This window comes from Camelus dromedarius, chromosome X (genome assembly GCF_036321535.1).
Source record: "Camelus dromedarius isolate mCamDro1 chromosome X, mCamDro1.pat, whole genome shotgun sequence".
Classification (NCBI taxonomy): Eukaryota; Metazoa; Chordata; class Mammalia; order Artiodactyla; family Camelidae; genus Camelus; species Camelus dromedarius.
Genome location: NC_087472.1, coordinates 59344480 through 59415850, shown reverse-complemented (window position 1 = coordinate 59415850; position 71371 = coordinate 59344480). Strand labels below are relative to the sequence as shown.

At 46.7% G+C, this 71371-nt stretch overlaps 2 protein-coding genes across 2 annotated transcripts; one reads left to right on the top strand and one right to left on the bottom strand.

The window, feature by feature from the left end:
• Nucleotides 1-10703: 10703 nt before the first annotated feature.
• Nucleotides 10704-67020, top strand: NHSL2 (NHS like 2). Its single transcript, XM_064483046.1, has 8 exons — nt 10704-10759; nt 45901-46056; nt 48923-49050; nt 49358-49553; nt 51362-51493; nt 52750-55077; nt 56545-56677; nt 57514-67020. Exons 1-8 carry the CDS (start codon nt 10732-10734, stop codon nt 57836-57838), a joined length of 3426 nt encoding a protein of 1141 aa, XP_064339116.1. The 5' UTR covers nt 10704-10731; the 3' UTR covers nt 57839-67020.
• On the bottom strand, nt 41110-45483 carry RTL5 (retrotransposon Gag like 5). The gene is made up of 2 exons (XM_031446183.2): nt 42136-45483; nt 41110-41688 (listed from the first exon to the last, which is right to left on the bottom strand). The coding sequence occupies exon 1, from the start codon at nt 45450-45452 to the stop codon at nt 43737-43739; it is 1716 nt and encodes a 571-aa protein (XP_031302043.2). The 5' UTR covers nt 45453-45483; the 3' UTR covers nt 41110-41688; nt 42136-43736.
• Nucleotides 67021-71371: the final 4351 nt, after the last annotated feature.

Below are 71371 nucleotides of genomic sequence, written 5' to 3'. Positions count from 1 at the left end.
AGGAGGCTCCAATGAAGTGATAGTCGTGTAAGTGCTTTGTAAACCAGAACATGATATCCACATTGTAGTCAAATGTTTCCAGAAAGTTCAATAACAACACAAGATGGCCAAATAGAGAAGGTCACAAGGCAGTTTCCCAAGCTCCAAATGGGTCCCAATCGTGCTTGCTTACTAACGGACAGAAGGGTTCCAGAAGGCTTGCTTGAGATGGGCCATGAAGCATGAGCACAGAGTCAGTGAGGGGTGGGGGTGGGGAGGGGTGGCAGAGCTGGGTGTGGAGCAGGAGGGAAGCAAATTGAATAGGGAAGAGAGATGGACCCCTGCTTGGGGCTGCTGAGGAGGCTAATTGAGCTGCACAGACGAAAGTGTGAAGGGACAGCAGGAGAAATGGGGAGGTGAGCTAGACCAGGAGGCCTCCAGAGCCTTCTAAGTGTGAGGTTACCGGCTAGCTTTTGAACAGAGGAGCCTGTGAAGAAACCAAGCTTTAGAATGCAGATTCCTCTAAGATCGGACTTCTTCCTTTCCTCATAATTTATTTACCATTTATAAGTTTTTTATTATGAGATAAAATATAGAATCATTATACCCCAAAAATCCAAAGTGAATTGAGAAGTATTTAGAGAAAAAATAAAAGTCCCCCTCAGTGGGATAAATTGGGAGTTAGAGATTTGCAGACACTAACTACTATATATAAAATAGATCAACAACAAGTTTCTACTGTATAGCACGGGGAACTATATTCAATATCTTGTAGGAACCTATAATGAGAAAGAATATAAAAAGGAATATCTGCATGTATATGTATGACTGAAACATTATGCTGGACACCAGAAATTGACACAACATTGTAAACTGTCTATACTTCAATTAAAAACTAAAGTAAAAATTTTTTAAAGATGCTCAAAGTCCCCCTCTAACTCCCCCCTCTCCCAATCCCAGTCACTTTCAAAGATTACATCTGTCATCAGCATGCTGTGACTCATTCCAGATCTTTTCCTATGAATATGCCCGTGTGTGTATACATATCTTTTTACATAAGTTGGATTCTATTGTACATTTTGTACAGTCTTGGTTTTTTTTATAACTTCTTCTATGGCCAAATCTCTTCTTCTGAATGATGGTACAGCATTTCTTAGTGATTTATTTATTTAACCCATCCCCTATTGATGAAGATTTCTGCAATGAATTTTGCTTTTTCTTTTTACTTTCCTGCCTGTAAAGTAACATATGCATGTTGCAAAAGGAGCTCAACAGTATAAAAGAGTACTAAGTGAAAAAAGAAATTCTTCTGCCTACCCCGACCCCCACCCCCACTTTAACATCTCCCCTCTAAAAAAGCAACCACAGATATCAGTTTCTTGTGTGTCCTTCCAGAAGTTATCTATGCCTATAGAAGTGTGTGTGAGAGAGCATGTGTATATGTGTGGAGAGGGAGGAAGGGGGCAGCGAAAGAGAGAATTTTCCATATCAGCGTGTATTTTAGCTACATGATTCTTTTTATTTTTTTAATTGGAGTATAGTTGATTTGCAACATCATGTTAGTTTCTGGTGTATGCAGTGATTCAGTTATACATATATATTCTTATTCATATTTTTTTCATTATGGGTTATTACAAGTTATTGAATATAGTTCCCTGTGTACATGATTCTTCTCAATGGCTGCAGAGTATTCCATCTTGTGACTGAACCATCATTTATCCAACCTCTCTTCTATTGAAGGGGTTGTTGCCAGTAGTTTGCCTGTTGCACATATTACTACAATGTATATCTTTGTTATCACATCTTTGTACTCACTTTGTCTCTAGTTTAAATTCCTAGAAGTGGCATTGTTGTGTAAAAATGAATGCATATTTACATTTTGGACAGATAAGGCCAAATTGTCTTTCAAAGCAGTTTTTCCGGTGGACCCTCCCACTAGCCATGTAGGAGGGTACCTGTCCCTCCCTACCTTCTCTCCCCATCACACCAGGTCATAAATTTTTTTTATCTGTGCCTGGGGATCAGGATGAAAACCTGAGGTGGTGGAGTAGGAATGGAATCAAGGAAGGCAGAGATGGCCCAGTTGTTCCCCATGGGTACAGTTGAGGTCTTGTAACAGCCTGATGATGGATGTAACCCACAAACATTGCATCCCCAAGACCTAGGTATCTATGTGGCACCCAGGAATTACCCATGGTCCACAAACCACATTCCCCAGGGAAGAACTCTCATGGGGTCAGTTGGTCATTCTGCATTCCGGAACACCTGTCATTCTGGGTCCTCAGTGCAGAACACTCACAAGCCACTAGGCACCCTCAGAGCCAGCTGGCAGATGGCTACCATTGACTCAGGCACTGTCGTGACCAAAAGAACAGTGTCTGGCACAGAGAAGCCACTCAACAAAATACTGAATGAGTAAATAGTAATCCAGAATCAAGGGATCACTTCTTTCCACTTTGTTCGGAAGGCAGCTGTGAGTGAGGCAGGCACGAAGAGCATTGTGGGAGCTGTCTCTAATACATTAAGCTTAAGGCCAAATTTAACAAATTGATTACCTAGGTTTCTGATATACGTCTATCTCCAATGTAGAGGTGCAGCGTGTTCTAAGGAGAAGAATGCAGGCTTTGTCATGAGGTAGATCTAAGTTCAAAGCCTGATTATAACTCTGCAGCTTTGGGTAGGTTCCTTGACCCTTCCCTGTCCTTATCAATAAAATGGAGCTCAGAATTTATCTACCTTGTGGTGTCGTTAGGAAGACTAATCTAGACAAAGAATGCAAAGTGCCCACTGCAGTTCCTAGGACTTAAAGGTGTTCAAGAAGTATTATCTATTGCAATTATTAAAGTCATTTTTTAAAAGTTCAAACTTCTGGCTTTATCCATTAAGCTCCAAGTAAATGAGAGCTTGCATTTCTAGGGAGACGTTTGAATGTCTCAAGTCAAACACCGCCAGGTGCCACAAACATTTCTTCTTACTGATGTTCATTACAAAAGAAAAAAGCCTTTTCTTGCTTTTATTTCTGCTGGCCATTTAGCTTTGATACAAGGCAAGCCGTCTCATCAATTTGCAAGTGTTCCTTTCAAATACTTATGAATTCTGTCTCCCTCTGACAGTTCCACAGCCTAAGTTCTAATTTATTCCCTGGACTATTTCCCAATTTCATTAAAATTGATGGCCAGGAAAGGCACCTTCCTTGCAGACATGGGACTTTGGCCAGGTCTCTACGTGGCAGGAGTGAGGCTATCTCCATTGAATACACCACCAGTTACAAGTCACCTCCTGGGTATCTGACCCTGTGCTGTGAGCAACATTATTTCTTCAGTCCAAGAATCAAGGCAGTAGGTGAGAGAAGGACTGCTTAACATTGCTTTCTTCCAAAGTCCAAGGTATTCTTTAGGGTGAGGATCCCACAGGCTATTCATCCACCCAGCTCTGCACTGATGGACATTGAGAATTCTTCCTGTTTCACCCATTACTACCAACGGGTCAGTGAGCATTCTTGTACATATATCTGTGTGTACATGTATTACTATTTCCCTAGTCTAACGTTATTAAAATGCAGTTACTGGATCAAATAGTGTATGAGCAGTTACTTTGGATAAATACCAGAAGATTGCCCTCAAAAAAGGCTTCAAGAGGGGAGGGTATAACTCAGTGGCAGAGTGCATGCCTAGCACGCATAAGGTCCTGGGTTCAATCCCCAGTACCCCCATTAAAAAGATGAGTAAATAAAAGCCAAATTACCTCCTCCAAATAAAAAAAATAATAATATGCTAATTCTTTTTTTTAAGGCTTTAAAAATGTCCACTGTCACCCTTTACCTCAACTTTTGCATGCCTAGGTATCTATCTTAAAGAAACTCTAGGATACAGGTGAACAATGGCACATATATCAGGAATGTTCATGACAGCATTATTTATAAGAACAAAAACTTGAGAAACAACGGGAGGAAAGATAAATGAAATCATTGTCAATTCAAACAGTGGAATACTACACAGCGTGAAAATGTTTGAACCAGTATCAGTGTGACTATTTCTCCCAAACCTAATGTTGAACAAAGAAAGCAAATTGCAAAGGATATGTGCAGTTCAATATAGTTTATACAGAGTTTGTAAGAACATGCAAGACAATACTGGATTTGTATGTTTATCAGCATATGCAGAGTACATTTTAAAACGTGCATATGGATTGGAGACACTCAGTTCAGGAGCGTGGCTACCTCTGGGGGGAGGAGCATGCAACTGGGATGAGGGGCACAACAGGCTTCAGCTGAACCCTTAATACTGTATTTCTTTAAGGAAAAGGCTCTGGGGCAAATATTGGGAGACATATTTGTTCCTAATGCTTTTTTTGAATTAAAAATTTTTTTCTTTAAGTTTAGTTGATTTACAATGTTGTGTTAGTTTCTGGTATACAGCACAGTCATTCAGTTATGCATACAGATATATTTATATTTATTTATTTTTCCTACTACTTTTCTGTATGCTTGAAATAGTTCATCATCTTAGAAAAAGAAGAAAAGAAAAGCACGGCAGATTTCCTGGGCTCCTTTTTTTATAGATGAGAAAACTGAGGCTCAGACAGGCTCATATCCCCTCTAGAGCCCACTCTTTTGTCCAGGGGCATCCAGTACATCAGAGAGAACAAAAACCTCTATAGGAAGGGACCTTGAACCCTGATTCACTGAGAACCTCCTTCTCTCCCAGGCTCCAGTATAAATCGTTGGAGTGGATTGCTTGGGTAATGACATTGATTCTTGGCTTTTCAGCCCAAAAGGATGACCACTGAATTTTTGCTACTGTCTCCCAAAGGCTGGAGCCTCCCTACCCACCTACCTAGGGATTCTGAGTATACTCAAACCCAGTGTGATGCATGTCTTAGGACAAATGTTAGATCCAGTCCGGATTTGGCGACAACCTTTACCAGGAGCCACCATTGCAGCACGGGTGCAGTGAAGCAAGAGTATTGCAAAGTTCTTTCTAGAACTGAATTTTTTGCCACAGGGCCTCCTGCAAGCAGCCTTGCCCTGATTAGGTGACCCAATGAAACCATCAGGCCTTATCAGCAGTACTTGGTCTAAAACAGAAACCAGAAGGGGTAGGAAGGGCGGTCCTCAGTGCTTGGCCCTGTTGCCATGGCTCCTGTTGCCATGGTCCCCAAGCACTTCTGCTTATTATTTCTTTCAACCATTCATGGCATCCATCAGCAAGCAAGACCTAGAAGCTCTTTGAGGCAGACCAGGGAGAAATTGGTTAACAGAAAAGATAAGAGAGTCGGGAAGTAATTAAACAAAGAGTGGGTGGAAAGAATGTGGTGTATAGAAACATAAGGCCCAGAATACAGGTTCCTTTTTTTGGTATATATATGTATATTTTTTTAAATTGAAGTATAGTCAGTTGACAATGTTGTGTCAATTTCTTTTATTTGGAGGGGGTCAAACCATTTTATTGAGGAGATTCAGAGGGAGGGTCGGAGGGCTGGGAGGACAATTAGATCTGACGTCTTTGTCCAGCTGCCAGGATCTCTCTAGCTCACACTAGCTGAAAGGATGTTGTGTCAATTTCTGGTGTACAGCACAATGCTTCAGTCATATATGAACATACATATATTCGTTTTCGTATCCTTTTTCACCATAAGTTATGACAAGATATTGAATATAGTTCCCTGTGCTATACATTATGAACTTGTTGTTTATGAAAACCGATTCTTTTAAAGCATCTTCTTGAGATGGGATGGACCGAGGTGACTGGGTCAGAATTAGCTGAGAAGTGCCCATTATGCAGCTGCCATGTGTTTCGAGTACAGCAACTCTGTGCCCTAGATTTTCCAGAAAAGTCCCAGTTTCAAGTATTGGGTTCTGTTTGTCAGACCAAGGTCCTGATTTGAGATTCAAAAAATAAGGTCACTGTCGTTAGAGTGGCTCTCTAAGTCATCCAGGAAAGGCTGATTTAGAATTCACTCTGTTCCCACTGGGTGGCAGGGAATCTCCACAGTGCCTGCCCCTGGGCCCTAAAGGCCTGAGCAAGGTGGCCCCGATACAGCCAAGGAACATCAAAGTGCCTCTGGACCCCGTGCCCTCCCCACCCCTGTAGCTCTCCAGGGAGGTATAACCAGAATAGCATAGGTTTTGATCCTCACAGACCTGGGTTTCAATATTCTTTGCATCGACTCTATCAACTTGGGCAATGCTCTGAGCCCCAATTTCCTCATCTGTAAAATGAGAACAATAAATACAATAGGGGATGGGTAATAGCTCAGTGGTAGAGCGCATGCTTAGCATGCATTGGGTCCTGGTTTCAATTCCCAGGACCTCCAAAAAAATTTTTTTTAAATACCTATGATACTGGGTTATTCTGAGCAAACATCAAATGAGATGTTTACCTTTAAGCTGGTACAAGTGTTAGTTGTTAAAATTCATTCCTTCCTTCAACCAATTAGTGTCCACTACATGACAGGCACGAGGCCAGTCCTGCGGCTACAGATGTGAGCGAAACAGACAAGGTCCCTGCTAGCCTGGAGCCTGGGGTTTAACAGACGTTAGCCAAAGAATCACCCATCCAAGGTTCATGCAGAGGAGAGGAAAAGTAGAGCTGCCCTTTCTAAAAGCTGACTCTGGCTACTTTGTAGAGTGAGGGGGCAGGAGAGGGGGCTGGATGCCACTTAGGAGGCTTCTGTCAGCCATGGTAATGTGGACTAAGGTGGTGGTGGTGCTGGTGAGAAAGAGTCAGATTCTGGATCTATTTTAGGGATAGAAGCAGCAGAACTGGATGATGTTTGGGAGCCAGGAAGAGACAAGGAGGTATCTTAGCCACTGGAGCCACAGAGACAGTCCCAAGGCTGCTGAGGGATCCCGAGTGGAGGCTGCATTTCTCCTCTTCTCACTTCTGTAGAGCAGTGCAATTTCAGTCAAATCAATCTGCTAGACTTGATCTTAATCGTTCAGTATTCACAGTTTTGCTCTGGAGTAAATAATAAAGGCAAATACATGGAATTCTGGCTTTAGGGTGAATGCAGATTTCTACTTAAAGGGAAATCCTTTGCTTTCAAACTTCAAATGGAATGCTACTTTAAAAAACAATATAGTTTCCATTCATTTAGGATCTGGAAAAGTTCTTCAATCCAGGTTATCTCCTTAAGGGCGGGCATATGTTCTTTAAATTGGATGCCTTTCAAACCTCTGGCTCAGTAGTTTTTGTTCCAAGAGGCTAGAGAAGAGGGCCTGAAAGGGGAGGGGCAACTGGAAGGGCCAAAGACAAGGTGGAGTTTCCAGCGAACCACACTTTCTGGTTTTCAAAGGAATTTCACACCAATTATTTGTTGTCATATTCTGTAAATTCAGAATCAGAGCTGTGTCCTGACTCCAAGTCCAGTGCTTTCCTACTTACGGCACTGCCCGGTCCTTAACTTTTACTAGGAGTAGGGGTAGGGGAGGGGAGGGGCAGGTCTTGCCAGGAAAAACAAAAAAGTTCCAATAGACATTCAAAGTCCTTCTGTATTGAAGCAATTTATTCCCTTTGCATTGAGAACGATTGTTAAAAGAAAATTTGGTATTTTCCCACACCACTTGTCCCCTGCACGCATCAACAGGGCTTTCATTTCTCAATCCTTGCAGCTTGTAGCTTGGCCCACCCTTCAGAAGCTATTATCTCCTTGACAATCGGCTGAGACCTCTTGTCTTTTTTCCTCTCTCAATTAAACACTGAGGACTGAGGTTCCCATCTGCCCTGGAGCAAACAAATCTTTTGTTATACCTGTTTCCCAGAAGCTGGAGAGCTTTTTTCCTTTCTCCAACCTCGATAGTCCTCTTTTCAAAACACTTGACCCTCTTAGTGATTTTTAACTGCAGATGGCAGATGAAATTGGTTTCCCAAACTCAGACTGAGCCTCTACAAAGCCCACTGCTTTTACCCTGCCTCCACCCACCCCTGAACGAGGAAAGAAACACACACACACACATACACACACACACATTTTCCTAAGCTGTTATTTTTCCCTGTCTGAGAAGTCTTAACGTGAATGTGACAAACTCACTAGGGAGAAATGGTAGTGTGTATCTCCATTAGGTGGGTTTTTCTCTCCACAGTTGATGGGGCTGACGTGGCCATCTTCAATAATGGTGTCCAGCGCTGGGCTTTATAGAACATGGCGCCTTCCTCTTCTATGGGAAGGCAGAGGGAACATCAGGTTCAGGCTGAGCAAGGAGCCAACAGAAGTGGAATGGCTCCCCATGTACAGGGTTTTGAAGGTGAGAGGAAAAAGAAAGTGAGGAGAGAAGAGGGCAGAAAGGGAGGAGTAAGAAAGAGGAAGGTGATTATTTAACAAAACAGAAACGGACTCACAGACAGAGAAAACAAATTTATGGTTACCAAAGAAGAGGGAATAAATTAAGAATTTGGGATTTGCAGATACCAACTACTACATATAAAATAGATAAACAACAGGTCCTACTGTGTAGCACAGGGAAACTACATTCAATATCTTGTAATAGCCTATAATGGAAAAGAATATGAAAAAGACTATATACATAACTGAATCACTATGCTGTACACATAGTGAAATTAACACATTGTAAATCAACTATACTCCAATTAAAAAAAAGAAAAAGGAAGGTGAGAAGGGTGCTTGCAAGTAGAAATAAAGCTATTAAAAGAATAGTAGAAGCGGGGAGGGTATAGATCAGGATAGAGTGCGTGCTTAGCATGTACATGATCTTAGGTTCAATCCCCAGTACCTCCATTAAAAACAAATAAATAAACAAACTTAATTACCTCCCCTGCTGCCAAAAAAACTAAGTTAAAGTGAGATTGAGACTGCTAAAAGTACTTAATAAAAAAAGATTTAAAAAAGAATACAAACTCTGATTTTTTGGTTGAGAAATATTAATACTTTTATACTACTATATAAACTCTTATAATAAATTACTTTCCAACATATAAAATATAAGTATATGTAATGGTTTCATTGTTGTAAAAATATCACATTTGTTATTAAAACTTCAAATAGCACTGAAGGGTTTAAGGGAAAAATTCCAGGTCAGAGTCCTTCCCTCTCCCTCTCCAAGCCCTCCTCACACCCCTCAGAGGCCACTGATGGTAACAGTCCGTGTGTGTCCTTGGCAGACTTGTTCCACACATGTTTATATTAAATATGTGTGTGCTTTCCAGATGCACAAAGGATGCCTGCTGGCCCATTCCTTGTCCTTTTTTCCTTAAACTTAATAACTCTGAAGTTTTCCCATTTCTTCTTTAATTTTATTTTTTAATTTATTTTTTATTGATGTATAGTTAATTTACAGTATTTGAAGCCTTCCCATTTCTACTCATAGAGATCTACTTCATTCTTCTTAATGGCTGCATAGCCCATTTTATGGATGCCCTGAGTGTGTGGAACCCTGTCAATGGACGTTTGAGTAAAATAGGAAGTCTAGCACAGCACCATCCAATAGAAATAGAATGTGAACCACAAATGAGGGCCTCCTATGGAATTTTGGATTTTCTAGTAGTGCCCACATTTTCCCCCCACTGATTTGAAATGCCACCTTTATGATACTCTAAATGCCCACATATTCATGAATTTGTCTGGGACTATTTTCTTTCATTCAGCAATTTACCAATTTCTACACCCATATCCCCCATTTCTAGTAGCCATGTTTAAAAAGTAAAAGAAAGGGGGTGAGGAGGGTATAGCTCAGTGGTAGATTGCATTCTTAGCATGTACAAGGTCCTGGGTTCAATCCTCAGTACCTCTATTGTAAAAATTAATTAATTTTTTTTAAAAAGGAAGAGGTGAAATTAATCTTATCACTAGTTTGTACACCAGAAACTAACACAACATTGTAAATCAGCTATAGTTCAATAAAAAATAAAAGTAAAGTAATGAAAATTTTTAAAGAATATATTTAATTGAATCTAACATATCAAAAATATTATTTCAGCATGGAAGTCCATATTAAAATATTAATGAGATATTTAACACTCTTCATTTCATACTAAGTCTTTCAAATCCAGAGTGAATTTTAACACTTAACGGCACATTTCGATTTAGACTAGACAATTTCAAATGCTCAAGAGCCACATGTTTCTGATGGCTGTGGTAAGGGACAGTGGAGGTTCAGTGGGTGGAGGCCCAAAATGTCACCTGAGCTGTGTGTCCCTGTGGTGGGTAGGAACGGATTGGAGGAGGAGAGGCTGAGGATGTCACCACTCAGGGCAACTCCCGGAGCCTCTCGGGACCTTGATGTGTGGACCCCCTGTAAACTCACTGCACACTGGCTTGGGGCAGGACAGAATAGCTGACCCACGAACAAAAGGCCCAACTTAAGGGAGGGTATAGCTTAGTGGTAGAATGCGTGCTTAACATTCACGAAGTCCTGGGTTCAATCCTCAATAGCTCCACTAAACAAGAGGCCCGACTCCTTACCCATCATGGGCTCTAGCTGGCTACAGAGATAAGGAAAGGACCTCGAGCGCTCAGGAAGTGATTATCTGGGGCCTGTCGCAGGTTCCTCTTTCTCTGCCTCCAGAGGTGCCGCAGTTCACAGCTTCGCATTGTGCTCAATGAGCATTGTACCCAGGGTTCCGTTTCATTTTTTCAGAAGCAGAGTGGTGTGGCAATGAGGCTCTGAGGAAAGCCCTGGTGCTGGGGTCGGGGAGGGCGTGGTGGGAGGAACCCACATTGTGGCTTACTCAACTGTGAGATCTTAACCCCGGGGCCCCAGAGCTGCTGCGGTTCCCGGTGGCAGTGGCAACAGCCATGGAGGCCCAGCCGAGCGCCTGGACGGGTGAGCGTGGGCACAATGCCTACCACAAGGGGATTCATGTCAGGATTTTTTGAGGGTGGGCACCTGGATGGGGGCTGGCCGTGCGGGAGGAGGCAGGTGGCTGCCGGGCACTGGGCATGGGGAAGCCGGCTTTCACTTGGCCTGAGCCAGGCCAGTTTTGTGAAGCATTTGGACTGCACAGCGGGCTTGAGGGCTTGCCCCCCAGGTTGGCAGGAAGCTGAGAAATGTGATTATCCCCTGCAGGGCAGCATGCTGTCCCTGGGCAAAGACGGTGGCCCCAAGCCCATTGCCTGACTGATTTCCAAACCAGCCCTCCGCCAGCCTACCATTCCCCCACTGGCCGGCCCCCAGAAGCAACCCATGGTGGTGGGCTGGGCCAAGGACTCAGAGTGGGCTCTGGGACAGGAGAAAGGGATGTCTTCCGGTGGCAGCTGGGAAGGAGCTCTTCTTCATCGGCCCACCCCCGGTCTCCAGCTGCTGCCTTGCCTAGGGGCGGAGCCCCAACATTCCTCTTTCCCTCCTGCAGCCTCCTCCAGCCCTGCAGCCTAGAAACTCTCAGTAGTATCAGACTCCTGAAACACCAGGCAAAACCCAGCTGCTTTCTGCCTGGTCACATAAAGCTGGAGCCTCCCAACAAGTCAAGCCCGAGCCAGGGGAAAAGGATTAGGAAGACAGAGCAGCTTCAAATCAAAATCCCATGTGCACATGGTGGCCTTGCCCTAGCTTCCACCTGCCAGCCCCCTCCCCTAGCTGGCCAAAAGGTGGAAGCCTTGCTGATTAAGACTCATCCCTGAATGTCGGTAGCTCAGCACCTAGTGCAGAACCTGGCACATATATGGGAGCTACTCAGTAGAATTCTCTTGGATGGATGGATGGTTGGGTGGATGGATGGAAGGATGGGTGGATGGATGAACATTCTCCCACATAGATACTGTCTTCACTGTACCACTTGCTCCCAAAGCCCTAAAACTACAATTTCTCACATCATCACTTTAGTGCCTTATACTCCAGGCACCTAGGCTCCCACTAATCTCCACTAACTAAGAAAAGGTGATGAGTACAGCCTGACTGGGGATTCCCGAGGTTAGGCTAGGAAAATGGTCTCACAGTCTTGTCTCTCCTCACATTATTGCTTTTTGGGTTTTCTGACTCATCCTACGTAGAGAATCAGGAGCATGGGGGTTAGACTCAAGTCTCAGTCCTGCTTTTTCCTATCTATATGACCTTACTCAAAAGTCATTTCGCCTCTCCAAGACTTAGTACTCTGCTATGTAAAATGGAGCTAAGAATATCTGTCTGGGATTGTGGTAAGGAAGAAATGAGAAAATGTGTTAGGCTGAACCCAAAGAAATTGCCCCAAACAGTTGAATACCAGCAATTTTATACAATTCAACCTAATATATAAAGTGCTTTATAAAGTATGAAGCAGTATAATCAGTGGCCTTACATAAGTATTCATTATTCATAAGAGATATAATTTGAAAGCTGGGATATTCTTTTTGCAATAAGGATTAATCTCTTTCATCAAAATACGGTCAAACTAAGAAGCAGCCACTCCACCAATCACGGCTGCAGGCATTTCCAGGAGTAGTTTGGCCTGGGAAATGGAGACCAGGTATTTTTAAGAGATTAGACTGGTTCATGGAAAGCAAAGGAGGTGAGAAACAGGATGACTCAAGGCAGCTCTGACTTGGAAATGATTTACCCACAAGAGCACAGTAGGAGTTGGCACCTTCTTCTGACCTGGGTGGTAGTGCCCACACCCTAGGTCAAGTTCCATGGCAGAGATGGCATAGAATCGGTCTTCCTTCTCAAGGGGAGAGCCACAAGGGTCCCAGGCCACCAGGTACTTGGAAGAAACTGAGAGCAGCTGTCTGCCAGCTTTTTTTTCCCTAGCGGCAGCTGTCAAGCCCAGCTTCCCTTGACCCAGCAAAGATCCAAGCTTGTCAAAGCTCCAGTTTGGAACTGACAGCCATGATGGCCACAGAAGGGAAACCCTTCTTGCCATCCGACATATCGGCTACTCAATCCCAACTCTAGCTGCAAAGGTCACCGGGATTTCAGGTGGGAGGGGAGGGGAGATGGAAGGAGTCAAGAGAAAAGTCCATCGACTGATCACGCTTCCGATGCTGGCACCCCAGGCAGATGAGGATCATGGAGACACTAAGACATTTCTAGAGAGCCTATTCAGTGTTTCCCACTGAGGACACAATTGTCATTTTGCATAGGACAATTCATTGTACAGGACTGTCCCATGGATTGCAAGACAAGTGGCATCTGACAGCAAGATAAGGGTAGGATACACACTTTAAGCCTGAGAGCTGGGTGAGTCACCACTGCTGAAGCTCAAGAGAAGGGCCCCAGCAGAGTGGCAGCCCTGCCATCACTCTGGATGGCACCTTAGGGATGACTTCTTCAACCCGCAATTCTGTGTTGGCCTCATGGCCGTGAGCTACCCCATGAGCCTAATACCTGGGTCATCTTGGCTGGGCCAGTGGAGACATGTAAAAGCGCTCAGACAGGACCTGGGACTGCAGGGGAGAAAAGCCAGGGCAGACATTCCCCCAGGAGCAGCCAAAATGGGATCTGTACCCCTGGCAGGCAGTGAATCACTCTGCTCAGGGCACTAAGCCTGGTCCAGCCTGTGCCAGAGTGTCCACATGGAGAATGCACCAGGGCCCTAGTGCCAGCTTTCCAGCATCAACCAGGATGGGAGTAGGATGCATGAAATGGGTTCAGGGAAATGTGAAGCTCCAACTTGACTCCCCAGAGCACAGAGGTGCTTGACTGAGAGTCCGTGTGCTTTGGTGGGAAGGAAAAAAATGACAACTTTGTCTTCATTAACTTCTAATTGAAATTTCGCCTCCCCTTCCACCATGAACACAGGCAGCGCACTAAAGTAACATTAGCAGTACCTGTAACTTTGTCTCTAATCCGGAACTGCTAAGATTTTTATATCTCATTTCCATGGCTGCAAATATTTTGAAATATTACACTCATGACTACTTCAAAAGTTACTGGACCCGCCACTCGATCATGTTACTCAGTGTGCTAATAATGAACTATGTTTTGACAATTATTATTTATTTTTTTATTGAAGCATAGTCAGTTTACAATGTTGTGTCAATTTCTGGTGTACAGCACAGTGCTTCAGCCATACATGAATATACATATATTCGTTTTTATATTCTTTTTCACCATAAGCTAAGACAAGATATCAAATATAGTTCCTTGGGCTATACAGTATAAACTTGTTTATCTATTTTATTACTATATCACAACATTTTTTATATCACAAAGTTTAAAGCATGTATGTTACCAACCGTCTTTAAATATAATTGATTTCCCTTGTCATCCTCTGTATCTTATTTTATGCTTATAGAAACATTCCAAGAAGGGGTTCATAGGTGTCATCAAACTCCCAAAGGAGTCCATGCCATAAATGTGTTAAGAACTCCTGGGTTGAAGCATTGGCAGGAAATCAGGCTGATTGGGGTCAACGGAGGAGGCATGGATACGAGAAGAAGCAACACGGGTTTGTCCTCTGTAGACACCAGGAGGATGCGAAAAGTTTCTAAGTGGGAGACTGCCCAAGATGATGCTGAGGTTTCCAGCCTCAGATTCCAGAGATGGTGGTAGCATGAGTAGAAATAGAGAAGTCAAAGAAGGGAAGGGTTACAGCTCAGTGATAGAGTGCTTGCTTGGCGTGCACAAGGTCCTGAGTTCAATCCCCAGTGCGTCCATGAAGGGGGAAAACAAAAATAAATAAATAAAATAAAAATAAATATATGTTTAAAAAAGAAATAGAGAAGTCAAGAGGAAAGGCTCATCATGGTAGAAGGAAAGGGTTTTGCTTTAAATATATTAAATTTGGGACTAAAACAAAATGGACATCCAGGTGAAGTTGTCCACCCAGCTCGGGGAAATGCAAGTGGGCAAATAGGGAGAGTGGCCAAGGCAACAGGAAAGATTTGGGGGTCCTTCAAGATGGTCATGGAAGCGTTTGGAATAATTGTGGTCATCAATAGGAAAAGGGAAAAAAAAATAGGAAAAGGGCAGTAGGAGAAAAGAGGCCACTGGAAAGGGCTGTCAGAGGCTGCCTTCTCCAGGAGACAGATTCTGAGACAGAGATTTGCATGCAGATATATTGGGACTGGCTTCTAGACCAGCACGGTGAGGGCATAAGGGAAGCAGGATTGGTCAAAGGCAGGAGTTGAACTGCAGTATGGTCACATGGGAGACCTTAGCTGATCCCGTGAGGCGCTTTGAGCTGGGATGGTCCTTTATAGGGTGCCAACTGAAGCTGTGCAGTGGCTGGGCCTTTCTTCCTCCAACACCATGGCTTCAGATATAGGCTCCCCCCCTCAATGCCCCAGGGAAGGGACATTACCTTGGATAGGATCTCAACTATGAGCTATCAGCCAACACCCTTGGCAGCTGGAGCATTGAGTACCTTGGTCCTGAATTGGGGCAGCTCAAGGTCTGTTGTCCCAGCCCTGCAGAAACTGTAACTTGCTCCCCCAGACCCCCACAGGCCTCTGAGCAAGCCCCTCCCTGCAGCCCACAGCCAGTTGCAGGAGTCCTGAGCCTGAAAGGAATTTGAATCCTTGATGCCTGTAATTCAGAGACCTCAGTATCTCCTCTGACCTCAAGTAGGGCTAGGCTGGGTAGGGTGCAGTAGAGGGAAGCTGGAGAGGGCTGAGCCGTTGCCACCCTCTGCAGTTTGTTATTAAGGGGTTACCAAACTAAGCAAACCAACCACAGCAGAAACATGCTCTGTGGCCTCTGTGGCCCTCCCTTCCTTCTGGAGCAACCAACATCTCAGAGAGGGGATGTCACCACCGTTGAGGTGACAGCCCTGCCCACAAGGCCTGCAGGCTGTCCAGGAAATGGTACTGTTAGAGCTGCCATGTGAAAGGAGGTTCTCATCTTGAAAGCAAGACATGTGAAAACTGGACTTTTGATTTTGACCGAAAAAACAGACCAAGTCACAACCAAACTGATTAGGCACAAATTCTCCCCACACTTTGAAATGTGGAATAGCGCTAGGAAACTTGAATCCCCCAAAATTCACTTATTCATTCATCCATTCCATAAAAGAACAATGGGTTCTGAGTTTTCAGAATGATAGGCTGATGGACCCAGTGTGGACAGGAGGCCAGTTTGGTGGTTGTTGTTTGACATCGTTTTAAAAAATAATTTAAGTTAGTTGCCAGTTCACTTTTTAAAAAATTATACATTGTAAATCAACTATACTTCAATTAAAAATTAAATTAAAAAAGAAAAAAGAAATTATTAAGATCTGACCACAGAGGACCCATCAGCTAGAACTGAGAAGTGCTGCCCCCTTGCGGGTGGGCGTGCCCCCCCCAATCCCTCGGGCCGCATTCATTCTGCTTCTCTCCTCAGCAGGGGCCCTGTCATGTCAGTGGTCGTGTTCGTGAACGCTAGTCTCAGCCAAGCAGGATGCTGGGGCTATGATGGTGGATGGTATTATGGCTCTGCTTCCATCTCCTCTGCCCTCCTCGATTCCCCACCTTGCGTGGGACTCAGATCCACCAACCAAGGCATTGCAGAGCCATGTGCACCCACAGACAGAAAAGACAGAGTCCTGTGGGGACTTGGGGAAGGAGCCACAAATGTGGTTGAGAGAAGTCAGGAAAACTTCACAGCGATTCTAGGAGGACGGATAGACTTCTACTGGGTGGAAAAGAGGGCATGGGTGGGAGAAAGAATACTGTCAACACAAAAGAATGCCAGAGAGTGGCGCTTCTAAAGGAAGTGGCCTGTGTGAAGCCGAGAGGGTGGAGGCCAGATCAAGGAGGTCTTGTCGGCCAGGCTAAGGAATTAGCATTTTATCTCAGAGGTTCTGAGGCAGAGGCATGAGCTGATCTGACTCATGTGACAAGAAGATGACTCTGGTGACCCCGTGGAGGGCAAGATCACAGGCTAGGAAGGCAGTCAAGAGGTTCTTGGCAATTGCTTAGGTGAGAAGTCAGGGCTTTGATTTGGGAAGGTGCCAGTGAGTGGAGGAAGGAAGGAATTCAAGAGGGCTTTGGGAGGTCAGACTGACAGGTCCCCGGGATTCCTCAAAGTGGGTGGGAACCCGTGTGCACCCTGGTGCACTGCTGAGCTCTGCCGTCCCCACCGCAGTAGAGGCTGCCCTTTGTTCGGGGCTCTGCGATATTTGCACTTGGACACCCATTCATGCACTCCGACTGCAAAGCCAAAGACAGCCAACTGACTGTCCATAGGTAGCCGGCTCTTTGAGGAGCTCCCTAGCACCCCTCCTGACACCCTGGGACAGGGCACCCATCCTGACCTTAGCCATAAGGACAGCAAAGCTTTGGGCAGTACCCGCTGTGTGCCAGGTAGGGGGCTTTGCCCACGGAGTCGCTCCCTGGGTCTATGAAAATAGATAAGGCTCTTACACATTTTCACAGATGAGTATACTGAGGCTCCTCGAAGCCACGTGACTCTCCCAGGGTCACACAGCTAATAAATTACAGAGCAAAGATTTGACCCCCTGTAGTCCCCTCCAGAGCCAACATACTACTGCCTGTGTGGGCTGCTGGAAGAGCAGAAGCCAAACAAACAGACCCAGTGCAGATGGTGCGGGCCCAGCAGCTCCAGGGAGCACACAGACTGGAGACCCCTAGGTGCTAGCTAGGTTCTCAGGTTCCAAGAACTTGGGGAGATGCAGGCCAGACAGGGAAGAGGTGAACGCTAAGCCCCAGCGGCCAGCATTGCAGGCAAGGAAGGAGAGCAGTCAGAACACAGCGCATCCTGTCCCGTTCCAAACCATGAACCCTCTAATAGCTTCTTATCACGCTGGCAATCAAATCTGTTCTTACTGTGCCCCCCTCACTCACTACCCTCCAGGTCTGCTGGCTCCTTTCAGTCATTCTTTCCCTACCCCAGGGCCTTTGCACTTGCAATTTCTCCTGCTAGGCTTGCTCTCCTCCCCACCCATTTCTGCATGGCTGATTCCTTCTCATCATTCAAGTGGCCTCTGCTTCAAAGCAAAGTCCAAGAGGGCAGAGTGTCCATCCTGGTCACCACTATCCCCCAATGCCTATGTGCCCAGTGCACAGAAAGGACCCAAAAGTATTTGTTGAATGAATGAACTTTGGGGGACACCTACTGTGTGTCAAGTACTTTGCAAATATTCATCTTTGAAACATCCCTGTAAGCTAGGTGTGCTTATGATCCCCATTTTGTAGATGAGGAAAATGAGGCACAGAGAGGTGGAGTGACTTGCCCAAGGTCACGGGGCTTAGGAAGAGACAGAGTTGTGATTTGACTCCTGACTGATGCTGGCTCCCCTACAACACATTGCTCCAAAGTGTGCGTTCAAACAGGATGTTAACCGAGAAGTTCGGGGCTCTGTACTTCCATGTACTGGTTCAGGTGGCTGACTTGGGCTTTCCCAGGAAGGAATTGAAACAATTCGAGTGACCTCTCAGCTGGGGTGGTTAACTACCCTGGTTGTCCTTTTTTTATGTTTTCATTCTCGTTCATTAAAAACTCCATAGATTTAGAGAAGTACCTCAGAGGGCAAAACAGAGTTCTTGCTCAGTGAGAAAGTCATCCCACCCCAGTGAGAGATGCAGCTGAAACCCACAAGACCGAGCATCCCAGGAAGGATGCTGGGAACAGAGGGGTGAAATGCCTCCAGATGTCTTTTCTCGGCCAACTCCTTGTTACCTGGGATGTGATGTGAAGACCAGCAGCAACAGTTAGGGACCTAGTTAGGAGTGCAGAATCTCATCTCTGCACGCACCCTCTCCCCATCTACTGATTCCAACCTGCATTTTAAACAGATCTTCAGGGGTTTCATATGTAGCAAAAGTTTGAGAAACCGTGAACTAGAGGGAAGCCTCTGAGAGTGACCCAGCTTCTCACCAGACAGAAGTACCCTGAGGGCAGGGCTGTGCCTTACTGTGTCCCCAGGGTCCCTGAACAGTGCCAGGCACCTAGTGGGGTCTCAGTCATGTGTGTTGAATGAGTAGATTTGTGGAGAATCTAGCACATACAACCAGCTTAGGCGTAGGTAGAATCATGTACTAAGGACACTGTGCCACCCTGCCCGCCCCTGTCACCTGCTCCTGCAAGCTGCCCAACACAGAGACCCAGCCCTGGGACCCCGTCCTGGCCTGTGGTCCCACAAAGGAGGCTCAAACAGGGAGTTTGTCGCTATAGGCCTTAGACTTTGGACAGGACGCTGAACAGGCTTATCCCCTCCCTGCTCCCTCCATCCTCCCACCCTGAAAACCCCGAGGAACTTCTGAGGAGCCCACGCTAGGTTTGTTGCTCTCTTCACTGAAGGCATCGCCTCCTCAGCATGTCTGACTGCTGCCATCCCTGTGCCGCTTCTCAAATGGCTCCTGTGGAAATCCAGGTCCCTTCCAAGGTGCAGAAGGTGCTACCAAGTGCTGGCTACCAAGCCCTCGCTGAGTGTGCCACCAAAATAAACCTCTGTTGATATGGAAACGGGTCGAATTATTTTAAGAAAAAAAAATTGCTCCTTCATTAACTCACGCTGTTATGGCAACTGGGATTAGGAAAGTAACGTGGCCAAGGAGGTTATGTGCAATGTTCTGGGACTGAGAACTTTCACACGAGTGGAAACCAATTTGTGAGCCCATCTCCCTGTCCCCTGGCTCTGCCCAGAGGAGGAGGAGAAGGAGGAGGAGGAGGAGGAGGAGGAGGAGGAGGAGGGCCTGCTGAGGACTGGGCCATCCTGCCTGGGTGGACTTGTGCAGGAGGCGCTGGGGGCCACTCCCCGGGAACCTGCGTGTGGTGATACAGGCTGAGGTCAGAAAAGATGTGGGAAAGGAAGCTACCCGGGAAGAGGATGTCCTGACCAGAGGTCCAGCACTGTGTGTGCAAGTGAGCCCTCCACTCCACTGCTAGAAGAGTGCCCCAGCTTCCTGGAATGAGGGGAAGGTGGGAGAGTTGAGGAAAAATCACAATAGCTATTCTTTTTTTTATTGAAGTATAGTCGGTTTACAATGTTGTGTTAATTTCTGGTGTACAGCATAGTGATTCATTTATACATGTATGTGTATATATATTCCTTTTCATATTCTTTTTCATTATAGGTCATTACAAGGTATTAAATACAGTTCCCTGTGCTGGACAGTAGGACCTTGTTGTTTATCTATTTTATATATAATAGTGCTCTCTTCACAATAGCTACTCTTGATTAGGTCTTTACTCTGTGCCGGGCACTGAGCTAAGTCATTGACACACTCACATTCAATCCTTGCAACAACCCTGCCAGGCATTATTATTACCTCAGTTTTGCCAATAGGGAGACTGAGTCTTAGGTCAGCAGAGTGATTTGTCCAAGGTCGCACAGTAAGTGCAGAGCTGCAACTGGAATCTTCGTCTCCATTTGTGACCTCTGCTGCAAAGTCAAGGGACTATTAAGCTGAAGCATGAAAACAGGTATTATCTTATGTCTTCATTCATTCATTCATTCATTCATTCATTTAGTTAAAAATCCTTTATGGAGCACCTACTCTGTGCCAGGTCCCAAGAAGAACATAGACAGATTACATTTGCTTTTTGCCTTCACAAGTCCGAGGAGGCATGGGGGAGAAACTCTGCAGTAAGACAGGGACCAAATCAGGCCGCCCCCAGCAAGATGCGGGGCAGCAGGGGAGCCCAAAGGCCCCAGACCACAGGTGCAACAGATGTGCCCTCCCATATGGGCCTTGCTCTCCCTCCATGATTCCCTCTCCCTTTCAGATATGCCACAGGGCTCCTGAGACTCAGGAAACACTGGCCTTTGGAATGAGAAGCAGAGAGGTCCAGGGGCTCAAGACAACAGAGGAGAGGAGCGGGAGCACTTGAGACTCCAAGGGTCAGGAAGGGAGGCCCGTCAGAGGGGCCAGCCTCAGTCAAGTTTTCTGCCTCCTATCCTACAAAGCTGGAAAATGCACCATGAACCTAGGCAGTGGCGGAGTTTAGGAGGCTGCTGTGAGGTGTCTTGGGCCTGCTAGAAAGAGCAGGTTCCATCCTGCTAAACTGAGCTAGGCTTTTCTTAAGATTTTCTTGCAGAATCTGTTGCTTTTTTGAAATTGCTATTTAGTATTCAATGAATAGCACTGAAGCCTTTTGCCCTCTTTTCTTTCTAGCCTCCAATAGGCTACTTCTGTGAGATGATCACCAGCCTGTTGGATGCTGCTTTGCTGTGTACTAGGCAGCTGTCAGCATGGGCTGAGGCCCGGCTAATAGCACGGACCTAAGGGAGAGCCCCTCACCCCGCCCAAGACAAAGCCTTCAGAACCTGCCTGGAGGACCACCAACCTGGGACCCAGCGGGGTACACCCTCGCCCCAGCACACCTAGTCACTGCTCACCAGGGAGCACAAAGAGGGTTTGTCTGCACCCAGGGGACCCAGTGAGGACTGCCCCACTCCCACCAACACACACACATCAGGTCTTGTGCAGTTTTGAGTAGGGGAATAAATTTTGCCATCAATTCAACATCTCCCTTCTCATTTAATCCTCACTATAAGATAGATACTATTTTTTCCATTTTATAGACGATAAAACAGAGGCTCTCAGAGGAGTAGTGAAATGCCCATGATCATACAGCTGGCAAGTCATAGAGCTGGGATTAAGAACCACAGAAGTTCTCATCCCTCACTGCTAACTTGACCAGAAGAAACCTCTTCCCCCCCGAAAACTGCCCTATGACTCTGTCGACTGCCTCAGCACCCCAAGCACTATTTTTGTTCAGCCCAGTGTTAGTGAAGACACTGTCCACTGGAATCACTGGGGATATGTGATTAAGAAATCCTACCATTGGGAGTTCGAGATTTGCGAATACTAACTACTATATAAAAAATAGATAAACAAGTTTCTACTGTATAGCACAGGGAACTATAGTCAATATCTTAATGTAATCTATAATGAAAAATAATATGGAAAGGAATATAGGCGTTTGTATGTATGACTGAAACATTATGCTGTACACCAGAAACTGACACATTGTAAACTGGCTGTATTTCAATTAAAAAAGAAAGAAAACCCTATCTGTTTCTGCAGACTGGGTTGGGGAATTAACTGTCAGAGAGATGTGAATTTAGGTGTAGGGCTCTTGTTTACTAGCCATGTGGTGATGCACGGATCCTTTCGGTCTCACTTTTTTTTTTTTAACGGAGGTACTGGGGATTGAACCCAGGACCTCCTGCATACTAAACATGTGATCTACCACTGAGCTATACCGACCCAGCCCTTCAGGCTCACTTTTTAAATGAGTGTTTGTTGTAAGAATTAGAGAAAATGTTATGTACAGGGCTTTCTTAATGCCTGACATACAATAGGAATTCAATAGTCAGAAAAAAAAAAAAAAGAATCATCTGGAGAGCTTTTTAAAACAACTCACGTTGGAACTTATTTACAAAACAGAAGCTGACTCACAGACAAAGAAAACAAATTTATGGTTACCAGAGGGGAAAGAGGGTGGGAAGGGATAAATTTGGAGTTCAGGATTTGCAGATATGAACTACCATATATGAAATAGATCAACAGGTTTCTACTGTTCAGCACAAGGAACTATATTCAATATCTTGTAGTAACCTATAATGAAAAAGAATATGAAAAGAAATATCTGTATGTATATGTATGACTGAAACATTATGCTGTGAACCAGAAAGTGACAGAAAATTGTAAACTGACTATATTTCAATTTAAAAATAAATTAAAAAAAATTAAAAACAGCCCATGTTGGAGCTTCACTTCAGACCAAGTAAATCAAAATCCCTGAGGGTGAAGTCCAGGTATTAGTATGTCTAAGTCTCCCAGATGGTTCTAAGGTGCAGGTGAGGTTGAAAAGCCCTGTCCACCCTCAGGTGCATGCCCATTCTGAGGCCGCATTTGAGAGGAGAGGCAGATGTGCTTGTGAAGGAAATGGTACTGTGTACTCAAGCAGACAGGGGTCACTCCCTGGGCACTTCCCTGGAGCAGGCTATGGGGTTCCAGGAATGATGCTCATAGACCCTCCCCTTAAGGAGCTCCTGACCAGTGGAAAAGATACAAGTCACCAGGCAACCATAGTCCACTGTGGCCAGAACTGCAGCCAGGGTGCTGGGCCTAGAATCAGCTGACAGCAGGTGGTAAGCACCATTGAAAGCTAAATTAAAGAATTGCACCAAATTTGGGGGTAGGGTATAGTTCAGTGGTAAAGCATGTGCTTAGCATGCACAAGGTCCTGGGTTCAACCCCCCGTACCTCCATTAAAATAAATGAATTTTTTAAAAAAGAATTGCCCAAATTATATACACCAGCAGTAAGAGGGCTCCCTTTTCTCTACATCCTCTCCAGCATTTATTGTTTGTGGACATTTTAATGATGGCCGTTCTGACTGATGTGAGGTGATACCTCATTGTAGTTTTGTGGTTCTCTGATAACTAGCAACACTGAGGATTTTTCATGTGCCTGTTGGCCATCTGTATGTCTTCATTGGAGAAATGTCTGTTTAGGTCTTCTGCCCATGAAAAACAATATGAAAAAGTATATATGTACACACATATATATATATTTGAATCACTGTGCTGTACACCGGAAACTAACACAACATTGTAAATCAGCTATACTTTGATTTAAAAAAAAAAAAGGAATTGCAGCAGCAGTAGCAGCTCCAAGGTAGCAGGTTAGCAGTAAGGAGGGGCGGCACTGACCGTCCACACATTCACACTCAGTCCCCCTTGGAATCAGGAGTGAGTATTTGCAAAGACAGTTGGCTAAAGTGAGATTCACTTGTTTCATTCATTCAGCATGCATTGGCTGAGCACCTACTATGTCCAGGCACTGTGGATAGGCTAGTGACCAAGACAGACAAAGTCCCTGGCCTTAGGGAGTCTACCGTCCAGTGAAGGGCAAACAGACTGGAAACAATGAAATCAACAAACCAGAAAAGTTTCAAATGCTGGCAGCACTCTGAAGAGAAGCACGTAGAGGGATGTGGCCAGGGCGACTAGGATCTGGGCACCATAGTAGTGCAGGACCAGAGGAGGTCTCCCTGAGGAAGTGATATTTGAGCAAAGACCCAAATGACAGAAGGAAGTAATCCATGTGACTCTCTGGTAGAAGAATGTTCCAGGCAGAGGGAGCAGCCAGTGCCAAAGCCTTGAAGTGGGAATTGGACCTGGCACTTTTGAGAAGCGACAAGAAGGCAGCAGTGACTGGAAAAGAGGAAGCAAGGAGAGTGGTAGGTGATGAGGCTTGAGAGGGGGCCAGAGGCCAGATCATGGTAAGGACTTTGCATTTTCGTCTAGTGTGATGAGAAGCAATGGGAAGATGTGCTGGGGATCAACAGATATGATTTACTTTTTTTCTTTAGGAGCAGCTTTATTGATGTGTAATTCACATGCCATACAATTCACCTACTTACTTACTTACTTATTTATTTGTTTGTTTGTTTATTTTCTATTGAAGTACAGTTGATTTACAATGTATTAGTTTCTGGTGTACAGCATAGTGATTCAGTTAAACATATATATCTATTCCTTTTCAGATTCTTTTCCATTGTAGGCTATTACAAGATAGCAAATATAATTCCCTGTGGCATACAGAAGGTCCCTGTTGCTTATCTATTTTATATACAGTAGTGTGTATCTGTTAATCCCAAACTCCTAATTTATCCCTCCCCCCTTTCCCCTTTGGTAACCATAAGTTTGTTTTTTGTGTCTGTGAGTCTGTTTCTATTTTGTAAATAAGTTCGTTTGTCTTTTTTTTTTTTTTTAGATTCAACATATAAGCGATATCATATGGTATTTTTCTTTCTCTTTCTGGCTTGCTTCACTTAGAATGACATTCTCCAGGTCCATCCATGTTGCTGCAAGTGTATCATTTTATAAATAAGTTTGTTGGTATCTAAAGATTCCACATATAAGTGATATCATGTGACATTTGTCTTTCTCTGTCTGACTTACTTCACTTAGTATGATGATCTCTAGGTCCATCCACTTTCCTGCAAATGGCATTATTTCATTCTTTTTTATGCCTGAGTAGTATTCCATTGAATATATATATATATATATATATATATATATATATATATATATATATATATATATATATATATCTCACATCTTTCTCCGTTCATCTGTCAGTGGACATTTAGGTTGCTTCCATGCCTTGGCTATTGTCAGTAGTGCTGCTGTGAACATTGGGGTGCATGTATCTTTTTGCAATTCACCCATTTAAAGCATACAACTCAGTGGTTCTTAGTATATTCCCAGATATGTGCAACCATCACCACTGTCTAATTCCAGAAAGTTTGCATTATCCGCAAAGGAAACCCTTTACCTATTAGCAGTCACTTCCCACTTCCACCAACCCCCACTCCCAGCCACTGGTAATCACTAATCTACTTTCTGTCTATTTGGATTTACCTATTCTGGACATGTCATATGGATGGGATCATAGAATGTGTGACCTTTTGTGTCTGACTTCTCTCACTTAGCACAATGTTGACAAGGTTCTTCCATGTTATAGCATGTATCAGAGCTTCATTCCTTTTTATTTGCCAAGTAATGTTCCATTGTGTGTATACACTAAACTTTGCTTATTCATTCATCCATTAACGGACATTTGGTTTGTTTCCACCTTTTGGCTATTATGCATAGTATTGCTACAAGCATTCATGTACAAGATTTGGTGTGAATATGTTTTCAATTTTCTCAGGTAGTAACTACAAGTGGAATTGCTGGGTCCTCTATGTTTAATCCCATTTTCAATTAGTGACTGCACCATTTTACATTTCCTCCAGCAGTGTATTTGGGGTCCAGTTCTTCCACATTCTTGCCAACACTTGTGATTATCTGATTCTAACCATCTTAGTGTGAAGTGGGGTCTCACTGTGGTTTCAGTTTGCATTTCCCTGATGACTAAAGATATCAAGCATCTTTTCTTTTTTTTTTAATATTTTTTTTCAAGCATCTTTTCATGTGCTTACTGGCTATTTGTATATATTCTTTGGAGAAATATCTACTCATTTTTGGAAGCACACGAGTTTTTAATTTTAACGAAGCTCAGTTTATCTATTTCTTTCTTCTGTTGCTTGTGCCTTTGATGTCATAGCTAAGAATCCATCTCATTATGCCTGACTTTTGAGAATGACTCTTCCAGCCATCATGCTGGGAAGAGACAGGAGGCAGCGCTGCAGAGTGCCAAGCAGAGGCAGGATGACAGTGGCTGTGAGGGGTGCTCTGAGCACCCAATGCAGAACCCTGGCCTCCTGATTGAGGTCTGGACCTTGCAGAGTGGCCCAGACCTGGGCACAAACACTGACATGCTGTCCTCATTTTCTTGCTTTTCTTTTATGCAAATCCTGTTTTCTGCTCCTCTCCTGGTTTGAACCTGGTTGGGCAACTCAGATATCTGGATAACAGACTCAGGGCCAGGTCAGGAGGTTACCTGGATGGCCTTGGGTGGCTGTCACACTAACTCACTGTGGGACCTGAGAAGACGCTTCTCCTCTTTCTGGGCCCCAGTTGCCACATCTCTATTATGGGAGAGGCTAGACCAGAGTCTCTGGCTCCCCACAGGCTCCTGGGTCTTCACTTCCCCACTCTCACAGGGTGGCTGAACGAGGCTGGCAGAAAAGATTTATTGTGGGAGTGAGAGAGAGTTTAAGCAAACTACAAAGCTAGATTTACAGTATGATCACATAATTTGTTTGGCATAGGAAAATTTCCGGAGTGATACACCTAAGGTATCAGCAGTGCTTGTCTCTGGCGTGTAGGATGATATGTGTTCTTTTCCTCTTTCAGTTTGTTTGGATGTTCTGATTTTTCACTGGGATGAACATGTTTTGCTTTTGTAATAAGAAAAAAAGGCATAAGAGAAAGAAACTAAAATGGGCAGATTTTTTTAAAGAGAGAGATCACCTAGAGGTCATTAACAGGAAAAAGGAGTGGGAAAGGTAGTCTCCACAAAAGCTGATGTCAGTGTGTGTCAACGTACCAGTCAAAATGCAAGGTGCCCTCTCTGCCAGGGGGGGCTGGGTGTCCCAGAAAGTGGGCTGTGAGATGGAGATGAGTGTACAGAAAGTTTGTTAAGGAGGATCTTGGGATCAACAGCTGTAGAAAGTGGGTAAGGAAGCGGGATTGTGCAGAGGGGACAAAATAATCTGCACCGCAGTCCTGACAAAGACCTCAGTCTCTCTAAGCAGGAGGCTCTGGCGCTAAAACGGTTCCTGAGAGTTGTGCTGACTTGAGTCAAAGGAGCCACCCTAGCAAGAAGTGACATTTGACAAGCAATCCCCAAGGAGGGCTGGCAGCACTACACTGCCTTATGGCAGCTCTGTTGACACTTAGGAGACTAAGTTGTTTGTCCCTGAGGTGAGATCTGGGCAGGACATTGCAATGTCCACTCTAAGGGGACTGCCCGGTGGAGGTGACCTCCATGAAGGGCAAAACCACTGGCAGATATTAGAGGGTTTTTCAAAGAAGAAGCCTCATTTTTTGAACTCAGATGCCTGGCTCCTCTACCATTCTGAGCCCTGATCTCTATTCCTGATTTGTCTCCTCAGGCAGTGACCTTTGAGGGCCACTGATGGGCTAGTCTTTAGTTTAGGTGCTTCCCAGGATCCAAAACATTGCTTCAGGCTTTGTCTCCTAGGAGTTTGTCATTGCTCTGGAATGCAGACAGGGTGGAAATCCTATCTGTGCATTTTATCAAGGAGGAATCCTGGCTTCAGAGAGGAGACGTGATGAGGTCGCGATGAGGCCGCGATGAGGGGATGAGGCAGACTCGGAGCCAGCTCTGTCTGGCTCCTGGTCCCACCCTCTTTCCCTGGTGACACAGCTGCACAAACTTTCAAGTGACTCGTATTGTGGTCAAATGGACAAATCTGTTCCTCCTCATCAATGCTAAACCAGTTCATTCCCCACGCCCGCCAATCAGTTTCCAGAAGAGCTCATCTCAATCCGGCAAATCCCAAAGTGGAATCTGACTTAGTGGATGCAACACCAAATGGCCCTCACTCTCCTCGAAAGCTGCTCTCTTTGAGGGGGAGCAGAGCTTTCTTGCACCAAGGACCAGCCTGAGCCTTCCCAGTTTGGGGGGACATGGGAGGCTGCAGGCAGTCTGGCTGAGTTAACCTTAAGTTGATCTTATTAACCTGGGAGATCAATTGGCTGCAGGCACCAGGAAAGTGACAGCACAGGCATTAATTCAGCAGTGGCCGGGGCAGCCTGACAGCTGGGGACTGATTTATCAGTCCTTTTAATGGATGGGATTGCATTTAGCTAATTGAGTCTGAGAATGGCATGAACAAGCCCTCTCTTCAGGCAAGCCCCTTGTGATGCGGTGCTCCTTGGTGGATGTCCTGCAGAGGGAAGGGTAAGGGGAGGAGAAGAGGAGGCAGGCGACTAGTGATGCCCCCTCCCTGACCACTGTGAGGACTGGTTTAGGGCTCCAGGTATCTCTAGCTGCGTGCTGCTGTTGGGAGGCAGCGGTTCTCAAATGTGATCCTTGTACCAAGAGCATCGGCATCTCTTGGGAACTGGTGAGAAATGCAGAATCTTGGACTCTACACTCAGACCTACTCGATTAGCAACTCAGCAATCTGTGTTTTAACAGGCCCTCCAGGATATTCTGGTTCTCACTAAAGTTCGAGACCCACTGGAGGAGTTCTGAGCACAAACTCTGGTACCAGGCAGCCTGGATTACTAGCTATATGACTTTGGACAAACCATCTAACCTCTCAGCGTCTCAGTTTCTTCATCTTTAAAATGGGGGATATAATAAATAGTACCTGCCTCATAGGGTTATTGTGAAGATAAAATTTGCGAAGTACTTAAAACAATGTCTGGGATATGGTAAGGGGCTATATATTTGTGTGTGTGTGTTTTATTTTTTTCCTCTTTTTTTAACTTTTTTTATTGAGTTATAGTCATTTTAGAATGTTGTGTCAAATTCCAGTGTAGAGCACAATTTTTCAGTTATATGTGAACATACATATATTCATTATCACCTTTTTTTTCTCTGTGAGCTACCACAAGATCTTGTCTATATTTCCCTGTGCTACACAGTATAATCTTGTTTATCTATTCTACATTTTGAAATCCCAGTCTGTCACTTCCCACCCCCCTCCCCCTTGGCAACCACAAGTTTGTATTCTATGTCTGTGAGTCTGTTTCTGTTTTGTATTTATGTTTTTTTTTTTTTTTTTTTTTTACATTCCACATATGAGCGATCTCATATGGTATTTTTGTTTCTCTTTCTGGCTTACTTCACTTAGAATGACATTCTCCAGGAGCATCCATGTTGCTGCAAATGGCATTATGTTGTTGGTTTTTATGGCTGAGTAGTATTCTGTTGTATAAATATACCACCACTTCTTTATCCAGTCATCCGTTGATGGACATTTAGGCTGTTTCCATGTCTTGGCTATTGTAAATACGCTGCTATGAACATTGGGGTGCAGGTGTCTTTTTGAAGTAGGGTTCCTTCTAGATATATGCCCAGGAGCGGGATTCATGGGTCATATGGTAAGTCTATTCCTAGTCTTTTGAGGAATATCCATACTGTTTTCCACAGTGGCTGTACCAAACTACATTCCCACCAGCAGTGCAGGAGGGTTCTGGTAAGGGGCTATATTTATAAAGGCTAACAACTGTTACTGTTCAAAATAATGGAGCCTAGGGTTCTGTCTGCTCCTTCAGCATGACAATGATTCTAAGTAAAACAAAGGGGATTGTAAAGTTCCTATGATTTGATAAGTAAAAAAATATGGTAAAAAATTGTATTTTTACTGTGGTTGCACTTAGGTAAAAATGTGTATGCAAACAGACAAGGTAAAATTACAGGTGATTTCTTTCTCTAGTCACAAACATCTGAATGTGGTTAAATATATCTTTGGAATGAAAATACTAAACAAATTGGGTTAGACAAGAAAAGTGTATTGGAGCATAGATAACCAATGAACAGAGTTGAAATAAAGACTACGCTAGAGGACTCAGGATACAGGACTGCCATACGTGAGTCCCCATCTCCACTTAGGGACAGGAGGGCAGCTCTGGGCTCATCAGGTCACATTGGAGCAAAACACAAGGTCCTTCAAGGTTAAAAGGGAAGAGATGTGAGTCGGAGTCTCATCCATCTGAGGAACCTCAATGACAACACCAAGGATGGCTGGCCCCAGTGAGGATGACTGGGAGGTGGGCATGAGGGCTGGACAGTAAGTTCTCTAACTCACCCTCAGAAAGGGAGAAAGATTCCACCTGAGAATCAGCGTGGCTTGGGAGCTCTGAGACCTTGCTGATTACTGTGGAAAAGTGAACGTTTGGTGAGAACTTCAACTAGATCTTCATGTCTAAAGGAATAAATATGGGGGAGGGTATAGCTCAGTGGTAGAGCACACGCCTAGCATGCATTAGGTCCTGGGTTAAACCTAATTACCCAACACTCCCCAAAAAAGGAATAAATACAGCTAGCCAGAGGGGCCTATAGCCCCATCTTGCCCCCTAAATATCTCTAGGTATCAGGGAACTCCTGATTGGGCCAGGGTAGTGGACTTACAAGATCTAGGTCAGATTATTGGGGTGGGTGTGTAGTAAGCTTGAAAATCCAATGATATGTACCACTCTCAGCCCCACTTTCCTCTTTTAAACTATGGTACCTGAAACAAAGACACTCCAGTTAGAGTCTACTAAGATCTGAGTATAGTGCTTGTCTCTATAGTATATTTCTTTGCACCCCAGTAACCAGTTTACTTTTAAATGGTAGCTTACCTGTGATACATGGTCACTGTAGGATCTACTAAGATGCACTAGAATTTCTGCAGTTTATCACACAACTACACTGATCTCATTTTGTGGCCTCTGTGTTGATGCTTGAGTATGATATTGTGGTACATTTCTGACTTACCAGGATTCTTTTTTATATATGTAAGAGCTTTAGTGAGATATAATGCATATATCACATAGCTTACCCATTTTAGATTTTTTGTGTGTGAGAGGGAAGCAATTAGGTTTGTTTGTTTTTATTTTTTTGTTTATTTATTTTTAATGGAGGTACTGGGGATTGAACCGAGGACCTCATGCATGCTAGGCACACGCTCTACCACTGAGCTATTTTCCTCCCCTCTTTTTAAAATGGGAACAGCTTCCTAGAGTGTTCTGAGATGCTGTGTCCTGGCCTCAAGTCCTAATGAAATCTGCCGAGTAAAATCTAATTCTCAGCTTTTAGGGGAAAAAATGTACAATTCTGTGGGTTTTAGTATATTTAAAGAGTTGTGCAGCCATCACCACAATCTTAGAACATTTTCAACACCCCTGGAAGAAACCCTGTGCCCTCAACCCCCTCCTTAGCCCTAGGAAACCACTAATCTCCTTTCTGTCTCTATGGATTTGTCTATTCTGGACATCTCATATGAATGGAATCATTCACTATATGGCCTTTTGTGTCTAGCTTCTTTCACGTGGCATAATGTTTTCAAGGTTCGTTGATGCCATAGTATGTGTCATTACTTCATTCCCTTTTATGGAGGTATAACATTGCATTGTATGTCTGTACCACATTTTATTTATTTACCCATTCACCAGCTGATGCACACTTGGATTGCTTCCGCTTTGGGGCTATGGTAAATAATGTGGCTACGAACATTCAAGTACAAGTTTTTGTGTGGATGTGTGTTTTCATTTCTCTTGGGTATATGCCTAGTAGCGGAAGTGCTGGGTCATAGGATAACTCCATATTTAACGTTTTGAGGGACCAGCCATTTTTCAAAGCAGCTGCACTATATTACAGTCCCACCAGCAAGGTGTGAGAGTACCAGTTTCTCCACATCATCAACATTTGTCTGACTTTTTGATTATAGCCATTCTAGTGGGTGTAGAGTGGGATCTCACTGTGGTTTTTATTTGCATTTCCCTAAGGACTAATGATATAGAGCATCTTTTTATGTGCTCATTGGTCATTTGTATATCTTCCTTGGAAAAATGTCTATTCAGATCTTTTGCTCATTTTTGAATTGGGTTATTTGTCTTTTTATTATTGATTTGTAAGAGATGTTTATATATTCTGGATACAAGTCTCTGATTAGACATATGATTTGCAAATATTTTCTGGCATTCTTTAGGCTTTTTACTTTCTTGATGGAGTTATTTGTAACACAAAAGTTTTTCATTTTAATGAACATTAATGAATTTAATCTTAATGAATTTTTTCTTTTGTTGTTTGTGCAATTAGTGTCATATCTAAGCAACTATTGCCCAATCCAAGGTCTCAAAGATTTACACCTATATTGCCTTCTAAGTTTTATAGTTTTAGCTGTTATGTGTAAGTCTTTGATCCATTTTGAGTTTGATTTTGTATGAGTGTGAGAATGAATTCCAACTCCGTTCTTCTACATATGGAAATCCAGTTGTCCTAGCACCACTTGCTGAAAAGACTGTTCTTTCCCTATTGAATGGATTTGGCACCTTTGTCAAAAATCAACTGGCCACAGATGTATGAGTTCATTTCGGGATTCTCAGTTCCGTTCCATTGATCTACATATCTATCCTTATGCTAGTGACACACTATTTTGATTACTGTAGCTTTGTATAAAGTCTTGGAATCGGAAAGTGTGAGTCTTCCAACTTTGTTCTCTCTAAAGTCTGTTTTGGCCATTCTGGGCCCCTGGAATTTCCATATGAATTTTAGGATCAGTGTGTCAATTTCTGCAAAGAATCCAGCTCGGCTTTTGATCAGGATTACACTGAATTTGTAGATCATTTTCGAGAGTCTTGTCATCTTAACAATATTGAGTATTTTTATCCATGAATGTCGGATGTCTTTCCATTTGTTTCAATCTTCAATTTCTTTCAACATGTTTTGTAAGTTTTCCGTATACAAGTCTCTCACTTTCTTTTTAACTTATTCTGAGTGTTTTGTTCTTTTGGTGATATTGTAAATGGAATTATTTTCTCAATTTTATTTCATATTATTCATTACAAGTGTATAGCAATACAATTTTTATATTGATTTCATATTCTAAAACTTTGCTGAACTCATTTATTATGTGAATAGTTTTTTAGTGGATTCTGTAGGATTTCCTTATATAAGATCAAGTCATCTGTAAATATAGTTTACTTCTTACTTTCAGATCTTTCCAATGCCTTTTATTTCTTTTTCTTATCAAATTACTCTGGCTAGAACCTGCAGTACAATGTTGAGTAGAAGTGGCCAGAGGGGACCGCTTCTGATCTTAGAGGGAAAGCTTTTAGCATTTCACTGTTGTGATGTTATTGTGGGTTTTTCACAGATGCCCTTTGTCAGGTTGAGGAAACTCCTTTCTATTCCTAGTTTGTTGAGAGTTTTTTTTAATCATGAAAGAATGTTGGACTCTGTCAACTTCTTTTTCTATGTCTATTGAGATAATTATGGGTTTTTTTTATTCTATTGATTTGCTGTATTTCATTAATTGATTTTCAAGTGTTACAACAACTTTGCATACCTGGGAGAACTCCTACTTGGCCATGGTATATGAGCCTTTTTATATGTTGCTGGATTTGGTTTGCTAGTATCTTGTTGAGGATTTTTGTGCCCATAATCATAAGAGATATTGGTCTGCAGTTTTCTTTTCTTGTGATTGTTTTTTGTCTAATTTTGGTATCAAGGTAATACTGGCTTCATAGAATGAGTTATAAGTGTTGCCTCTTTTATATTTTGAAAGAGTTTGTGAAGAATTGACATTAAAGGAGGGAGGGTATAGCTCAGTGGTAGAGTATGTGTTTAGCATGCACGAGGTCCTGGGTTCAACCCCCAGTGCCTCACTTTAAAAATAAATAAATAAACAAACAAACAAACAAACAAACAAACAAACAAACCGAATTACCTCCCACTCCCCCCCAAAAAAATGAAAAAAAAAGAATTAACATTAATTCTTCTTTAAATATTTGGTAGAATTCACCAAAGAAGCCAATCTGTGTCTGGGCTTTTCTTCATGGGTAGTTTTAATTACTAATTCAATCTCTTTACTTATAATAGGTTTATCTGGAGTTTTTTTTTTTTACTTTAATTTTAATTTTAATTATTTGATTTACAATGTTGTATTAGTTTGTGGTGTACAGCAGCATATGCCAGATTCAGTTATACATATATACATATACATGTACTCTTTTTCATTAAAGGTTACTACAAGCCATTGAATATAGTTCCCTGTGCTAGACAGTAGGATCTTGTCGTTTATCTATTCTGTATATAGTAGTTTGTAGCAGCCAATCCCAAACTCCCGATTTATTCCCTCCCTCCCCACTTCCAGAACCCTGGTAACTGTAACGGAGTTTCTATTTCTTCTTTGTGTCTTTTCAATGGTTTATGTCTTCTAGGAATTCATGCATTTCATCTAAGTTGTATAATTTATTGTCACACAATTGTTCATAGTATTCCTTTCTAATCCTTTTTGTTTCCATAAGGTTGATTGTAAGGTCTCCTCTTATTTCTGGTTTAAGTAACTGGGGTCTTCTCTCTCTTGGTCAATCTAGCTAATCAAAATTTTTTCTTTTTCTAATTCAAGTTCTTTTGAATTCTCATTTGGTCCTCAGTTTCCTTCAGCCTATGTTTGGGATCCTTGGCCAAGCTTAGGAGCATTCATATATTTCTTTTGTATTCAAGGAAATGTCTTCTTCGTATTCCAGCCTGCGGAGCTCTCAGCCTGAACCCCTAAAGCATATTGTGCTGTGCCATCAACTGAGTCAGATTCATTCTGAACCAGCCTCTTTATTAGCCACTGGCTCTAGTTCCTAAGGCTATCACAATCTCACATTCTCACTTTGCAAGTTAAGCTGCAGCCTCTTTAGCACATTGGCCATCAGCCAAGCATTGCTCAGTTCTGAGTAAAATACAGTACCCTGGGTAAGAGCAGAAGGCAGTAGACCTTGGCCAGCTGGGACCCCCCCCCCCCAAAGCAGAGCATTGTGAATAGGCCTGGAGCCTGGTCTTGAGAAACAGTACTCTTTGAGTCTTGAATGGGAGGCTTACTGCTGTTCTGACCATTTGTCGCTTTGGCCGAGGTGCCCAGACTGTGCTGCCCTGGTTGGCAGGGATTTGGGCGACAGGTGGCAAAGTCAGGAAGTCAGCAAAAAGCATTTGGTATTTGAGGAAGATCGATTCTGACTGGTGTGCTGGGGTGCATGGCACAGTTGGTGATCTTTCCCCTTCTCTCTGCGAGCCTTAAACCTGGCTGGGAAGCTAGGGTTAAAGCATCCATTAGCTCAGAAAATGTCGAGCCCATCAGATTGTCCACTTCAAGATGATTTCCAGACTAATGGGAAATCTGTGTGTGCAAGCAAGTCCAAATTTTAAAATGGAGCAAAACCCACCAAGATTTCACTGGTAAGGAAGTGGAACAAATCAGCTCTTAGGGATGAGTGTGTGGTGAGCCTGAAACTCCAACCAAGTGTGACAGCCTCAGCCCCACCCCGGGCTGCTGACTCAGGACCAAAAGGAAGAGGGAGCTGCCAGACTTCATGATTTCTGTAAACAGTTCTTGAAAGAGAAACCACACACTTGTCTTTCTGCCAGCCCCTAGCTTCTCCTTGGAGCTTACAGTGCCGCCGTTGTCTTTCCTCTGATACTCGAGGGCAGGGCTCCTTAACTTGAGCTTCATAGACCTCCAAGGGGTGTGTGGAAAGCATTTAGGAAGGGGGTCTATGAACTTGGATGGGAAAATTACTTGATCTTTTTCCACTAACCTCTACCAGAAATTTAGCATTTCCTCGAATTAAGATGGTAGGCAATGAGCCATAAAAGTCTTAGCAGTATTTGTGACTTTATCCCCAGTAGAAATCACAAATATTTTTATATCAGATTACAGTAACTGTATATCCAACAAGTTACTTATGTTCATCATCACTTCAAAACTTTTAATATATAGGCTTGTCACTCAATCTTTTTTTTTTTTTAAGTATAGTCAGTTTACAATGTTGCGTCAATTTCTGGTGTACAGCATAATGTTTCAGTCATACACATACATGTTTATATTCCTTTTTATATTCTTTTTCATTATAGGTTGCTACCAGATATTGAATATAATTCCCTGTGCTATACAGAAGAAACTTATTTTTCATCTATTTTATATATGTGTGTGTGTATATATATATATATATATATTTTTTTTTTTTTTTTTTTTACTGGAGGTACTGGGGATTGAACCTAGGACCTTCTGTCTGCTAAGCATGTGCACTATCACTGAGTGATACCCACTCCTTGCCACTCAGTCTTGTGACTTAATGCATTATTAAAGTAGTAATATGACTAGATCACAATTTCTTATAACTATTTTGTAACAATTTCAATATGATTCCTTTCCTTTGCAATTCTATGTATTTTACTGTGTGCATCTGAAAACCTTATTCTGAGACGGGGTCCAGAGGTTTCATCAAACTGCTAGAGGGACCCATGACCTTAAAGAGACTGAGACCCCTGCCCTGGAACTCGGTGCTCTCCTGATCCACTGGCCTCGTTTCTGATCCACAGAACTTTCCCTGCCTTACTGGAGGGCTCAAAAGCACTTGCATGCTAGTGCTGTGACATTGGACAAGTTAATATTTCCGTGCTGTTTCTTAATCAGCAAAATGGGGAATAATAACACTACTTACTTTATAGGGTTGTTGCGATGACTCCATGAGTTAATAAATGTAGATCACTTAGTGCCCAACAAATAGTAAGTGCTAATAAGTATTAGCTATTTCTATCGTTGTTGTTGCTCCATATCAATTATCTCACTAATGTATACTATTATTATCTCCATTTTTTGAAAAAGAAAACTAGGGCTTAGAGAGGTGACGTGACCAAGCCAAGGGTACACAACGAGGAAGTGGCAGGGCCAGGGTTCAAAGCCTGTTCATTGTGACCCTGAAGCCCAGTGGAAGTCACTCTCCACCACATTGCTGGATTAGGGGTGATGGCCCCCCCAAAGAGATGGAGGCCATCAGCAGGGGACTCAGTGGGGAATGGCCAACCAGCTCGGCATACTCCTACTCTCTCTTCCTCAACTTGCTCCGACTGTCCACACCTCCACCTTGATGTGAAGGGTGCTCCCAGATCCACTTGCCTACCGTCAGCCCTCCACCAGATCTCAGGAGGCCATTCCTCCTCCCATAAGCTCCTGCCAATGCAGCCCCCACCTGCGGAAGGGACAAGTGACCAACAAGCTCATTTGGAGTCATGACCCAGTCTCTGTTCAAGCCTTACGGAGCACTGGGGTTGGAGGCAGGGGAGCAAGTGAGGACTTAGAAGGGCGGGAGCTTGTCTGAGGAGTGAAGGCAGCTTCGTGGAGGAAGCAGTCTTAGAGCAGAAGAGATTGCCAGTTGGAGTGGGGCCAGGAGTGCTGATGAATTTTTAAGGAAGAGGGAATTGGGTGTGCAAAGGGCCAGAGGCATGGAGGGTATGTAAGCAAAGAACGCTATCACTCAGGATGTCTGTGGTTTGGACTGAATGGGAGGGGGAAGAATGACGGCATGGGCCAGATGAAATAGCATAGGTAGTTTATTTCTGATCAGATGGTGAGGAACGCCAGAACCAGGTCCACAAGTCTTCCCATAAAGGAAGGAGAGCCATTGAAGGGTCTTTGTATAGGAGCAACAGGACCAGATCTGTGTGTTCAAAGGACCATGTCTACCCACTCCACAAGCAAGCATGTAGAAGGTGGGTTGTTTCGAAGGGGTAGAGTCTAGAGGCTGGTTAGACCAGCAAGGAGGCTACTTCAGGAGTCCAGATGAGAGATGAGGGACTGAACTGGGCAAGGAGGAGTCTAGAACTTCTGACCCTCCCTCCAGCTCCATCTCCAGGGTACATGGTGAGGAAGAGGTAAGACTGGAGCTGCTGGGGGTGCTTGCCCTCCTCAAGTTTTGTTGTGTATGGGTCCAATCAGGCGAGGCTTCCTTGGACCAGAGGACAATCGCCATGAATTCACCTGCTAACACCTTCCGTTTCAGCCTCTTTCTTATATTAACAGCCCACTGTCAGAGCAGAATTAAAAGCCAGGGCCCTACTTTCTGGCCCCACCCTCTCAGAAGAGGAGCTGAGGTGAGGGGCCCCAGCTCTTCCCCGCGATGTGGCAGGAGGAAGGAGAGAGGGGCTGCGAGGAGCAGGTCAGAGCCTGCCCTCTGTCAAAGGAAATAGGCACCTTCCTAAGCCTTTCAAAGACTGTTTTCTTCCAAGTAGGTCCTGTTGTTACCAGGGCAACCAAGAACCCTGGGCTTTGTGTTTCTGTGTCTGTGACCTCCCAGGGGGAGAAGTGGTCTGCAGAGCTTTCCCTCATCTAGGCAGGATGCAGGAACTGCTAGCCGGAGGTGGAGCCCCTTCCCCCATTCGGGGGTAAGCTCTTGCCTTGTTAATGCTTGTCCTCATCCCCTGGGAGGGGCCGAGGCCCCACAGGAGTCAGTTCTGGTGGTCAAGGGTAAAGGCTTCAACTCTGATGGACCTGGTTTCTCAGGGCCAGACTTCTGCACCCATACTGTCTCTCTGGAGGTGCATTGTGAGCAGGTACCCCGGAGGGGCGAGCTCGCACCAGACTATGGTGCATGTGGGGGGAGGAGGGTAGTCATTGCACAAACATTTCTTGATTACTTACTATGTGCTAGTGTAGGATCTCTGGGCTGGTTCCTGCTCCAGGGAACTCTAGGGGAAGGCTCAGAACCCAACTGGCTGTTAAATGTCACCTGGGCTAGTTGGTCCCCAAAGCGCTCTTTTCTCCACCTGGCTGGGCTGGGCATTCGAATTGCCTAGGGAGCTTTTTAGAAATAGAAATTCCTGGAGATTCTGATTCCACCAGTGTGGATGTGAGTGGAGGTTGGAGGGTAAGGATCCTGGCTGTCTAACCGCTGGAGTTCACAGTTGAACTCTATAAATGGAGCGAGTGACCTTGAGCTGCCAATTTCCTCCCAGAATGAATGAAGGGAACAGTGAGACCAGCTTCACAGGCAGCAAGATTTTCTCTGCCTTTCTCCAGCCCTTGGAAACAGTTTTTATGATTCTCACCATCTTTGTCACTCTTCTACTGCCCCCACTCTTTCCTTCCCACTTTCTTTTATTCAAAAATTGCCTTATTTTTGGCATGCAAAAGGGCTTCTGTGGCATGCAACCTGGTCACCTTCCCTTGGGCAGCCAGGACCCCAGGTGGGACCTGCCCATCTCCTGGATCCTGCATGTGCTCTGTCGCAGCTGCCAGGAAGGCATGAGCATGTCTGGCAGCCTCCACAGTCTGCTGATTCATTCTGAGCCCCATCAACTCGTGTTCAGATTTTTTTTTTTCGCAAGTTTCTTCTAAGCCACGTCTTCCCAACTTGGGCTTCTGCAGATGATTTGCTGAACGTCACTATAAGATCTCACATGTGCACCTCATAAAGGTCATCTTAACACATCCTTCCAGGTTAGAGAGATGTGGAGGGGGCTTCTCATTCCATTTTGGAGAGGATCCTCTAGTCCTCCAAACTCCCTCTCATCTGCAGATGCCCTTGGCAGACTGCCTCTAGGTCTCCATCCATTCACTAACTTATTTGTTTAGGTACCATGCTAGGGTTGCGATCCTACTGTGTACCCAGCCGTGTGCTGGGCCCCAAGGACTAGATGGATGAGGATATTGTGGCCTGAGAAGGAAAGGGACTCATACAGTGTCGCAAATCCAGGCAGCGGCAGGGCCAGACTGGAATCCAGAGCTCTTTTCCCTATATTCATGGGGCTGCTGGCTGCGGGGTTGGGCAAGGCTGGTGGGCCATCCATCACACAATCTGGGCCCGCCTGTCCCTACCTGCAATGGCATGTAAAAGTCCTGGGGTGCTGGGGACTTTACCTGACCCCCTGAAGCAGAAAGGGGAGCCTCAGTGATCACAGATGCCGCTCAGGGCCCCACAGCCCTTTCCCTCCCCAGAAGGGGCAGTCAGCCACACACTCAGGCATTCTCATCAGCATGAAACTCAGCCCTGCCACTAGCCTGCCTTACTCTGAGGGCCCTTCCCTGCCGGGCAGAAGTTGCTAGTTCTCCCAGAGCCTCCAGGGACAGTGCACCTGATGCATACCTGGTTGCTCTGGCCAAGACCCAGAATCCAGTCAGGCTGAGGCTTGAACTCGTCGGGGGAGGGCTTTCCTGGGAAATGGCATGGGGTATCAGAGTTGAGAGTGTGTAGGTTTTGGAGTCACAAAGCCCCAAGTCCTCCATGGAACCTAATACCTCTGAAATTCAGATTCCTCGGGCCTAAGAGAAGACATCATTACCTGCCTCCCTAAGGGTGGGAATGAAATGTGGTGAAAGTGCCTGGTACACACTCAGAAACACACTGGTTTCCTCCTTCCCTCCCTCCCTTCCTGCCTGCCTGCCTTTCTTCCCCATAAAGAGGCTAAGCAAGTGCACCTTCAAAGCCGGGTGTCACTTCTCACCACATGCCTGGACAGTGGGCAGGGCAGGAGGGTGGACGGGCTGGACAGGAGAGACCCAGGAGACAGGAGGTCCTTGGAGGGGAGGCAGAGAGGGGTGATGCATCCCTGGAGGTGACCTATGGGCAGCTGCTGGGCTGTGACAGAGCCACTCACCAGCTGTCAACCTGGGGCCAGTGACTTCTCTCTAAGCCTCAGTTTCCTTATCTCTACAATGAAGGCAAGATGAACTGAGATAACGGATGTGAAGTGCCTGGCAGAGCCCCTGTACCTAGTAGGGGGCTCAGTAAATGTTCCCACCCACTGTCTCAGGGCAGGGAAAAATCCAACTCGTGGCTGGGAAACTCGAGCAAATCCCAGAATGAGATTCAGTTTCTTCTGACCCCACAGTCTGTGAGGAGCAGTGAAATCTTGCTTGGAGGGTGTCCGTGTGGACTGTCCTGGGGATGCTTGAAAATCTTCACCCGCTTACTCACTGGTGTCCCATAGCACCATCTAGTGCCAAGAAGTGGAAGAGCCCCCACCCCCACCCCCGCCCTCCTCCAGCCCCTCCACAACTTCCCCAACGTGGCCTCCCTCCTTCCCTCCAAAGTTCTCTCTCTCTCTCTCTCTCTCTCTCTCTCTCTCTCTCTCTCTCTCTCTGTGTGTGTGTGTGTGTGTGTGTGTATTTGGTGGTGGGTGGGGGAGGGGGGAACTGTTACAGGATGGTAGGATTAGGCCATTCATACCTTTATATTAGTGGATAACTAACGCTACTTTCCAAGATGCCTAGTTCCCTCTGAACAACTTCGCCGTCCACAAACTCAGAGGACTCTAGGTAGGTGGCTTGAGCCTGCCGGGCCTTAGTTTCCTCATTGAAGGCCTGCAAGGCTTCAGGCTAGGGGTGATTCAGGCAAGGAGCCTGGGAAGTACCTGATGCCTCCCGGCTGGGCTTCTGCGCTTGCTCAATAACCCAGAGACACACGATTTTTACACACCCTTTATATTTTTATTGAGGAGAAAGCTTTAGCGTACAGAATAACTTCTTATCTTCACAACACAGTAATGCAACAAGAACACAGTAACGCATTCGTTTCAAACGATGTCTTCCCGGGTCTCTGGAAATTCTTGGACTGCCTTCAGACCCCGGCATGCATCCCCCACCCCCACCCCACTTCTTTCAACCCAAGAAAGTTTCCCAGAGCCCATAGTCCTTCTTACAGCTCTTGTGGCTGTTACATCACAATATTGAAGATCTGGGAAAGGGGGGGAGAGGGTCAAAGGGAAGCCCCAGCCCCTTTGCCACCAGAGGGCCAGAAACCAGCTCACTGCTCATCTGCTCTTTCCCTAGCTGAGGCTCCACGGGCTCAGGATGAGAAGCACCATGGCCACAGGCAGGGCCTGTGCTGAGGGGTCCCTGGAGGCGGGGGTGCGAGGCACCTTGCCTCTGCACTTCTCCGGCAGGGACGTGGGCAGCAGGGCCAGCGTGTTGACCATCAGCAAACAGGCTCCGTCGCCTCAGAGAATAAGCGCTTCCCCTTCTGGAACTCTCTCCTGAGGAAACAGCTGAAAAACAAACAACAGGGTTATTTCCTCCCACACGAGTAGGGATGGGGGCAACCAGGCAATCAACCTGTCCGACAAATTAGGAGACTGTTCAATCAGTTATTCGGTATGCGTGACTGCAGAGGGGGCAGCCATTTTAAATCCTGCTGATCAGGATCTTGCAGGATGATCTCAGCTCTGAAGAGACATGGTGAGAACAGCCGAGAAAGAAAGGCAGCAAAGTGTTAACTGTGTGGGCGTCTGTGCAGTGGGATTGTGAATGTCTGTGGGGTGGGTTGGCCCTTACAGTCTTCTCTTTGCCAAATGTTTAGAATAGATTAGGTATTACTTTTCTCTTTGGAGGAGGGGCAGTAGCCTTTTTAGAAGGGAGCAACAGGTTAAAGGCCCGGCTCCAGCAATTCCCTAGGCTGGAGAAATGTGTGTGTGAGCAGCGAAAGGGCTTCTTACCTCCCATCGATGAATAGAGACCTCACCAGAAACCAGCGGAGGACTGGGTTCCTCCTCTTCCTCCAGCTCCATCCTCTTGCCTCTGGGCTCAGAATCCTAAGGCTGGGCTGAGATTATCTGTCAGACTCCGGTGAGGAGCAGAGGCTTAGTTTACTATGTTTTCCTCTCTCTGGCCACAGACACTTTGGCTGCACTTGCCCAGCTGCCGGGTCCCATGCAGGAAGCCCAGTATGGAGGGCAGTTCAGGCCAGCAGTGCATCTGGCTGGCATTCTGTGGCCAGAGTGACATAGTGTGTACTCCACTGCCGAAGCAGTGTTTTCTGTACCCCAGGCAAGCAGTAAGTCTCTACAAGGGCCGCTGAGTTAGTACCCAGAAGTCCCAGGAGTTACTACTAGGCAGTCAACCTCTTAAGCCTCACCATATACTCCATGCCCAGCACCAGGCCCTGGCGGGCCCTGCGTGAGATGCCAGTACATCCTGTGAGACCGCAATGGGTACAGTCTGTAGAGAGACCCTTCCTCTCTCCTCTCAGAACTGAGTCCTTTAATTTGGAGTTAAAGAGCAGGCCTCAGGCCTCTCTCTCTTTGGAAAAGCCAATTAGGCTTCCTCCAGAACCCCAAGGACAGCAAATCTCTGCCAAGGCCTTTGGCTGGAGACTGCAGTCCAAGGCCTGGCCGGGGGAGGAGACCACCATCCCTAAGGAAAGAGTCACTCCTCCCAAGGTCACACTGTGATGGTACTGCTGCTTCTCCTCCTCCTCCCCCACCCTACGCCTACCCTTTAAGCAAGATCAAGGAAAGGGGGAGGGCCTGGAACATCGGGCTCTGTCCACTGAGGATGCCCAGGAGGGCAGTGTCAGGAGAGGAGAGGGTCCCACATCTGGAGAGCTCTGAGGCCCTGGGCCAGTCATCTGTGAGAAGGTAGAACCAGCTTGCTCTGTCAGTCAAGAACAGGTCTCAGCCAGGTGGTCCATGGGACACATGGTTTCGCGTCTTCTCACTGGGCTAGATGCAGGGGCCTCTATGGGGCCCTTCTGCTGGAGGTGTGACAGGAAGCAAGTGCAGGCTTCCAGGCATGTTTCTTGTAGCATCCCACTCTCTGCCGATTATACCCAGGAAGTGGCCTCAGTGGCTTTAGGAGTTCAGTGGAGCCTGTCCTTTCATTCATTGGGGCAGATCAGTGAGGCATTGGGTGAAGTCCTGGTGAGCCAGTCAGAGGATTAAACTGGAGAACATAGAGTGAATAAACGCAGAAGTGAGGGCTGGGGACAACTAGAGGGGAAATACAAGAGGGTGACCAGTCCATGGACGGTAACAGGCCCAGAAACCTGCTCTCCAGCTCGTGGCAGGACTGAGCAGCGTGCACACCGAGAGGACAGCGATTGCCGAGCCCTCCTTTCTCAGGTGGCCTCGGCCAGGCACGTGTCACTCCCTGGTCTCGGTCACAGGAAGCTCTGGAGTTCTACAGCTCTTCTTCGGGTTCTGCAGGTCTGGATCTCCCTTAAGTACTGGTCTGTGAATGGGGCAGGTGTGGCAGCGATAGCAGGGGCAGGGGACGCAGTAGAAGGGTGTGTTCCGGGGGGGCCGGCTCGCCCCAGGGCTCACACGCGAATGCGGCCCCGTGCAGCCCGGTGGCCCCCCTGTCTCGGAGTGAGGCGGAAGAGCACAGGGGGCCGTCTACGAATTTGGCGTTGCCCCAGGCGACCTGCGCGGCGAATCAGTGGCGGCGAACTGTAGAAGGGCGAATTCGTCCCTGGAAGGCCCTCCAGAAGTGGGACTCGATTCTGGTTCCTCCGTCTGCTGGGCTGTACGATGGGAGGCGACACATCTAGGAAATTTTCATGATAGTAGCCGGAAGTCTGGGACGAAGCGTTGGCATATGTGGGCTCCATCTCCATCAGCTCATCCAGGTCGTCGTCTTGGGTCTCGTCCTCCGTCTCTTGCTCCTGCTCTGGCTCCTGCTCTGGCTCCTGCTCCGGTTCCTGGCGGCCGCTCTCATCTTCCTCTTCTTCCTCCTCCTTATTCTGATCTTCCTCCTCCTTCTTCTCCCTCATCTCCTCCTCTCCTTCCTCCTCTTCCTCCTCCTCCTCCTCTTCTTCCTCCTCCTCCTCCTCGTCCTTCTCACCTTTCTGTTTCAGCTGCTTCTTCCTCATCTCTTCCTCCTTCTTCCTCTTCTCCTCCTCCTCCCTGGTCTCTTGCTGAATAGCTCTCACGCGCCTCCGCTGGTCCTTGTCGTGAAGCCTGCGCCTGCGCGTCTCTTCATCTTCATCCCCACTGTGGCACTCTTCGCCTTCTTCACCTTCGAGGTTAGGGTCTGCTGCAAAAGGGAAGAAGATATTGCGAACCCCAGGGAGGGGGATCGGCTTGGGGACACGCACTTTTCTTTCTATCTCCACGCATTCAAGAATCAGCTCGTCCAGGTCGGCCATTTCAGTTGACCATAAGAGCTCCTTGCGGAAGAATTCTGAAAGGCCTTTGAGGAATTGGTTTTGAAGGCGGCAGTCATCCCAAGACAAGAATTGAGCCAGGAACTGAAAAGCATCTGCATAGCTGCCCAGGGTACAGTCACCCTGCTTGAGCTTGCGGATGGCCTTTTTGGCCACACTTGGGGGGATGGGGCCACAGAATTCCTTACGGATTTCATCCAGGAAGCGCGGGAAGTTGGCATGCAGGGGGCTTCCCTCCTGGGTGACCGAGACGGCCCAGTCTTTGGCTTCACCGGTGAAAAAGGAGATCAGAAAGGCCACCCGCTCAGCGCCCCCGGGGAAATGATCCTCATGGTCGGCTATGAAAGTCTCTAGCTGCATCAGAAATTCAGCCAGGTAGACTGGGTCGCCCGAAAAGGGCTCTATCTCGGGCCGCTCCAGCGGCGGCAGAGAAGGCTGCGGGGGCAGCGGGGGCAGCTCCTTGGCCGGGGGCGGGGGCAGCGCCGGCGGGGGTGGGCCGGGCAGCGGGGGCGGGTCGGCGGACCCGCTGGAGGTGCCGCAATCCTGGATCACGCTAATCAACAGTTCGTCCGGGGCGTACTCGGGTTCGGCGCGCGGGGGAGGCCAGCACAGGAAGGGCAGTTCTCCCTCGGGAACGGCGTCGATCTCACTGAGCGGGAACTCAAAGTTCTCCTCGGCAAGGACGGGCACCACGGGCCCTGGCCAGCGCATGTAGCTCGAGACGTTGCCCCGCAAGGAATTGACCTCGGCCAGGGCTCTGCCGAGCTGAAGGCCCAAATTGGCGTTCTCCCCGCGAAGGGCATTTAATTCTTCCCGCAGGGCCACGTTCGCCATCCGGAGGCTATTGAGATTCCCGGCTGCCTCGGACATCGGGACTGGCTGGGGGCCTGGGGCTGCGGGCGGGGGCGGGATGGGGAGCCGCGGGCCGCGAGAGGAGCGGGGTGCGGCGGCGGGGCGCGCGCGAGAGGCCGAGCCACACCCACCCGGGCGAGCGCGGAGGGCCGGGGGGGGGGGCCCGGCCGGGGGCGCGTTACCTCGTCCCGGGGAGCAGAGAGGGCGGGCGGTGGCGGGAGCTCGGAGGCGGCGAGGCGGCGATCGGGCGGGTGGGCGGGCGGAGGCTGGCGGCGCGGGAGGGAGCGGACTGCGGCAGGATCTGTCGAGGAAAAATCTTGCGGCTGGCGCGTCCCCGCCTTTTAAGCGCGGCCCGCGCCGCCCCCCCACCCCCGGCCGGGGCGGGTCCCGGGGAACCGCGGGCGCCCACTGGCCGCCGCGCGCCGCCCCCCCGCCGGCGCCTCTCACTGCCTCTCTCCTTCCCTAGCTGCAGCTAACTCGGGTCGGGAAAATGCGACAGCGACTGCCCACTCGAGGTCGTCATGGCGACAGCCAGTGAACGTGTTCCTCTCCTCGGGCAGGCCCCCGAGTGTAGAGGAGCTGCTTCGCGAGGCGCAGCTCAATCTTCAGAGCCTGTTGCAAGGTACTGAGAGGGAGGGGGGCTGCGGCCGGAGCCCACGGGCCAGATGCGCATCGGCTGGAGGGAGGCGACGAAGGAAGCGGACAGGGACTCGCCAGAGGAAAACAGAGAACAGTGGAAAAACCTATTAAAAAACAAAACATACACTTTCACCTTCCAGACTACTGACTCTAAAAGGCTCTGTTTCTACAAGCTGTTTACACCTCCCTTCCTCCTCCCCCCCCCCCTTTTTTTTTTCAGTTTATTCTCTAGGGGAAAGGGACAGAGGCCAAGGCAGGGCCATGGGTCAGGCCATTTACAAAGAGAGCTGGATCAAAGACTCCGACAATGTGGGTCCACATACCCTCAGGCCTTCTCTTGCCACATCATCCATGCCTGTGGAATCCTGGCGCCCAAAGACAAAGGCATCTGCAGGAATAACCTTGTCCACGTATCTCCTGGGTGGCTCCTGCCTCACCAGAGTAAGCCCAATACACAGTACCCGGAGCTCACCTCATCCCCAATTCCCAACCCAGTGTTTCTGGAGTATACCCATGAGCACATTGTATACAAAGTTGGGTCCACACAACCCAGGAGGAACAGCCCAGCCATAATGCCTAAGCAGTCAGACTACATGCCAGGCAGAAGTGAGAATGCCTAGACTTTGAAATCAGAGAGAGCCAGAATCTAATTTGAATCCCACATCTAACTAGCTGTGTGACATTACACAGATTACCTAACCTCTCTGAGCTGCAGATTAGTCAGTCATCTTTACTATGGGGATTTCGATTCCCCACATGGCATGATTTTGTGAGAATTGCAAAGAGAGTGTATGTCAACTGCTTAGCAAGAGTCTCTTGCAGCTGGAGACCCCCTGTTAAGATGCCACATCAACTCCCAGTACATGTCCTTTGGAACATAGGCTGATCGAGGCACAATATTAAAGTTAATGGAAAAAGAAAAAATAATGTGGTCCCTGATAATAATGTAGGACCTTACAATGTTAAAAACATAAACACTAACCAGAGGGACTTATCCAATGTAAGTGGTGAGAGGACTAAAACTCAAGTGTTATGAGAGAGACTGCTGGGGTAGTGCAAATAGCTGGATGGTGGTTACCAGGGGCAGGCATATGTCAAAATTCACTGACCTTGCACATTTAAGATTTGTGCACTTTATGGTAGGTAAGTTAGAGCTCAAGAAAATAATACAAATAAAACCCCAGTGCTAGTGACAAGCTCCTTACACCCTCCAGGCCCTCGCTGTCCCATCCAGGACTCTTTTCCAAGCCTGGAAGCCCTTCTTCCCTCTTCCCCACTTAATCCTTATGTTTTCTTACAAGTTCTGTTCTTGCCATGTCCAAAAAGACCCTGAACACCAGTTCTGCATTTTGCACCGTTCCCTCCATAAGCCCTCATACGAGGCCCTTTGTACCATCCAGCTAAAGAGGACTTGTATGGTTCTGAACTGCTTTTTCATTCATTTCTCCATTCATTTATTCATTCATCCACTAGTCCCAGTATATATTTTGTCCACTTAACCAGACTGGGCTTCTCAATGTAGATAATCACATCTCTTACTATTCTCGGGTTTCCTGGCACAGGTCTGGATCCCCAAGAGGTACTCAGTAGCCATGTGTTGAGTGAACATTCAAAGTGAAAAGTGGTCTTGTCAGCTGTCGTTCATCCATACCGACAAGGGCTAATGCTGATGGAGAATAGAAAACTGCAGATGGGCCACCCAACTGGACAACAGCCACGACCCCCACCTCACTGCCAGGGCAGCAGCGAGTTTAGAGAAGCAAGGTTCCAAGGGACACCATGAGCATTGTGTTCAGATAAGAGAGGAGATGCCATGTGGAAACAAAGAGTCCGTGTACTCTGTGTGGCCACCCTGGGCAGAATTAGGATGGATGGGTGGAAACCTAGAGGGAGGCAGATTTCACTTCAAGATAAGAAAGAACTTTCATGACATGCCTGACAGCCTCAACTGACCTTGGATGGAATGAGCTGCCTTGGGAGAAAGGCTGTTCCCCTCTCTGCAAGGGGTGTGCCAAGGCTGAAGAAACACCTGGAAGGGCTGCCAAGGAGGAAGCCAGAGCTCAGCATGGGGAATTGGACCAGAGAATCCTTGAGGCCCCTCCTGACCCTGAGTTTCTATGATTCTTCAAGTCTTTGTTCAAATATGCAGAGCCCTGACAGTTGGGTCTTTACTCTGGCTTTCTTCATTTACTCATCGAATTCATCACATCAGTGAAATCCATTCAAATCTTACGCATCCTTCTTACTCCCCGACGATGCCCCTGAACTCCTTCCTTCTCTGCCACTACTGCTGGCTTCACTCTCCTTCACCTCAGCCCCCCCTGGACCTAATACCTCCCCACCACACAATGGGACTATAGGTGCCAGGAACTGGGCCCTCGAAGGCTCAAGTAAGAGTTCCCAGCATCCAAGGGAGTGCTCCACCTTGGACTTCCCAACACCGATTTCTTCATGCTTGACACAGGTCATTTCCTGGGTAGGGTTGCAGAAAATCTGAAGAGCTGCAGGGCTGCAAAGACAGGACCTTGCAGCTGAAAGTAGCAAAAGGTGTCTGCACTCGGAGCCTCTTCCTGGAGTTAAGCACTTAAGGCAGGGGCCACGGAGACAAAGGCTTGGCCCCCAAACCAGCACAACTCACATACATTGACCCTTTTATCTCCCGGGGCCCTCGTAGGAAGTAGGCAGTTTTCCATTTCTGTATCCATAGGCTCGGACACCTGGAACTATCCTAAAGAAACAATGCAAGTCAGGCCTGGCAGCTAGAGCAGGAGCCCCAGCTCGTGGTCCTTCCCCAGCCCGGCGCTTGGCCATGGCTCCCTAGAGTGTGTATCCACTGTGCTGTTTTTCAGAAGAATATGAGGAACAGTATTCGGAGGCCAGACTTCTGGGGCAGACCTTCCGTTCTGCTGATGAGGCCCCTGAGCCCACCCCCAGCCCAAGGCCCCAGTCTGCCAGGCGTCTGGAGTTTGTCTTGATGGTGAGTTGCCTCTTCCCTGACCTGGGAGAGCCAGCATGCAGAGTTTGCCCCGCACCCACTGATGGGGGACCTGGAACTGCTCACACTGCCCCCTTGGAAGCAGCTGCTCACCTCTGCTCACCAGCAGGGCTACCCTGAGGCCCCTCCAAGATGGGCCCTGCACAGCGGGTGTCTGGCCTGGCAGATGGTCCATACTTTCCCACCTCCCAGATGAAGCCTCCAACCACCCCACCTAGACAGCCATCCTGTGCACACGGCTCGTCTCCAGTCAGGAGCACAGCATCCCCACCACCTTCTTTCCCAACAGCCTACAAAACGGCAGCTAAGTGAAGATGAGACGACCACGCAGGGGGTGAGGGCCCCAGAGGCCCCCCTGAGCCTGCCTACTGCAGCCGACAAACAAGCTGTCTGGAACAGCCCCTTCCCACTGCCTGTCCTCGAGGAGAAGCGGTGGCTTCAGCCTTGCTGCACACACTCTGACATTGTGCCCATCGACGTCTCCGGTAGAGTTGCTTAGCACCATCTCTGCTTCCCTCCATGCCAACTACAGATCATCCTCTCCAGACGCACCGGGTGCTGGGGGAGGGAGTGAGACTTTCTTTGCTGCTGGTTCACCATGCACTGTCAAGGTCATGGCTCTCACCATGGAACGGAGGCATGCTCTTTCTTCACCCTCTCCTGGCCCTGCCACACTAACTGAGACCATTTGATGGCAAACAAAACTCTCTTAACGGAAAACTCTAGAACTTTACGAACTTGGGTGCTCTTTGGAGCAGCTGTGGAAACTTAGAATTTATGGGCTATGTTTGGTTTGGGGAAAGAAAACTGTGCCTGAAGCTGGTTTGGAATACACAGATAGGAGTTGGAGGGGAAGTGAGGGGTTCGGCGTGCTGGTGTAAAAGGGAAGATCAGACTCAAGGCATAGATCCAGGGCATGGTGGCACTTTGAATCAGCAGTGAATCTCCTAGCAAAGTGGGCCTCCACCACTTATGTAAGGCCAGAGGGGGACCCAGTACCACCTCAGGATGGGAGAAATGATGTACGCAGCTCAGCTGGCTATGTCTTTGGAGACACTTGGCACCCTGTACCATGCTCATTATTAATTCATTTTCTCCACTCTACCGGCTGTAATTGGAAAGGGAGGAGGGTCAGTCATTTCAGGAGAGAGGGGCCAATGACCTAATGAAATCAAGGCTTCACAATCCAAGGGGACCAGAGGCACCCTGTGAGCCAGCGCTGGCCTGTGGTAGGCTGTAAAAAGTTGATAAAGATGATGAGGATAGCTCTGGCCACCTGTGGTGATGCTCCCAGGATATGGGGTCATCCAGCACCACTGGTGTCACCTCAGGAAATCAGAGGCAGGAAATAGAGCCCAGAGCCTAGGGAGATGTACTGAGAGACTTGAAGGCTGAGAGGAGAAACTTACAAAGTGAAGGCTGTGCTTTGTTTTGAACCTTCTACCTTGTTCTCAATGAGGCTGGCCCTGAGTTTTGCCCACAGAGCCACTTGCTGGGAAGGGGAGATCGCTATGCAGCCATGGGGCTGAGAGGGGAGGGTTTGGTTAGCCAGCTGCTGATTGAGAGATGGTGGGGGAAGCAGCAAACCTTCCCCCACTGCCCTCACCCTGCCCCTGTCCCTGTCCCTGCCCCAGCAATTCCATAGGAGCAAAGACTGACAGATGCTTTAAGAAAAATAGATCTCAATCACTACGCAGGGGCAAACTTTGGTCAAATACGATCAGGTGGCTGGAGGGCAGACTCTCAGACTGCTTCCTGGATGGGAGGGGAGATGGGGCAGCTTCTTGGAGACACTGTTTTCATTGGCCCGAATAAAGGCTTTCTCTGAGGAAAGATTGCAATCAAGCAACATCTAGTCTCAACCTGTCTCTTGACTCCAGTGGTTCTCACCCCAGGCTGTACATCTAAATGATCAGTCACCCGGGGAGTTTGAGAAAACTGCTTCTACCTGGGTCCTAGTCCCAGAGATTTCAGTGTTCTGAGGGGTGTCGTTATTAGAGTTTCTGAAGCTGCTCAGTTTGCTTTGATATGGAGCCAGTGTTGAAAACCATGGCTCTCAGCCACTTGAGACCCACAGGTGACCCTGGGTGGACCTCTGAAAGCCAGCATGCATGCTTTGGAGCTGTGGGTGCCCGGGGCCAAGCCAGCAGGGAGGCGGGGTGGGGAAGAAGGGTCACCTGCCTGGATGCTATTCACACTCACTGCTACTGCCATCATCCCTTCTCTCTACCTCTTTCCACTGTACTGTCAACAGAAACCAGGATGCACCCAAGTGTCTTTATTTTGGCTACAGGACAGCAGTTTGATAAACATGCAAGTTTGCGACACTCGTTGTTTAACACAGAGACAGCTGTGAACCCCAAATCCACCCTGAGGCGGAGGCGGACCATTATTGGATTCTCTAACTATTCCCAGCGAGACCAAGGTGACCCCACCAGAGCTGATCCCCCCAGACCCTTCCCCTTGCTCACTCTTACCATTTCTGCCACCCAAGTGGTATTGCCAAGTGGTGACAGGGAACAGGAATAATCTAGGAGGGAGCCGACTTTGGACGTCCTGAAAAAGCCAATATGATAATTAAGGGTAACCAAGGGCTTTTTGTCAAGGGCAGCAACAGAATGTGGAGAGCAGGTCTCCCAGCCTAATAAATTCATTATGTTATTGTTTCTTATTATTTGTGGAATATAACTAGGTATGTCAAATTGAGGCAGATAGATAAAGGGGGAAATCATCCCTCAAAGCACCACCATCTGAACCTAACCATTCTTGCAATTAAATGAATGCTGTTCAAAGAGTACAGATCAGAGAGAGATGGACTTGAATCCTGGCCTCTCCACTTACTAACTGGGAGGCCTTGGCCACATTCCATAACCTCTCTGAACCTCAGCTTTCTCACCCGTAAATTGGGGATAATCATTCCAACCAGCTGGAGTTGCCATGAAGATTAGAGTTATTGTACATAATTTGCCTACCACGTGCCTGGTATATAATATGTTCATATGGTGGCTGTTATTATAAATCATCATAGGAGGAGTAGTCATACCATCATCATCATCATCATCATCATCATCATCATCATCATCATCATCATCAACAGTAATAATTGTTCCTATGAGAAAATCTTTGGGGATTTTGAATATCTGAATGGTTTCCTCACATCTGTAGGTTATCCTAACTTTCTCACGTCACAGAGCTAAAAAGTGACAGGTGTCAGTGATGCCACCAAACTCAGACAGTTCCAGCTGTGGCATCCTCCAGACGCACTGCTGGAGCGGAAAGTCACACTCCTGTCCTTAAATGGTTCGAAAACCTCCGTTCTCACCTCAGGAGAGGTGAACACTGAGGTCCGTGGTGGTTTCATGAGCCTGGGGGTGAAAGCACAGGAGAAACCCGAGGTAGTCCTACGTGCCACTTCAGATCTGAAAGGAATACTCAAAGCTGGAAAGTCTTTGGCAGCTATCCGGACAATTCAAGGGCACCCTGTGATTCACTGTGTGCTGATGGGCAAGGACCCAACTTCCCCAGCCTCCTCATCTATGGAAAGGAAGAACCAACGAATTCTGACCGAGCTGTTGGCAAAAGCTTCTTGGCAAAAAATAATTTGGTGCTCCCGTCTTTTTGGAGACAGCTGCAGGGGGATCCCTGGCTGCACCACTAATGTTCTGTGTTTCCTTCCTCCAGGTCACAGCAACAGTCCCGCTGGCAGTGTGGCCTGCTCTCCCATCTCAGACATCAGGCCCAGTCATTCAGTTCCAGAAGGTGTTCATGGAAGGGTTGCAGTTGGTCAGGAAGCTCGGTTCCCAAATCTCACCTCGCCAGGACTAAGAAGTCCTGCCAGTGATCCAGAAGAGCCTCTCCAGGCACGTGGTGGCACAAAACCCTCTGGCATGGAGAGCATTGGAATGGTATACAGTGTCCCCAGTTCTTGCAATGGACCAACTGAATCAGCCTTCTCCACTTCCTGGAAGGGAGATGCTTTTACCTATATGACTCCGAATGCCGCCACTCAGAGCAATCAAGTCAATGAAAATGGAAAAAATCCTTCCTCTGGGAATTCTTGGGTCTCTCTACACACACTGCCACCTCTGGTTCCTAAGGAGGCCACTACCCTCTTTGTCACTCGTGACAACCCAGCAGGATGCAGTGGATCGGCTGGCTACTCTGAGCACCTTACTCAACGGAGGCAAGTCTCAGAACGAGCCTCCAAGACTGGCCTTCTGACTGGGGGTCCCTCAAAGCTGGAGACAGGCCCAGGTGGGGCCAGCAGGTTCCGGGAGCGGTCCCTGTCCGTGCCCACAGATGCAGGCACCACAGATGTGGACTATGACGAGGAACAGAAGTCCGCTAAGGCCTGTGCCCTGCCTTACACCAGTACGAGTTCAGAGGGCAGTAACAGTGCCGACAACATTGCCTCCTTGAGTGCTCAGCAGGAGGCTCAGCACAGGAGGCAGAGGTCCAAGAGTATCTCACTCAAGAAGGCCAAGAAGAAGCCTTCCCCTCCAACTCGCAGTGTCTCACTGGTCAAAGATGAACCAGTTCTCTTACCAGAAGGCGGGTCAGCGCTCCCCAAGGACCAGAGGCCCAGGAGCCTTTGCCTCTCCTTGGAACACCAAGGACCTCACTCCTCCCACCCAGATGCTCAGGGTCACCCAGCTGTGCCAACCTTCAAAGACCCAGAAGGTACACAATTCGCCCACCACTGGTATCTTACTGACTGGAAGTCCGGTGACACCTACCAATCCTTGTCCAGCTCCAGCACCGCCACGGGCACCACAGTCATTGAGTGCACCCAAGTTCAGGGCAGTTCGGAGTCTCTAGCCTCCGCTTCCACCTCCAGAGCCACGACGCCTTCCCAGCTTTCCATCGAGGTGGAGGCCAGGGAGGTATCCTCCCCGGGAAGGCCCACTGGGCTGATGTCACCTTCCAGTGGATACTCCAGCCAGTCAGAGACACCAACACCCACTGTCTCCATGTCCTTGACCCTAGGTCACTTGCCCCCTCCAAGTGGCAACGTCCGGGTGCGCCCAGTGGTCCCTGAGAGGAAGTCATCACTACCCCCAACATCACCGATGGAGAAAATGTCCAAGGCACGGCTATCCTTTGACCTACCATTGACCACTTCAACCAACCTGGATCTGTCTGGGATGAGTATCTCCATCCGAAGCAAAACCAAGGTGAGCCGGCATCACTCAGATACGAATTTTGGGGCCAAGCTGGCCCAGAAAACTAGCCCCAACCAGCCAATCATGCCCATGGTTACTCAGTCTGACTTACGTTCTGTTCGCCTGAGGTCAGTCAGCAAGTCTGAGCCGGAAGATGATATCGAGAGTCCTGACTATGCTGAGGAACCAGGAGCAGAAGTCTTCACCTTGCCAGAGAGAAAGATGAAGCCTCCCATAGCTGAGAAGCCCCCACTGGCCCGAAGGCCTCCAAGCTTGGTCCACAAGCCACCATCTGTTCATGAGGAGTACCCACTAACTTCACCTACCTTGGCTACGACCCCCAAGAGCTCAATTCAACACCCGAGGCCACTCCCTCAAGACATCTACATGGTGGTACGGAAGCCAAAGTCTCCCAGCTTCCCTGAGGGCAGAAGCCCAGGGGAGTCAACAGCATCCTCATCTCTTGTTTTCACACCTTTTGCCAGTTCCTCTGGTGCTTCCTGCTCAGGAACACAGCAGTCTCCCCAGGGAAGTACGGAGGATGCGGGCCCCAAGGGGAGAGCCCTGCCTGAAAGAATTAGCCTCCAGAGCCAAGAAGAAGCTGAGAAAAAGAAAGGCAAGATTCCACCGCCTGTACCCAAAAAGCCCAGCGTGCTGTACCTGCCTCTCACCTCACCCACAGCTCAAATGGAGGTTTATGCGGCCGAACCAAGGCTGCCTCTCAGCCCCATCATCACTCTGGAGGAAGATAGCAAGTGTCTCCCAAGTGGTGACCACCTGCATTTGGCTGGTACGAGGACGAATTCCACGGTGCAGGCTGACTATGAAAAGGAGGCAGGCCCTCCGGGTTAGTATATGTGTCTGCTGGCTTTTCCTTTCAGTCCCAGGAGAGATGAGGGTGAGGACGGAGTGCCAGAAACAGAAACAAATGCTCCCCCAGATAATGATCCTCATTCCAGGGTGACCAAATCAGTAGAGGGCACCTCTTAAGGGTTTGAGTGACTCGAAATAGGTCTCACTGCCTTTGAGATTGGGGCTGACCCAGGGGTGGATCTCCAAGGCCTCCTTTGGGCTGGTCTACCCTGGAACCCCCAGTGCTGAGCTAAGGAAATCAAAATAGGTCTTAGCGCCCTAGGACCTTGGGAGCCCGCCTTCCTCCTCAGGCAGGCATGTCCTGCCCTAGACACTGTCTCTCCACCTCACTGTATAGCACTTTTCACTAGCTGCATTGAATTTAGTTTCACACATGGGACTCGATACCCTCCCAGCCTGAGTTCAAGTGCCACGGGAGGCTGGCAGGTTTCCGAAGCAGTGGAATGCGTCACCAGCAGTGACCTCTCTTAGTGCTTTCTAGAAGAAAGGGGGCTCACTTTCTTGGATGGTTTCAGCCTAGCTTTTCCTGGAACCCAAAGACTAGGCTAGACACTGTCTCATCGTTTTTGGTTTTTCCCTTGTCTCTTTGTGTTTTAATTGTGGTAAAACACAAATATAAAATTTGCCATCTTAACCATCTTAAGTGTTCAGTTCAGTAGCGTTAAGCACATTCACAGTGTTGTGTAACCATCACCACCATCCATCCCCGTAACTCTTTTCATCTTGCAAAACTGAAGCCTGCACCCAGTCAATGGTAACTCCCCATCACCCTCTCCCCCAGCCCCTGGAAACCACTCTTCTACTTTCTGTCTCTATGAATTTGACTCCTCTAGGGACCTCATATAAGTGGAATCATACAGTATTTGTCTTTTGGTGACTGGTTTATATCACTTAGTGTAATGTCCTCCATGTTCGTCCATGTTTCTCATCTGTTTTTGAACCCTTAACACTGAACATCAAAATCTTACGGCCTTCCTTGAGCTGATTTGGATTTTTAATGTAAGTTAAATCATTGTGCAAGCAAACAAATCAAAGCCGCAGGTAATTTTAGAATCTTCTTCCCCAAACTCCACAGGTTCCCTCTGAGATTCAGATCAGTCCCGCTCCCACCCACTGGTTGAGTCATTGCTTTAGATTGCTCTCAGCCTCTTGATTTTTAAAAAGGATGCATTTAAAACAAGAGAATGCTCAGGCAACCTGTTGTAATGGAAAAGGCATGAGAGAACAGGGACCTAGGCTGATCTGCATCACTCCCTCCATGTTCTGTTGACGAAATCACTAACCTTCAGAACATCCTGTTCCTCTGCAAAATGGGAGACAGTGAGCCTCTGCCCTGCTGCCCTCCCAGAGTTGCTTGCAACGTCAGACAAAATACATATCTGAATTTGCTTTGTCCTAACTGTTGTGGTCAAAGTAATTCCTTCTGGTTCTTTATGCCTAGGGAGTCCAATGGAACCAAGCACTGAAGAAAAAAGTGTAATCAGTGATAAAACAGCTGAGTGGATCGCGGAAGATGATGATGACGTGTTTGTGGCTTCACGCACAACTGAAGATTTATTTACTGTGATACACAGGTCTGGACCAATTTCCTTAATTCCTATTGTAATTGCCTTCCCTTCTTATACCAAAAGAAAAACTGCTACCTCTAAGCAGTCATTAGAATGGAAACTGGAGACTAAGTTGAGATACCCACGCATGTGAACATAGTCCAGGGCCTCACGTCTCCAATTCACTGACATCTTTGGGTGGAGTGGAGGAGGGGCGGGCAGGGAAGGGAGGACCAGGTGCTGAGTGAGAGGCCCCTCGTCTCCTAGCAACCGCTCGGCCTATTGTGGCTCCATCTGCTCTCTCACAGCTCTGCCTGCAGTCAGAGACATTTAACCCTTCACAGAATTCCTTGTACCAAAAAAATCTCAAGAAGTGAAGTGGGGCATCAGGCCGAGCATCAAAGCAGGAACTTAGGCAAAGGGGGACTAGATGGGGACCCAGTTATTGGACAGGGGCATAAAGCAGGGGCTCAGTGACGAGGAAACTGGGAAAAGCCCAGTTAGTGGAGCTGGAGCACCAGTTCACAACAGGATCAGTTCCCAGGCTGTCTTGATTCAGAGTCACTGAGCTACTAGCTTTGATTCCTTAAATTCTCCCTTGGTCCCAGAACCTGGGCAGGACCGAGCCTGCAGGCACTGGCCAAGTGACACTAGCTGTGGGCATTGAAAGGAGTATAGGGACAGGGGACCAGACAGGGGTTCTGAGGACTTAGCAGAGAGAGAGAAAGCTGGTAAGCATGACTGCTTGCGAGGCTGCCATATACAAGTTCACACATCACATCACTGGCGTTCATGAAGTTATAGGAAGCATTAGGAAGTGTCTGCCACAAGAATTCACCCCAAGCAAACTTTCTGTCATTTAGGTCCAAAAGGAAGCTGCTTGGCTGGAAGGAACCTGGGGAGGCATTTGCCAGCAGCAGCAGACCCAGCTCCCACTCACCGATAAGGAGCACGGCAGAGTCTCCCGTCAGTGAGCCCGCTGCCTCTGCAGGGTCGAGCGGCAGTGCCAACCTAGATGCTGGCAGAAACGATGACTTCAAGGCTTTGCTACAGAAGAAGGGGAGCAAGGCAACAACAAGGTCCCGCCCCTCAGCAGCCGAACTGCTGAAGACCACTAACCCACTGGCTCGGCGAATTATTGCACAGTTTTCAAAAGACTATGAAACCACCGATAACCCCAGTACCTAAGCCCTGGGTTCACCAAACAGGGTTTAGTTATTAAACTTGAGGAGAGAAGGGGGAAGAGACAAAGGGTTTTAAAAAGGAACCATGGAAAGAACACAAGAGCCTACATTTCTATTACATTAACTCACGCTCCGGACAGCAGGAGAGAGGCCACATCTAGAACTCAAATCATCAGGCACTTTAATCATCTTCAGACATTTGCGTTTTCATCCTTCGAATCTTGCCATTACTGACTGCCGATTTTCTCCTTATTTGTCCCCAGCAGTATGCACTAAGAAGAAATTCTCAGATGCAAGGGCATGTGCACCATCTTTTCAATCAATGACTAGGATGCTCCATCCCTGGCTCCTGTCACTGAGGGGCACAGTGAGAGAGCAGACTGGGGGCTGCCAAACCCAGGGGACATAGGGTGCCACGGCTGATTATTCACTTTCCCGGGGAGGCCTGGCTGGCCTTGCATGGAGAAACAGGACTCTGATGCCTCTTCAACCACAATTTAACTCTCCCCTGCGATAGGCTTGCAGGTGTGCACTTATTTCGGCATGGGGTTGATTGGATGGCAAAATATGAATGTGACTCTGTCCTGAACTTTAGGCCTTTTTCAGTTTGATTGTCTACACGGAGATCAGGGTGATGAGTTTCAGTAAACATATAGACCCCTGCCCCCCATCCCCACTCCCCGCCCCTTTGCCACAAAAGGTCAGGACTGCGTTGCTTTGGATGAACCAAGTTCAGCCAACAAACGAGGCCACCATTTGTTCACTCGCACATGCGCCTTGAGATCCTTCAAGTGTCTGTCAACAATGATAGCTAGTGTCTGTGCCCAGCTCATACTGCATTCGAAGAACTCTCGTTTCATTGGCATATAGCATTCATTACAGGAAGTCATTAGCTGAAGGAACAGCATCATCAAAGGCTCCAGGAGGAGAGGAAGTAAGTGTAACTTGCCCACCACCATTCAGTCCAGATTGTGGTTTGTGGATGGTTTGGTTTTGTTTAAAAGAAATCTTATTCTGTTCCCAAACCAAGAGGGTACAGACTAAAAGGATATATCCAAAATCTAAAAAGGCAGCCTTGCAAGTTGCAATGGCCTGTCACACACACACCAAAAAGGGCTACTTTTGGCCATTTCGGTTCTACCTTTTGACCAGTTTTCAATTAACCATGTTGGGGGAGAGCGTAAGAACTGGGGTAAATGGGAGGCTGACAGAGCCCCAGAACAGTCATTGTGATCCCTTCCCCCCACCCTCTGCCAAAGCTTATAGTCACTATCTATTCTTGTCAGTTCAGTTTTCTACACAGAGCAAGAGCCATGATTCATTTGATTTTCATATGACTGCTTTCTGGGAGGTCGAGGGAGGAAATTCAGACAGACTTGAACAAAGAAAATGGCCAATAATGGAGGATGAATTGCCCACCGTTCCCAAGAGGGAAAAAAGAAAGTCAAATGAAATTGTAGCATGCTTCCCAAAGAGGGTTCCCCAACCCCCTCCTCCTTCACCCCCTACCCAACAGATTCATTGGTCAACCTCCTGGGGGATTTGGAAACTGCCCCAGAGACAAGCAGATCTTGATTTTGATAGGTCTTAGTGTGCACCAATGAGGAGCACGCTCTTAGCCCAACTGCCTCTACAGCGGACAGAGCAGCTGGAAAACCACACTGAGTGCTGAGAGGACTTGGCCCTCTCACGTTGAAGCCCTAGGCCTGGGCCCTTGGTTGGTACAGTTCTGAATTCTAGACTTCCAAGTACAGGCCAGGCCCAGCAACTCTCTTGCCATCAGCACCTCCCCCTGATTTAGACAGAAGCCACTTAAAACAATAAATAGTTAGTGAAAGCCCAGTTGCTTTTGAAAGCATTCCAACTATTTGGTTCAAAGGTCCTGACCACATTTCAGGGGTTCTGCCTGAAATAAAAGAAGATGCATTCCTGGCCTTCATTTATATATGAATGCCAAAATTGTCTGTCCTAGACTGAGAATTCCAAAAGATAGAAACATTTTCCTCTGTGGGGAAATGAAGGAGTGTTTCATGCTTTTGCTTAACAAAAGTGAAAGGCCCCGGAGACCCTCCCCTCGGGAACCACTGCGCACAGTTGAGCTCCAAAGCCGAGTATGAGACTCACGTGGTATAGGGCATGTTACCGCTGCTGATTTTTCTGGGAGCTTCTTGTTTGCAACTTCTGGTGGGTTTTGCCTCTCCCCTCACCTTGCCACATCTGGTGGTTTTCCCCCAAAATTCTAAAGTTGAATATCCAGACACCTTGGTGGTTTTCAATTGCCTTGAGTCTTGCTTTCCTCTGCAGTACTCCGTATGCCTGGAAATTTTAGAAGGTTGTCTACATCCTCGCTATGACCCTCCAATGCCCAGTGGTGTTCCCATTAGTACGAGAGGATTCAGGGCAGGGATGGTGTGGTCAGAGTTAACACTGAGGACTGGAAATGGTCACTTAACATTTGACAAGTGGACCAAACTGTAGAATGTCTACCAATCTTTGACAAACATGATACCGACCATCTCTCTAGTCCTAACACAACTTCTCACCTCCACTTGGTTATCAGAGCACCAACTCTCCCCACTACCCAGGCACTTACCACAAGGTTTGCTGCCTTATACCACTACTCTTGCCAAGACTAGGGAAGAGAGGTTGAAAGCCCTCCAGGAAGGCTTTCAGAGAACCTACTACTAGCCCCTATTACTAGTGTGAATAATAATGATGATCATTTTTGAAGGTAGAATATAGAAGGGGTTCAGGTGAAATGAAGTTGGCCCCAGGAGGTCAGCTTCCAATGCAAGTTGTGTCTGTCCCTTTGTTTCCTCTGATTCCAACCAATAGCAGTAGGTGGCTCTGCTGGACTGACTTCCATCTAGTAGGGAGGAGAGGGAGTCGTTCCCAGGGGAGGAGGTTAATCAGTAGCTAAGAGTGCTTTGCACTTGGTGGGTAGTCGTCTCGTATTTGTGGTTCCAAAGTTGAGGGTTGAAAGCTAGTCATTCTCAGCACAACACGAATCTTCGAATCTTCGCTGCTGTCTCCTCTACTTTGCCTGCCTCAGTCTCTCGCCTGGACCTCCCACCTGGCCCCTACTTGTCCTTCAGCCCCAAGTCCTATGAACTGCCTGCCCAGCTGATAGCTCACCCTTTAAGGAGGCAAGATCGCAGGCAGCCAGATGGTTCATGTTAGCTGTTCCTGACCACAAATTGAACAGTTGATCTGGAAACATTACCTTGAATGTGCGAAGACAGAGAGTAGTCTGCAAGGCTTTTACAAGTGCGTCACTGGATACCCATTTTAATGCTCTGACATCGCAGGTGGGATTCGTGGTCCCTCTGGCCCCATTGGTATGAGCAGATCTGTCCATGCACCTGCTCTCTTCCTCAGAAACAAACCACCCGCTAAAAAGATGAGTTCACAGTCAGGGCTCTGTCAATGCAGCCTTCCATTATCACCAAGCCTGTAACACAATGGCAAGCCTTCACTTTAATATGATTTGCCAGGGCCAGGACTAGAGTGAGGTAAGTGAGGCACCCAGAGTGCAAAACTTAAGGAGGCACCCACTCTCAGGGCCATGCAAGTGCCTTACCCTCGTCCCGGCCCTGCAATTTGCACCCTATAAAGTAATATCAGTTTATCTTCTTCCTATGGGCATGCATGGTTATTCTGTTTGGGTTGTTTTTTTTTTTGTAGGGGTGCAGATAACTCCCTATCTGTTGTTGCAGCAGATGTTTTATTGCCATCTATTTTTCCATTGCTCTAAACCTTTATATGCCTATACATCAAAGACTCTTCAATATTATCAGAAAACGTGGCTGATTTCTAAGTCACCTGCTCCAAGTGGCAAGTTAGCACCCAATTCAGCAGGAATACTGACAGAGACTAGCCCTTCAGCAAAATAGCGAATGAGTTGGAGGTCTGTCATTTGGATCCTCCATTTCCTCTCTCTGTTCCATTCTCCCCAGACTTTGCTTCTCGGCACCAAATCTCCTGAGTGCCTCCTTGTTTGTCCTTCTCCTCGCTAAGAAAAGCATGCTCTCAGGAAAGGGATAAATTCCTTTACTTTGAGATTGTAAGGCTTAATGATACCTCTTTGGAGGGTCACTTGCATTTTAACAGGGAAAAAGCCTTAAGCCAAAGGAATGACGTTCTACTTGTAGAATTTTTAGGCATCAATCAGTTGCAGAAGTGTATTTTCACCATGGAAAGGTCAAATTCCCTGATGACTAACTCCAGAATATAGAAAATACCTTAATCTCCTGGAACTATCTTAGTAAATTGCTGATGGTCGATTACATTCTCCTGATTCCCAGTGTTATTCAGTCTGGTTACGACCAACAGACTCTCAGAGATGGCTATTAAGCCACTGAGAAAGCCTAGATAATTCATATTGTACCTTAACATCTTTACACAAATGGAATTAATACTACTTATCATTTGAGTAAAGAACACAAGGATTTAAAGAATTTGTGACAATGTGTCCTGTTTGTGAAAGGTGAAACTGTCCAATCAATGTCAGATCAATGTCAGCTGTCCCCTATCAGTGGTGATTATTAAACTTCTTTCAGGTGCAACTTTACTGCACGCAGCCTCAGCTTCCCCCAACCCCAGTCTGTGCTTTGTGCTACCACTTCTCCTTGTTGTGAGAATGAGACCAGATCTAGTCCAGAGCACCCAGTCCCTCCAAAGCCTTTGCGTGTATTTCAGCTATAAGTGACTAAACTATTAGGGATTTAAAAGGATGAGAGGTACAAAGAACTGCCTTTGTCAAAGGGCAGCAAAAACTATAAGGATTTTAACAAGGAGATGAAATAAACAACGTTTTAGAATACTCTAAAACATCTGTGGAGGACTAGAGTAGTAAATGGTTAGAGACACATATTTGAGGCACTTTGAATAAATTTAGCAAAAATGAAATTTGCATAAGTCATGGGTTATGTGAAATGGGTATATACTTTCGTTCAATAAAGCCCAAAATCTAGGCCAGTGGTTCTCAAAAGTGTGGTCCCAGGACCAGCAGCAGCTGCATCCCTAGAATATGTGTGCATGTGTGTGTGCCTGTGTGTGTGTTTGTGTGTGTGTGTGTTCCGGTGATGTTACTTCTTCAAGCCCCTAAATCATAGCCACGACTCTTCAAATGATTCCAACCTTTTCCAACGTTTCTGCTGTTGTTACGTGATCAGTCTCTGGCCACGTGATGTATACTGTCACGTTGGTCAGATATGTTTCTTCGGTGTTAAGAAATTATCAGAGTGAATCAACTACTTGCTCAATCTGCAAAACCTTTAAGTTGACTTAGCTGGCACATCTGGCCTGTTTCTGGCTTTTAAAAAAAGTTCTTTTTAATTCTCAAATAGGAAAAGGGAAAAGGTGTTGCGTTTGTTTGGTATTGCCAACCCTTGAATGCCTGTCTTCACTGTGGTAGCTGTTCTCCAAGAGGGCTCTGGCAGAAGTAGATTTGATTTTAAGCTGTTGCCTATGAGTGGGATTTGAAATCAACAAATCCGCAAAGAAAATCTGAACTGGGATAACCAGTTAACTCCTCTCTCTTTAATGCCAAGCTTTACAGAATTGTATTCCTTACGTGGTGTTGAGCTTTTTTTTTTTCTAACGTCCAATTTTATGAAATGTTCTGCATGCAAACGCAGCATCGTGCTCATTGTACAAGTCACCTCACACTCATTTCCTCCTCCATAATATGTATGATGGTGAAGAAATATCAATATGTATCTTCTTACCTCTCCTGATCAATTGTAAATTACAAATCTTTTCATTAATTTTTAAATGAGATATATTTACTCTGGCTAGTAGTTAAAATTTTATTCTTTTTATTATATTTCATTGCTACTTTTTTCTACTGACTCCAAAGCTTACTTTGGGGAATATTTCTTATTTCTAGATTGTTGTATTTATCTTATTTCTATATTTATCTATAGTCATGGAATGTTAGAACTGAAAGGAACCAACCTCTCACTTTACAGATGAGGAAACTGAGGCCCAGCAAGTCAGATAACTTACACAAGGTCACACAGTGGCAGGGCCCAGCCAAAACCCCAGGTCTTCTGCCTCTGGGCTCAGTGTTTTTTCATCCAAAGCACTGCATTTAGAGAAGACCCACAGCTGGCTTCTACTTTTATGGCACATGAATTTCCCAGGTATTTCAGCAAACAATATATATACTGTAAGGAAAATGTTCAAGAGTTCTTCAGTTCATGAATCCAAAGACAAATCTGATTTTCAGTTTAGAAATATTCATTTCCCTCCAAATTCAATGTATGTGCCCTACTTTATACACCCGATGTTTTCCCTAAAAGTTATTTGAAAAATGAAATTTCATAGATAAAATTCCATTTTCCAGTAGAGAAGCCGCCTATGTAAGGGACTTTTCTGGTGACTGCCTTTGAAAAATGAGAAATCCTCCTGTCAATGTTCCCTAATGTCTCAACTGTTTTTTCAGTGTAAACTTTTATAATTGGTTTTTATTTAAAGTAGGGCAAACCAATATAGGCTCTCCTAGCATTTATTTTATCCTTTCCTTCTTAAACTTTATCAGATAGTTTCAGACTGTTAGATGCTCATGAAATACTTCGCTGTGTTCTAGAAACTTCACCTGGCTTGATATTTTGTCAATCCCTGGGCTCAAACTATCTCCATCTTATCAAACAATAACTGAATTCCCTACTCAGTACTGAGCTGTGCATTCAGTCTCTTTTCCAGAACATTCTTTGCCTAATGTTCCTTAGTATGACTCTTTTAGTTATTCTCAGGCCTCCTTCCATAGCCCATGCATACCTCACTAGTCTGGTCTAGCGGAGCTGCAGGCAGTGCTGTCATATGGAGTGGTATTTCCAGGTACTCTCCTTGTCCCCGTCCTTCTCCTGGACGTCCTCTGGTTTCCTTTTTCAGGACCACTCCGAGATGGGTGGGATTTTCCTCATCATCTCAACCAGAGGTTGACAAACTTTTTCTGCAAAGGGACAGAGAGTAACTCTTTTAGGCTTTGCGGGCCACAGATGGTCTCTGTAAGATAGCCTTCTTCTTTGTTGTTGTCTGTTCATTTGCTTGCTTTACAACACTTTCACAATGTGAAGACAATTCTTAGCTCTTGGGTCAGACAAAGCCGCAGCTGGATTCGGCCCGCTTGTCAGAGTTTGCTGATTCCTGGTCCAGACTGTCTTCTGGGATGGGCATTTCTGTGACTGAACCCATGTGATGACTGGGTTGTGGACCGGATGATGTGGCTCCCTGCCCTCCCATCTACTGCGCTTTCAGACCGGCCGGTGCAGAGCAGGGTGGAGACGGGCTGTGAGTGCCAACCAGTAATCTTCAACAGATGCCCCTCATGGACTCTTGTTCTCTCTCTGTCTCTGTCTCTCTCTCTGACTACCTCAGTGTAGAAACCCTCATTCTTTCCACCAGATCTCCTGTCCTGGTTTGCCCATGTGCCTCTGCTTCCTTGAGTGTGGGATGAGCTGGCAGGAAAGAATGGATTTCTGAGTTTTCTTATTTCCTTTGTACCAAACTGTGGTTGGGGAATCCTCTGTCCTGGATCATCTGTTCCCTACCTCCCGCCCCATACTGCCATCACAAGTTCAAGGCTGTTTCTGGAAAGTCTGGTGGCCCAGGCCAGGAGATTCCAGTTCAGTCTACAATTGCCCGGGAAACTCACCAGCTCTCTTGTTTCCAATAGCTGGTTTTAAAATCCAGAATGTCCATGTGTCCATTTTCTAATGTGATTTGGACCTGTTCTAGACTCAGCCCCAGCAATGAAACCTGTTGGGTACAGAAGGTGCTCAGTGTCCATGGTTTTTTCCCTATCTAAACCCTCTGCCTCCTAGACCCCCAGCCCCAGGGGTGGGCTCCTTGGGACGCCCCATGCAGCACCACAGCCAGCAGGCATTCCACACACCACCACCTCCTGTTTTCCAAACCTCTGAAAGGATTCCCTAAAAGCTTCTTCACATCTTTCTCCATCTCACTCCTGTCTCTACCTCTCGTGCTCCTTGGGTGTGTAAAGCTCAGATTTTCACATTTGCTCATATGAATATCGGGGGATATGAGTGAATGAGAAGGTGTGTGCCTGTATGTGTGTGTGGTTTCTCCAGCTGGACTGCGACAGCCCCGTTGGCTGATGTATACAACACACACATACACACACACGTGCGCGTGCACGCGCGTGCGCACGTACACACACCATCCAGTCCCCTTACCAGTTCTCTGGTCCAGGTTCAGGTCTGATGGGGCTGGTCAAGGAGAAGGAGACGATGGGGGCTCCTGAGGCATTTCCCTTTTCTTATCTTTTGAAATCTTCTTTCCACTCGTTTGTGTTGGCTTCTCCCAGGAAGCCATTTGAAGAAACTCCTTCTGGGGCAATTCTGGACAGGCCACCATAAACAGAGCTAGGGATTTCATTCCATGTAGACTCAGTCACTTGGACATACTTCTCAGGCTGTGGGATATTTTTTTTTTCATCTAAGTAAATTGCTTCTTGGGACCTTTAGTTTGCTTTCTGTCATTTGAGCCCAGGGATCTACCCACATACTGAAATTGAAATTTTAAAAAGTCAGAGACACAAGGAACTTTAGGATTTCTCAATTTGAAAGCATCCACAAAATAGTTTCTTTCTTCCTTTTGTTTAAGATTTCCAGCCTTAGGAAGGGAACCAGGCTTGTACCTTGGATTAGAAAGCAGCAAAAGTACTACACTTGCCAAAAGCAAAATGAGGAAGGAGGACTGGCTAGTCCTACTCTGCATAGTTAGGAGAAGGACTTTTGTTAAGTTAGCACTCACCATTCAGTGCTTACTGAGTGCCAATGACACACTCAAGAAAAATAATGGAGACAGGAATTTACAGACCAATATCCTAAACTGGAAGGCAGAGATAAGGCAAACCACCCCCTACCCCTCGGCCCCAGTAATGAGAATGGATCCCTGGATAAAAATTACAAGCAGCAGCAGAAACTAGGAGAGTGTCATCCCAGTCTTTTTAGAATCCAACACAAAATGGAAGACAGCCTGCTGTGGGGTGATATTACAAAGGGTTTTTCTTATCTTTCTGTCTTTTTCCTTTTTTTCTTTTCTTTAAAAAAAAAAAAGCATTCCTTACTGGCTTGCTACCAGCAATTGAACTGTACTCTTTATATAGCTAGAGCTGTTTGTGTCTTCTTAAAATAAACTTTTTCTGTTAAAAATCGTTTTCTGTTTCACCCTCTGGTTTTCATTGTAGCAATGACGCCTTTATTCAAACACTAAGCCCACTTCGTGAGCGTGTTTTCCCAACCACACAAGTGTGGGGCCCACAAATATGGCCTTTGATTCTCACAAACCCGAGAACCCAAAACAGATAAGTGGGACACAGTGTCTTGCAGAAATCTGGCCCACCGAGCTGTGAACCTACGTTATTGGGGCAGGTGATTCGTGTTTGAGGACTTTGTCTCAGGGATTCGAGTTCAACTGCTCCTGGAGGCAACAAGGGGCCGCAGCGAGGCGAGGCTCTGGTGAAGTGGGCGGAGGTCATCAGGCTCCTGGGGGGAGGAGGTTGCTGTAGCAACTGTGCTCAGGGCATGTACTCCCTCTTTGTTCCCTGGCTCAATGAAGCCACCCAGCAGGGCAGACCAGAGTGAGTCAGGGCTGGGAGCAGAAAATGCACACCAGATGTGGCCCAGATCACTTCCATCCCTCAAAAAGGGTACGGTCCCACCATGCACGTGGTGACAGCTATATTCAAGGCTCAGCTCCCATCCAAAAGGAGCTTTGTTCTTCCAAATTGGCTCAGGACTCTAAGGCTGAGGCCCTTGCAGCCAGCATCCTTGTCCCCCCAGGCCCCGTTGCTAGCTCAGGTCCCCTGACATCACCGGGCTGCTGCTCTTCTGAAAAGACACCACAGAGCTAGAAACAACCTAGAAAGCTTACAATGGAAGGGAGAGGGGCCAGGGCTACTCTCAGACAAAGGTAGGTGTTAAGACTTAAGATCAGGGTCAGAGAAGGAGGCTGGCTTGAGGTGGGCCTCATGGCAAGTAGTACCTCGGTGAGACCCTGTGCTTCAGGGGCTAGTGTTGACCCTGGCAGGGTCTGAGCCCCTTGTGCCCGCCACTATGAGCTGGGAAAGCTTTGAGGGACCGACCCACACTGACCAAACTCACAAAAGACATCAAAGGCAGGGTCCAGTATATTAACTGAAGAGAGAGTACACCTTTAAAGCACAGGTCATAAACCAGAGGCCTGGAAATGGAACTGAGCTCTTACACATTGTCCAGAATACACAATATTGGTTTTTAATTTTTGAAAATGTAGATGGGGCACAAACTCTCCAATTTACCTAATTCCCCACCACTCTGTGTTCTATGAAGCCCAACCAGCCCAACCATCGTTCATTTCTATCACCTGCCAGGCTCCCAAAGGCATTTGAGCCTGTGGCCTCTGCACCAAGATGTTGTTGCAGGTTGGGTTCCCCAGGAAGCAGGCTCACGGATGGAGTTTGGTGTGCAGAATGTTTATTAGGAACTGATCTAGGGATTAACATCAGTGGGAGAGAAGGGAATAAAACAGGCTTAGGCTGCAGGAGAAAAGGGTAGCCACATAGGCGCCACACAGCCTCGACTGACTTGACGGCAAGCTCAGGCATTAACGTGACCGTGACCTGTTGTCTTGTACAGGCAGAAGGCAGGCCTTCACACCCTTGCTTCACTCATTCTTTGGCTGTGGGCCACCCTAGGAAGGGCCTGACCTTGGGTGAGGTGGCTCTCTCCAGCTGAGGCAATCCTCGAAGGAGCTGACAGCTAAAGATGGTTCCTGCTGACAGCACTCCCAGCAACCGGGGCAACATCTGCCCTTGAACGGGGAGCTGGGCAACATGGTTCTGTGTCCATCACCCCAGTGTGTCTTTCTCCCAGGAACAGTGCAGGTGAAACACTAACAAATTCTTATTTTCTGATTCCCACTCCATCCCTCAGAGAGATTACAGTTCATTTGATGAGGTTCATAACTTTCTTAAATTGTAGCTGTCATCTTCGGATACATGCCAGTAGCCTTAATTGGACTTGTGTTTCACAAGCCTCATTAATGCCCATTAACAAACCTTCTCCAAGGGCATGTCACAGATGCAAAGCGATAAGTCAATCCATCGCAAGATACCAGGAATAAAATGGCATGAGCATCTATCAAGCACCTGCAATGGGCCAGGCATCGTATGTTCCTCCAGTCACTTCTTTTATTCATCCAGTCAGCAAAAATGTGACGAGCTCCTTCTACATGCCCAGCAGAGCGCTTGGTGCTGAGGGTAGAGTAGGGACCAACAGAGACACCATGCCTGTCCTCATGGAGCAATACTGACTTCATCCTGCTGTAAGCTCCCGCTCTTCTACCCAACCTTCCAGTGCCCCCTTCCTCCCATGCTTTTCAACTGTGCCCACTAGAACCCTAATTCTAGGGATTAATAATTACCCCTACAATCCCAACAGAAAGCCTTCCCTACACATTCCTTTACTGAGACCTGGCTCTCCCCTGAGAACCCCACTTCTATAGATTCTTTCCCTCCCCAAATACTTCTGCATCTGGAGGTGGAGTGGATCCCTTTCTTACTCCCCACTGTACCTTCTAGCCCATGACTGCTGAACCTCTCAATCACTCCTGTTCATTCAGTCTTCCTCTCCACTCCTAGACTTGCCCAAATCTGGGGTCACTTCAACCTTCATGTGGAAGATGCACTGCAAATCCCTGGCTTCTCCTTCCTTTGGCCTGCTCACCTCTGATGGCCTCCCTTTTCCACTCCAGTCACCCACTCTCAAGGTCACAAATGGACCTTGTTGTCCTCCAGAATTGCTATATCGCTGAAGTCTTAACTTCAGTCTCACACAACCTCCTAGCTTTCCAACTCTTATTCCATTACTCCATGTCACCGTTCAACTTCCTTGAGACTTCCAATAACTTAACCCATTCATTCATTCAATATTTAGTAGGCATCTAACACACCAGACACTGCATTAAGTACTGGAGATACAGCTTTGAATATGACAAACAGAATCCCTGCTCTCATGGAGATCAGTATACTTTTTCTTTCTATTACAGCCCTTCTCTCTATTTTAACTTCTACCCCAATTAGTTCAGGTCTAGCATTTTGACCACTCTCTTGCAAACATCCTCAACTACCTTAGTTCCATTGTCCTTCCTCCCACCCGCCAAGTGCAACCCCACCTGGATCAAGCCAACTGCCCACATTCTCTGTTCCCACACCCAGGCTGCTAGGGAAGACCACACACAGCCATGCAAACTGCTGTTCTCCTACCAAAATGGGCCTTCAGCTCTACTCAAAAAAAAAAAAAAAAAAGGCTTCTGACACACAAACAGCTCTGTCTCCCGTTCATCACAACCCCAAATGCCCACTCTCCTCAAACTCAGAACCCTCCACTAGTCTCCCCTCCCTGCTACCTCTCCAGCAGATGATTTGCCACCTGCTTCTCAGAGGCAGTAGAAACCATCAGACAGGAAGTCCCTGACCTTCCTAACAACAAGTCCACAATCCCACCTGTGTGTGCACACCTCCTTATCCCCTCTCTACCTTGTGTCTCCAACTTCTCCTTTTCAATCAACATTTAATCAACAAATATTAGCTGAGCACCTGCTATACAAGAGGCACTCTGCTAGGAGCTGGGACTATAACGGTGAGCAAAACAGTAGTCAAGGCTCCTGTCTTTAAGGAGATTACTTTCTCATGTGAGAGAACAGACACACATCAGTAAACAAACAAGCACGATGATTTTAGGTTATTCAGGAAATACAATAGGCTTTTACAATAGAAAGTAATGGCGGGGGGAGAACATAGCTCAAATGGCAGAGTGCATGATTAGCATGCACGAGGTCCTGGGTTCAATCCCCAGTACCTCTATTTAAAAAAAAAAAACCTAATAATAAATAAATAAATAGACATAACAACTTCCCCCCTAAAAGTAATAAAAAAATAATAAAAAAAAGAAGGTAATAGGGGAGAACCATTTTGGGTAAGGTGGTCAGGGAAGGCATTTGTCAGAAGGTGGTGTTTGAGCCGAAGGGAACCAAGGTGTGCTTTGAACACATTAAGTTTGTGATTCCTATTAGTTATACAAATGGAAATATCAAGGAGACAGCAGGATATGTGAACCTGGAGCTTAGAAGTCAGGGTTAGAGATATAAATTTGGAGCCATGACGTATAGGTGTATTTGATGCCATGGTACCATATGAGCTCACCTAGGGAGAGAATGGAGATGGAGGAGAGATTGAAGACAGAGCTGTGGGGCCCTCCAACACTTGGAGGCTGGGTAGAAGAAGGTCATCAAAGAACATGGAGACAAAAAGAATATGAAAAGGAATGTGTGTATGTTCATGTATGACTGAAGCATTGTGCTGTACACCAGAAATTGACACAACATTATAAAATGACTATACTTCAATAATATATATATATATATATATATATATATATATATATATATATATATACAAAAAAAGAATATATAAACCTTTGAAAAAAAAAAGAACATGGAGACAGAGCAGGAGAAAACCAAGAGCATG

Coding starts and splice junctions, on each gene's coding strand:
- NHSL2 (XM_064483046.1), top strand. CDS start 10,732: ATGGAGGCCCAGCCGAGCGCCTGGACGG. Junction 55,078..56,544: donor AAAGGAGGCAGGCCCTCCGG/GTTAGTATATGT, acceptor CTTTATGCCTAG/GGAGTCCAATGGAACCAAGC. Junction 56,678..57,513: donor TTATTTACTGTGATACACAG/GTCTGGACCAAT, acceptor TCTGTCATTTAG/GTCCAAAAGGAAGCTGCTTG.
- RTL5 (XM_031446183.2), bottom strand. CDS start 45,452: ATGTCCGAGGCAGCCGGGAATCTCAATAGCCTCCGGATGGCGAACGTG.